This window comes from Pagrus major, chromosome 20, assembly GCF_040436345.1.
Source record: "Pagrus major chromosome 20, Pma_NU_1.0".
In the NCBI taxonomy this organism is placed as follows: domain Eukaryota; kingdom Metazoa; phylum Chordata; class Actinopteri; order Spariformes; family Sparidae; genus Pagrus; species Pagrus major.
Window position 1 is genome coordinate 11726952 of NC_133234.1, and position 60948 is coordinate 11787899.

The following is a 60948-nucleotide window of genomic DNA, read 5'->3' on the forward strand; positions in this document are numbered from 1 at the left end:
CACTGGCTTTAGGTACTGTTTAGTTTGAGATATGTTTAAAAAAACAAAACAACATTTTTTTTTCTGGTATCCCTGCCCACTTTATCCAGTCAGGACAGGGAACTCCATAAAGAGGCGGTCCTGTCTGCTCACGAATACATGAACAAGATTCATATTATTTGTATACTGTGGTTTTACTATTTCTACATGGGGTGAAAGATCTCAGTATGTCTTCCATCGCTGCATTACTACAACATGTATAACCTATCATGGTATTTAAATAAGATAACTTCCTGCAGGCAGAGGATACGACCAAGGCTGCTGAAGAAGCCAAAGCTTTGGCTACCCAGTCGCTGGCCAGTGTCACATACCAGATCAACAGCCTGGCCAGCACCCTGGTGAGGCTGCTGGACACGCAGGCCATGCAGATCAAAGATATGGAGTCCTCCGTCAACCTGCTGTCACTGGTGAGGAACACACTTCATTTCATTCTTATTTTAAAAAGGTTTGTAACAGGTTTCCTAACCATTCTTATCACATTTTCAGACTCTCTCAAGGCAAAATGTGTGATGTGAAAATGGAGTTGTCGTGTGTTGTTTATGGAGGCTGTTCACACGCTGTGCTTTCTCTTCTCCAGGCTGCAGCTATCCACATCGAGAAGGTGGCCAGGAGAGAGATTGGCGTTTTTACGACTCCCAAACCCAAGACTCGTTCCAAGCCTCTGACCCCACCAGCGTCAGGCAAGGAGCCAGAGAAAAGCTATAACAGAGTGTCGATATCGTACTCCATCTTGGACTCCATTGGACACAGTTTTTTTCAGGTAAATCAGAAACTAAATTGAAAACATGAGTTCATACACTTTCTCGTTAATTCCCATTAGGGACTATGGATTTATAGCATATTGCTATCCCCCTGACTGCAGTGCAGAGATGTGCTATACCATCATTTTTTTTCCTTCTTTCATTTTCTCCCAACAGGTCACTGAGCAGCAGCCCAGAAAGAGAGCAGGGACAACAGAGAGCATACAGAGCACTGCATCCAACGACATCCCTGTGTATGTAGTAAAATATATCACAGGCATAGTAGAGAGTTAGATGAAAAGATTTATACCACTGTCATGCTTATCTGTTTAATATTAGGATACAGCCAGCAGCAGGTTATCTTAGCTTAGCATAAAGACTGGAAACAAGGAGAAACAGCTAGCCTGACTCGGTTCAGCTGTAACAATATCAGCCTACCAGCACCTCTAAAACTCACTGATTACGACGTGGTGTAATCAGTGAAAAAACCACTGTCATGTAGGCTAACTATAGTGTATGTGGAACCAGCAGCCAGTTAGTGTAGCTTAGCATAAAAGACTGGAAACTGGGGGAAACAGCTAGCCTGCTAGCACCGGCTTGCTCCACTGAAGCTCACAAATTAACGTGTTACATCCGTTTTGTTTAGGCCGCACAAAAACCAAAGTGTAGAAACTACATGTTGTGGTTTTACAGGCAGTTCTGTGCCACAGATTTTTTTGGTTCTAACCAGTTTCCAGAAAAATAGCAGAGACTCCAGGAAGTGACCTGCCGCGCCAAAAAATAGTCATATAACCGAGAAACAAGTGAGATTTAGCCTGTTAATTAGTGCATTTCGAGGTGGTGGTAGGTGTATTCTGTTACATTTGGAAATACCAGGTTGTTTCCCCTTGTTTCTAGTCTTCACACCAAGCTAAGCTAAGTTAAGCTAACTTATCCTTTAGGACCCTACAGTTTCACTCTCAGGATGTCATGACTGTAGCTGAAGCTTTATTTTCTTTGTCTCTTGTAAACAGATCCAATTTCGGCATCGCTGTGCCTCCACCTTCAGTCCCCACCTTGCAAACCGTCTCCAACCCCACCAACGACAGCCTGCCTCCCCCTCCTCCCCCCACTGCCAATTCGGACCCCAGTATGCCTTCTCCACCACCGCCGCCGCCTCCCTCCTCCTCCATGGACACTGGCCTCCCCCCTCCGCCCTCCTTGACCTCACCCACATGTATCCCGCCACCTCCCCCTCCGCCGCCATTCTCTCCATCAAATGGCATGTACCCGCCTCCCCCTGTAGCTGGAGGCTCCACTATTCCTCCGCCACCTCCTCCACCTCCTGTAGCGGGAGGTGCCCCTATTCCTCCGCCACCTCCTCCACCTCCTGTAGCCGGAGGTGCCCCTCCTCCTCCTCCACCACCTCCTCCACCGCCGCTAGGATCTGGAGCTGTGCCCCCTCCTCCTCCACCACCACCACCACCATCTCAGACTGGTACATCTGGTATTGTGCCACCACCACCTCCTCCACCTCCACCTCCTCCTCTACACTAACAGACATTACTGAGCATGTTACTGGATGATTTTACTCCTCATAGAGTGACTCTGGTGATTAACACTGTGAGACGAATCTGTGAAGCGTGTACAGCATGGAGAATATTTTCAGGCCTGAGATCAACGTTAAGCATAAATAAACGCTTTTGAAAGGATGCGTGTTGTGGCTTAAAGCTGAGCGGTTTCATCTATGTTGAATGGCACAATGTGAGTCTCAAATTGCACATTTTTGTTTCTGGGACGTAGAATCCTCCTTCAGCTGCAGTGGAGATACCTCCAACATGTTTTGACAACACCACGGCTGCATTCCTAAGTAACAAGCTGCAACAGGGACTCTCGTGTTTGCTCTTATCTATTTTCCTGGTTTGCGATTTGCCCTTTATTATGACATATTTCTGTTATTTAAAACCACTGGTGGACTCAAGGTTAGGAGGGGGGGTGAGCCACCTAGTGGATAATTTTTGACCCGACAGACATTTTTAAATGATTAATTCACATCATAATAATGTTTTTAAGGAAGGGAGATACTTTTATTCTGCACCTTTCTACAAGCTCTGTAGATGTATTATTTTTATAAAATTAGTTGTCTACATGAAAATGTTATCAATATGACCTATAATGAGATGGAATGTCCCACTGCACAAGTTGACAGGGTTGGTTCCTCAGGTTTGTGACATATGAAACCCTGGCTGTCAGATTGTCAGTGGTACACTGCAGTTGTAAAGCAGACATGCTCAGATATGTGGTTGACTGGTTATTTTGCACGTGATATGTCTTGTAAATTATAAAACACATCATTAGGACAGGTGAACAAGGTTAGAAACCTGATTTCAATTGGGTTAGTTGGTCTTTGAAACAAAGCATCTTAATCAGAAAGAGTCACTTTAACAGCCAGCGGCCTTTAGCCTGCCGCTGAGAGGTGATAAGTGGTTTACGTCACTGACTGTAAACTGTGAGTTGTGCTACTTTGAACGGGTCAATGACGCTATAAAAATTTCTGTTGCAAGTCCACACTCTATGTAACCGCTACTACATGACCTGTACTTGAAGGAAAGGTTTATTTTTTGTTTGGAAAATATATATTGAGTAAGGGACAGCTTATCCAAACGTTCAGTGAGGCCTGAAGCTGGACATCGAGGTAAGGAACTGTGTCATTACTGCCTTTCACTGTGGCCTACTTTTACTTTCACCGATTGGATTTCAACAGTTGTAACTTTGAATTGTAGTGTTATGGAGACAAAGTTGCCATTCTGCATGAGGAAGATGAGCAAAATGTACTGTATTAGATATAAAGCTTTCCCACTGTAATTATATCTTCCTTAAAACATTTGGTTTACGCGGGTGTTATTTAAGGATGTGGAAAGATAAAGAGCCACCTTTGAACTCTCCGTGTAGAACTGTATTGTAAAACTAAACATAATGTTGCCCGACAAACAGTAAAACAGTCCCAGTCTGCAGGTTTTAAATCAGATCTGCTCTCTCTTCATTCATTTCTTTTCATTTCCCTCAGCTGTGACACCTGTTTGAGAAAATATAACTGGCACGGATATGTTTCATCCTGAGATTGTGTGAGTATTTCATCTGTTTTCAGCATGTTAAGATGAGTGTGACAGACTTCTATACTTCAGCTCATTCAGTTAACTGTCCTTTATTTCAGGATGCCCGCGTTGTGTGTTGCTTTAGCTCTGTGGATTTTTTGTTGCTATCTTGGAAGGAAGCAGAGAGAAGCAGAAGACTGGGTCGCTGACTCTCAGTCTGTATACATCATCCCCATATATGAGGAGGAGCGGGAGGACGAGGAAGTAATGGAAACATATCAAGCATACTTTCAACCTAATGACAGAGACCCGCCCATGTACCGCTCAGGAAATGTCAGCCCACCTCCTCCATACAGGGTACAGCGCTGTTCACATGCATACATTTACTATATTTCATGATGAAGACGTAATTTAGATTTGTACTTGGAGTATAAAGTTTTTTTTCTGCTAAAGATGATCTTGATTTTTAAGTCCCCTCTTCTTTTTTTTCAGCCTGAACCACCATCCTATCAAGACCCACCACCATCATACACAGACCTCCTTCATCTTCCTCCTCCACTTCAATCATCCTGCTAGCCCGAACACACTGTACCTCGTATCACAGGGCAGGTCTATGGAAACCAGCCAAGAGTCAATAAGACTTGACGTTGTGAAATGCTGTTGAGAAATTATTTCAAAACATGTGGCTGTATATACGCCTTTGTAAAGCTGTCGGCACGGGCGATTTACGATTGTGAATGTGACGTCAAAATGAAATGACTGCACAAATAATATCAATGGTGAGGTTACAAATAACTTTTTTTTTTTTTTTACTGATTTTGTGAATTAGGGCCAAAAGTTGCAATTTAAACGTACTTTTGTAAATGTAATTCTTGGCTGAATCTGTACTCAGATTCTCTAAAAGTCTTTGTGTAACTACACAGCTGGTATTTTTTCAACAGGTCTCTTCCTGTTTTGGCACCATTTTCTATTTTTTTCCCAAACTCTCTTTTTTACCCCTATCTGAGCCCGTAGAGTAACCTTTAAAAAGGTGCAATATGTCAGAATTTTAATTTAAAAAATAACAAAAATTAAGAAATAAGAGTTTTAATGTCATCTTCATATATAAGTTACTACTGGGAACGTCTTAGTGTTTATGAAGGCGTCTCGTGATGCCTCTGCTGTTACAGGTCATTTATAATCATCAGACGAGACCATCCGCGAAAAGACTGCTGTTTTAATATAGTTATCATTAATGCCTGTGCTCGGGGCCGATCACATACATCACATATAAAAGTACATATAAATACATTACCTCATCGCGATCCATCCTGCGGTCTCTCTGTCACTCGCCTCCAAAACAAATGCACGCTGCCGGCACGCTGTAGCAAAGGTCTTTACAAGTTCCTCGTACTCACTTTAAAGAAATTTCTACTGAAGTTAGCATGCTAACCAGTTAGCCCCTGCCTGTCCCGTCTTGTAAGGTTACATGCTGCCATTCCGACATACCGCCATTCTACTATTCCCACATGCGAACGTCCCGGCATTCCGACAAAGTTTCGTCCCGGCATTCCGACAAGGCTAATCCTAACCCGCAACCCGTAACCCTAACCTTAACCCTTTTAAAAGACGTGTCGGAATGGCAACACGTTTAAAAAATAAATAAATACCACCATTCAGACCTTAGGAGGCAAAAAATGTCGGAATGATGGGACGTTTAATTAAAGGTTTAAGTGTTGCCATTCCGACAATTATGGCCTAAGGTCGGAATGGCGGTTGCCTCCCGTCTTGTAATACCACTCCGAGCTTCCAGTCGGGACCACTAGCTGCACTACTAATGGAGCTAACTAGCTAACTGCAGCTACACATAGCAGTTAGTGGTTACTCTGATGATATGCTGCCCCCCATTTGTTCGGAGTATGAATTCAAGTCGTGGCCAATTCTTACATATCGCACCTTTAAAGGCATGTACTGTACGAGGTTATGTGATACAACTACTGAAGTTTCAAACACCGCCCTGTAAAAACTCCACTAAACACCCCCATGTGGACAGCATGTATCTTTTGACAGTTTAAAGGTGCAGTATGTAAGAACTGACCACCTGTCGTTTAGATACTCAAAACAAATAGAGGGCTGCTTATCACTAGAGTAACCGCTAACTGCCGCTAACTGTAGCTGCTGTTAGATAGTTAGCTTGGCAGCTAGATGTCCAAACTGGGAGTTAACCAGAGAAGCGGATTGGACCAGGGCTAGCTGGTTAGCATGCTAACTTCAGCATACATCTCTGCAACACAAACAGACATAACGCCAGAACTGTTATTCACATTCTGTTCATCAATTCAGGTGTTTATTGAATGATTTCAACTAAAAATCTTACATACTGCACCTTTAAGAGGTAAAACATTTACGTTGTGCCACTTATTATTTATATGTTTTGTTAACTGTGTTACTTTTTATTTCACTATCTTCATTGAGATGTAGTTCTGGGAAAGGCAAAAGAAAACATTCAATTCATTCATTCATTTTGTGTGTAATTAAAAAAATGATGTCATTTATACACATGAAATGTGTAATTAATTAAAATATAAAATTGAATAAATAAATGTGTCCTGTTTTGTTTTACAGAAAGCTAAGAGTTGGGATTTGGGGCACATAGTGAGAGTTAAAACAACATTATGCAGAAATTGGCATTTTGTGCGATTTGGTGCCCCCCAAAGTTTCTGAGTAGAAAAAAAATTGACGTAAATACAATACCAGGTCTGTAATAATTTATCAAACAAACAAAACTCATGACATCATAACAATGTTATGTGTTGAAAACATGTATCTTGAAGTAAACATGTATATAACGCTGTGATCTTACCCTTAGTGCAGAAGCAAGTTATAGAGACACCATTCAGCCTGTTAAAGGGCATTGTTCCATCAAAATGATTTTGAAGCTGTAATTTTCAGATATAAAAAGTTACATAATGTTGCTTTGAACAGATTTCCGAATGGCCATGATCAAGGTACACGAGACACATACGAGACGCTAAACACACCTCTCAGTCCTGTGTCTTTAAAGAAGACAATAATGCTGTAAAAGCTCTTCACGTTGTGTACTAAGTGACACATTATCCTTTGATAGCCACCCACAGATCAGGACAGTTTCTATATGTTTTGGATTCTTCAGTAAGGTAAGGACTCAAATCACTGGAATACAATGATAAGAAAAGTCAAAATATCTTCTAATTCTGTTACATCGTTGTAACCTTTGTTAGAATGGTGTGTTTTCAATTTCTTTTTTACTTAGAAATGTGATGAGCAAGAGATTTATAGGATGAAGGTCCACTGTCAGTTGTTAAACTCCGACAGTATAAAGTCAAACAGTATGCTGATCTTTTATGTTAATTCTTCAGCTCCAATCTTGATTTCAGTTTTCTAGCCGTACACTGCTGAGTCCTTCTTAAAATGGTGTTATTGTTGCTGCAGGGTCACTGTAGCACAACTCTCCTATGTTCCAGTGGGCTCCCTTACATGTAAATCCTGACTCATTATCATATCCTGTGATGTCAGCACACCCACTTGTTGATTATTGTTGATAATTGCACGTGCAAAGACTTTATATCTATTCAGAAAAGACTGCTTGTTTCTGTATTATTCTGTAACTGTATATACTGTATTAAATCTGACATGGTATATACTTTTCTAGCTTGTCCATGACTATAAAAGTTATATTATTATATTATTGTCGCATCTGCTGCATTGCATGTCTTAATTTCTGACTTTCCTCATAGTAATGTCAGCAGGTTGACTCAATTCCAGCCATGACTTCACTAGGGAACATCTTTCCATACTTGTAAGTGGACAAATAAGGTCAAGAATGAATTTCTCAGTGAATCTTTGACTTGAATCACAAAGTAATTAAATCTTAGGATGATGATAATAATGTGTTCCTAGATTCCCAGTCTTTGTGGTGACCATAGCTGTGGTACTCTTCTGCCTCTATATGCACGCGAGAAAGAAAAGAGAAACATATGACGTCAACGTACAAACAACGCAAGATGGCAACACATCTTCAGTAGTCCACACGATATCTTTGCCTGAAGATCAGGCCGAAGAGGGCGTACATTACGACAGATTCCCTCCTCGGTACAGCACTGTGGATCTCCCACCACCATACTCTCTGGTGCGTAAGTCCTCACTGTGACTGCACACAGATCTAAACAAAGATTTTAACAATTTGTCTCTTATTTGTTCATATTTCTAACAAGCAACAGCATCTTTTACCAAAATCACCAATAGTTTTTTTTTTGTCTTAGAGTCACAAAATCAGTTGAACTCCTAGAAGACGGTTGTGACAGTTAACATTCTTATACTTCAATTAAATGTCTCTGAAATAAACACTCGGAAGGAATAGTTGGACATTTTGAGAAATATGCCTATTTACAGACGTCTGCCTGTGTGATGAAAAGATCATGTAAGACATTACAGTATAATGAGAAACCTAATGAGACCCAAATGACTTATGACTTGACTTATTACCTCATAATAATGAGAACTCAAAATAATGCCAAAAAGCTAGCTAATGTATGCTACTTTGTGATGGAAAGTTGGGCTTTCATACTATCTGTGTTCTTGTTTGACTTGTGTGTAGGCTCAAGCTTGCTGTCAGTTAACTTAGCTTAGCATTCAGACCTGAAACAGCTCGCTTGGTTCTGTCCTAATGTGACAAAATCTGGCTCCAAGCACCACTAAAGTTAATTAATGAACATGTTTAGTGCCCGATTAAAAACTAAAGAGTGAAAATGTGTTGATACCATTTTGTGGTTTTACTCAGGGTTGTCTGACTATGTTTTTCCAGGTACAGTAACTTCCTGGAGTCTAGTAGACACCACGAGATGACCAAGGCTAGCTGTTTTTTAGTCTTTTTTTATAGGCTAGGCTAACTAGCTACTCAGGATGAAGGTCAACTATTTTTCCCAAAATGTCAAACTATTTCCTCAACACTGAAAAATGTTCTGTGTTAGTTAATGTAGAGCTACAGGCTCATATGTACTTTATATGATTTGAAATACAGAGTATAAAACAATGTATAACAATTTCAAAATAAACTGGAGCATAATTTAACTTCTCTTTCATGCAGTTTGACCCGAAGCTGACGAGCGTATGGCCGGGCGGCCCGCCACCTGCCTACGAGATGTATCCTATAACGCTTCCTCTGGCACCTCATCACTGGACGACACCCAACCTCACCCAGCACCCATAACCACCCACAGAGGATACGCCAGACATCCACCAGCTAAAATCTATTTCAACCGACGACAAACGTTTGTGTTGTTACCGTGTGTTTTGAGGAATAGTAGTAATTTATTTCATGTAATATTTTGATCTTAACTTAGAATAATTAGCGTTATTATTATTAACTGTAGAGACAGTGAAGCATTATTCTCAACATTTTCGATTTTAATACATTTTTATATGAACATCAAAACTACAGTGTAGTTGTCCGACTGCATCTACACACCAGCAGAATCATCAAAGCACCAGGTTGTTTTCTATGTTATACTATATACTCTTTATTACAATACAGTACTTACAAGTTTGAGGGAAAATAAAATAAATAGTAAATAAGTTGCCAGTATTATTTTTTTCTATTTTCTAAGACAGAACAGTGATAGAGTGATTCCTTGGCTTTTGAACCATGTTAAGGCAAAAGTAAGTATGAATTTGAAGCCACTGATAAATATTTTACTGTTTGTACATTGAAAATAACAAAAAAAAAAATGTTTCCATCAATTGTATTGTGAAAGAATATGTTTGCCTTCATTATACAATCGGTGCATACTGTAGGCTACTTCTTCATTTTTAGTCATTTGTTTTTTTTTTCTTTGAGGGTTTAAGTGTTCTCAGTGCTACAAAAACAACTCCAACCGAATTGAGCAGGTAGTAGTCGGACACTTTGATCCATTCGCCTGATCCTCTCTCTGTAGCCGGACGCTTTACCAGCATAAGACAACAAATGTACAATGTAATCAACATTGAAAAGGAGACAAAAACAAGTTGAGACTTTAAGATTAATGCAAAATGTCTCAATAAAAGAGTTTTCCACTGCCTCCGTTGTGTTTACGTATATATCAGTGAGTGTGTGAGCACATGTATTGCATGTCTATTTTTTCGTTTTAAATCATCTATTGCTGTTCATTTTTCAAATTAGTGGAGACAGACGAGATAAAGCACATTTCTGAACACATACAATCATACCGTATGATCAAATGGTAAAATATAGAGGATTTGATACAAATATGACATTTGGTATCTACCTTTCTTCAACCAATCTGTCCTACCGATCCAATGTAAACATTGCACTACATAAAGTAGGAAAAGGCTAAAAAGTTCAACGAAAAACCTTCAACAGAGCACTGTTATCTTCAAAACATCTTCTTTACTCTAAGTCTATTTCCACGTTTATGACTCACTCACACTATTGCACTAAACCTCATAATCAACTCTAAATCCTTCTCAACAAATATCAATTAAATTCTTCAGATTCTGACAAATAAAAATACAACTTGACATTAGGCTCAACAGAGGAACACTAAGTTTGTACAAAAACGCTCTACATGAGGCTGGTCATTTGCACTGAATCATGACGCTTTGGCCCTCCACCACCCACGACTCCATGGAGACGGCCCCCCCCTCTGGAGCTAAATCGTCCTCCGCCCTCCGACCCTGAGGCCCTGGCACCTTGCTGGTAAGCCCTCGGTGACTTTCAGAAGACCCAGCTGACAGGCACCCACTGCTGCTCCGTTGACAGTTTATCCAGCGCCAACCGTAGACTTCGGAACGCCGCTTCCAGGCCGTCGTTTACGATGCAGAGGTCAAAGTAATGTCCGTATGCTCGCTTAATGCGCTCGCTCTCGTCCACCGTCCTCTTTAGTTCAGAGTCCTGGAAGGAGCAGAGCAGGACAGTGAGAAAGTTAGGAGAAAATAAATAAAATGAGCAGGCAATTACTTTGATGGAAGATCAGTGTAAACAGTGAAACTGAAACTAGTTTACACAATTTAAATGGTAGAAATAAAACGTTCTTGTTTGATTTACACAGCGAAGAGGAATGCAAACATGCAAACATTAGGCATTTCAATTACTAACAATGATCACGTTTACAAGCACAATCATTTTCCAATAATATTCCAAATGTGACAATGTGTCAAATTTGATTTGTGTCATATAAACAACATATTCTGATTGGATATTTTAAATTAGGCCTTATTCCAAATGTAACATTTTCTGATAAGGACGTGATATGCTGATATTATTCAGGTTTTAGGAGCATTCATTCAGAATGTGTTCCACAATTTCTTAATAAACAAATGTTTCAAAAAAAAAAAAGAATGTGTTCCACAATTAGGGTTTTTATGACAGTTTCACAGCCTCCTGCCTGGTTACCGTCAGCTCTGTGCGTTGCTTGGCCAACCATTTGCAAGGCGGGGGTCGAGACGCACGCACTACAGAAAAGCCCACATTTCTGGTACCTAATTATAAACATTATGAAATATTTGGATATCAACGTGATTTTTGGAAATGCTCAAATATGACATAGTCCCCCAAACATCAAACCAGTGTGACGAGCAGAGACAAAACAGCAGAAGCATACAAATTTTCTACCAACGTGGAACCGTTTCACGCACATTGTGAAACGGCCTCCGTTGATGACAAATCCTTGATTACAATTGTTTAACTCAAAATTAGTAGAAACAAGGGCTGGTTCACTAGATAGCACCACGCGTTCAAGAATCTTTAAAGAATCAGGTTCAAGAACCAGAGCTAATTTGGTGAAAACAGGGGCTACAGTGATTTATTCACTTATTTGTTTATTTAACAGGGACAGTGAACAGTTTCTTAGCTGTACCAGAGTGAGCTATAAGTTAATTTACATCAACATCTCTATTTAGAAAATTAAGACTATAGTATAGAAGAAAACAGAAGACAATATATATTCACTGTAAAACAGCATCAGCAACCCCAACAACAACAACATCAATAAGATTTCAAAACAATAAAACTCTACAACAATAACAGCCAGATTTCAAGAGATTAGAGAAGTATTTGTGTTTATGCATGACGGGAACACGATTAGGTTTATTTTAGCCATCATCTCATCCTAAAATTAAAATCAGTGAAGCTGCAGCACTCTCTAAAGTGAAATCCATCTTTGATAGAAGACTGTGTTTATGTAGGAGCCTATTTGTCACAGGAGACAATAAATGAGACACACACTCACCGTTAACTGTTTTGTAACCACTCCCGACTCGATCGCTGACCTATTCATAGCTTTGAGAACCTCAAAATCCGGAGCTTCGATGAACACTACGTAGGGCAGGAACTCTGACGTCCGCAGGACTTTGAGAGCCTTTCGGAGAAAAACAAATTTAAGTGAGACATTTTACAATCACTGCATCAATGCACAGCGAGCAATGGGAAAAGCTGAGACTAACGTGCAATTATAAAGCTGAGAATGTGATTACAACACAACTGCAGCATCTTCATCCAACACATTCATCAAGCTAATGTGCGTAAATAAGATTAGCTGAGTGTTTCCAGCGAGTAATGCTGATCATTAAGAGAACCTTTTTTGATTAATATTGATGATGTGCTTGGCATGAAAATACTTCAGTAGCAACAAGCTGTACATAATTTGTTTGAATACACTGCAGAACAAAAAATGGATGGAGGTTTGGATGGGAGAGGAACAGAAGCAAGAAATAGAGAAGGAGAGCGTACATATGTGAGCTTCCTCTACCTGTGGGTTGACGTCCAGGATGCAGATCTTTCCTGTTTCTATCACCTCGTGTATGGAGTTGATCTTAGTGCCATAAAGGTTCCCGTCGTACTCGCCGTGCTCCAAGAAACGGCCGTTTTTGATGTCGCACTCCATTTCGCTGCGGGTCATGAAGGAGTACATCTGGCCGTCCCTCTCGTCCACCTTTGGTTTTCTGGAGGTGACTGAAGAATAAACAGAGGCAGAAATCGATCCTCTGCACAGATATTAACTGGTAAAATACAAGGATTAAATCACAAAAACGAGGGGAAAATATATAAATAAATTTAAAAAATACTACAATTGTACTTCAACTTCAACATTAAGGGCTCCATAGATCGTTTCAATAGGGCCCCGGGAGATATGAGATCATGAGGACAAAGAAAGAAGTACGCAAAAAAAATTCATCAAACACCACAACAATAAAAGACGAATATGTTGCAAGCTGCTCAATGACAGATTGTGTATCACTGTATGTGGTTTCCCAGTGATGATGGATGACTGCACTCACAGGGGATGGTGGTGCCGTACCGCTGAGGATCTGACACCAGCAGCTTGTTTTTCAGACTGCGACGGCCGACCCCCTGTGCACCAATCAGAACCAGCGTCTTCCTCCTGAAGGGCGGGACCTTGGCAACCTCTTCATATATCCGCAGCTCGTGGCGGTCGAATTCTATTCAGAATCGGTGAGATGAACATGATAAATAAACACATAAAACAATAAACAAGTCCAATTTATGTGAAACAGAAACTGCGGAAGTACCTGCGTTCTTGGTTGTTAAGTACATCATCTTTTTTTTCTTCTTACCACCCATCCCAGCACATAGAGGACCTGAGACAGACACACAAAACACCATCAAACCTCAAACCTTGGTGCTTGTGTCTGCCCGCCACTTCGACAAATCCCCTGTTAGAATGATGCACTATCAAGGTGAAATGTCTTTGAAAGCACTGCTGGGTCATAAATCAAAAGTCTGAGAAGGTTATAGGGAGACAACACCACTAGATGGCACTGTGCACTAACATTGATTAGTCTATGTCTCCTGCCAGAGGACACCTGTGACTCTGCGATCTGTTCAATATGGCAGATTATTTAGCCACAGGGGGGAAAATGTCTCCTGAGCTGAGACATGCATGAAGGCAAACGCCTCATTTCAGAACACTTCAAGCTGTGACAACAAATACTGTGTGCACCTTGTAGCTTTATTGCGTGCCAAAAATGACGTAATTTCCTTAATTTATGATTTGATTAAACCATCCGAAAAAGACCTGTTCAGATTTTTTATTCAAAACATCCTCTCACTCGGGATAATACATGGAAAACGAGCTAACACACAGATGTGTCCTTCCCAGGCTCCAAGGGCAGTACAGTTGGGCTGTCATCTTCCTCTCCTCCACAAGTGAAGGGCACGCAGCCGGCTGTGACTCACCACCTGGCTGTTGAGGACTCAGATAAATCGAAAGGAGCCTCTTTTCACTCTCATAGAGATGATTATTGATCAGGCTTGCTTGTATTTACAGGGGTCTTATCACCACTCCTGAGGGCTGTTTCTGAATGTCAGATGCTGCAGCTTAATAACCAGCAGATTGGATCGGGCCTGGCTAAGTCACGGCGGATGCTCATTACCAGTTCTCCAGTGCTGACTGACGAAGCAGCAGACTGGTGAGGCAAGAGGAGGCTGAGCGGCCCCGGCGCAGGATGAAATGCTTGTATGATACGGAGAGGAACAGATGTTGTCTTTGTTGTCGGTGTGTTTGTGCGGCGAGGAGCCCGCTCTGAATCTGCATAATGAGAAGTGGCTCTCTGCTCTGCTGCGTGCTGCTGAGAGGCGTACCTGTGGTGGCGAGCTCCAGATCTCTCTTCACAAACGCTTTCCTCTTCTCCTCGAGTAGCTGGCTCGGGATTAGACCTGCACTGCCTCCCTCGATGTGACAGGCCTGCGAGGGAAACACACGTACAGATAAAAACTCTTCGATTTAAGCTCAAGCAATCGATGTTTAACATCTTTGGTTGAAATATTCTTGGGGCGTTGCTGACCTGCCACCAGTTGAGGTCCTCCTGGTTGAAAATCTGTAGGATGTCTCCACTGTTGAAGCCAAGCCCTGCTTCCTTACAGGGAATCAGGTTATCATGAGATGGGTCATAGTCAAAGTGACACTTGACAAAGGCCTAAACGGATAAACAAAAGAGGGAACATGTCAGTAAAATTGCTGCAATGGATGTCAAAACAGACAGGACAAATACATATTCAACTGAGGCTGGAAATACAATATGAACCTATGCTGCCTCTGATGTGGTATATGAACATGATCTGTGGGGAGTGTCCATCAATATGGAATACACTTCTCCATCTCTCAGACCACTTTCCCTTCATCTCAAGGCTACAGGTCTCAGCTCATAAACCAAACCCTGTATCCCAACCCCCACTGACAGGACAAGGAGTCGGAGAGACGGACAGACAGTCATACAGAGAGACAGAGAGAGACAGAAATAAAGAGAGAGAGAGCCAAAATCTGTAGCCATGGCAACGATTCCCCCCCACCCCCCTGCACTTGACGCCTTTCCTCGTACTGAACTGATGCATGAAAAGGCTGCCAGCCCTTACTGTACGGCATTGTGTGTGTGTGTGTGTGTGTGTGTGAGAGAGAGTGAGTGTTATTCCCCTGTAAGGACACATACACTTAAAAACACACACTCTGATAGTCTCAACTGGCCAAAGGGAGCTGTCAGCTGAGTTTAGTCACCAAGTGATGACCGAGCTCGAGGCGTGAAGCGCAGACAGCTGGATTGCATTCAGAGAGAACCTTTGGGAACAACTCTGATAATTGCAACTCCTCACGCCGGCCAGCATCCACCTCCACAGCTCTTTACAGCGCGAGCACGGCCAAATCACTCTTTAATATCTGTGATAGGCGGCCGCAATTACGTGTTCAAGTAGGCACTTTGATATCGGGAGCTGATACCACAAAAGAGGAAAACCTAACACTCTTAACACTCCGGGTTTCACAAAGTGAAGGTCTTCAGATGACATAATGAAGAAATGTGTCCTTACAGAAAAGCTGGCATCTTTTGAAATGTTTGAAAGAGCCGTGACACTGCACATACCTTTCCAGTGAATAGGCCTACTAAATTGGAGGGTGTTTTCTTACACAAAAGCAATCTTAGAGCATTTCTGCCAGACGGGCTGTGGTCCTGCTGGAAATGTGATTTTCTTTTTTTTTTAAATTATGTATTGCTGCTGTCAAATGTAAACTTGCCAAGTTTGGATTTAATATTAATGGAGACATATTATGCTTATTTTCAGGTTCATAGTTCTATTTTGGGTTACTACTAGAATAGGTTTACATGCTTTAATGCTCAAAAAACACATCAGTTTTCTCATACTGTCCAGTGCTGCAGCTCTGTCTTCAACCACTGTCTGAAACGTTCTGTTTTAGCTCCTGTCTCTGATTTTCTGTTTCTGATTGGTCAGCTCACCACTAGCAACAACAGAGCAGCTGTGCTAAATCAATTCTTACGTGCCAAACTAGCTCCTGGGCATAAATGATGCAAATGTGTGACATGGTGACGTAGTGTGATGTCACAAAGTCACAGCTAAAAGAGTTATGTAACAAGGGACTCTGTGAGGCTTTGAGGTAAATGCTAATGCTACCATGGCAACATACTCACAATGACGATGCTAGGTTATACTGTCTCAGCATGTTAGCATTGTTCACCCTCCTCATCATCTTAGTTTAGCATTTTGTCATAAACCAACAGTTTGGATGCATAAAATCAGACCTGAGCTGCAAGAAAAAGTTCAGTTAACCAAAAAGTTTGCATAAATTATTATAATTCATGGATGGAATAAATGTCTCAATTTAATGGCAATCCATAAAATAGTTTTCACTCAAAACCTCAAATGTCAACTGAGCCAGTGCTGGAGGAAAACTTAAATTACAAAAGTCAGCAGAAGACATCCTCTGGGACATCTGTACAAAATAATAATCCATCCGACAGTGAAGAGATGTTTCAGTCTCCTGAAGAACCGACATTAGTGTGGCTGAAAATGAATTCTCATCCGTTTGAAAACTAATTTTTCAGTTCCTCTAATTTTGGGAATACAATTTTTCACCAAACAGCAACAATATGCTTCAAAAAATTTTTATGTCGATGCTAATAATCCCGGCACATAAACCCGCTCCACATCATTTTCTTGTACATTATGTTCTCGTATATTTCGGTCTGGTGTAAGGAATTAATTCGGCATGGCTTCTTCAAGCTCTAGTGTTCCTGTTCTCTGCTGCTGAGACCAATCAGTCACAGAGACTTGTTTCTAACACATCTCTAGCTGTACACTGCATCCACTGATGTGCTCTATCCTCACATCCTATTGGCAATACATCACCACACAAGATAACCCTTTTATGTCCCTTTACTCTAAACTGGGTCACAGTTTCAGTGAAAGGCCTCCTGAGAAAGCTAGTGTTCATTAGTTAGTATTACCCAAGGAAAGCTACGACCACACTATGTTGCCCTCTAAAAGTTTTTCAGCTGTTATACAACACTTTCTTGATTAATTTCCAACAAATATTTGATATCCACCAACTCAAATTGTCTTTTTGATGTGAACTTTACAACCATCGGAGGGAAGGACTTGATTCAACAAGGACAAGGACAAGGACTGTAATAATTTATCTAAAATGTATAAGCAGAAAATGACACTGCTTTTGGATAAGTGACAAAACTGTAATGCAGGTATTATAGCCAAGTAGCCAATGTCATCTACAAAGTCCCGCTGTAGAATTAGATATATGATTCTTGGCATGGCATACAAGGTTACAGAGAGCAGGGAGGATGCCAGGGAGGACGGTGAGTGGTACTTACTTTACTGATGAAAACAACAGTATCCTTTCAAACTAATCACAACTTTTTATATAAAGTTTGACTCTGGATGGGTCATTTGAAAGTAAGGACATGGCGAGACATTTTAACCACTAGGAGTTGCAGTAAAACTCCAAAACAAGCACAAATTTGAGTTGCGTAGCCACTGTCATGAACAGATTTGACACATTTACAGGTATCTTGAGGTAATCAGAAAGTAAATCAAAGTGTCAGATGTTGAATTGTTACTCTAAGCAAAGAGTAGCTTTCTCAGCATCAGATCATGGCTGGAGTCAATGCTTCTACAGGGGGCAGTGCATGGAAGTCTAAAAATGCTTTACAGAAACTGGATCAGTTGTAACCAAAGCACGATCAGCCAGACCCAAAGTGACTACGCCATCAGAAGATCAATAGAGTTGTGAATTGTGGCAGTTGGTTGCACTCTCAGCTGACCTGTCTTGCTGTGTGTGGCTCCTGGTAGCTGGGCAGGATCTTCAGCACCACGCTGCCGCTCGCCTCCTTCAGCATCTCCTGGAGCACTTTGGGGTCGTTGCCCACCTCCTTGCCGTTCACCTCCTTGATGATGTCGCCCACATGGAGCAGACCTTGCTGGTCGATCATGCCGCCGTGGAGGATCCTGGCAATCACCAGCTCGCCGCTCTCCACTCGAAATGTCACTCCCTACATAAACAGCCACAGGCCAAAAATATAATAATCAAGTGGGCTCCTCAAAACAAATACAGCCTAACTTTTATTAATGGTCTCGCAATGTCCTCTATTACATAGCAGTACAAGTAGGAGGGGGTGAGGTTGAGTGTTTTTGAACAAGCAGCAAACGCTATGGCTGAGAGCCAAATGGAACATCCAACTGCTCCATTCAGGAGATATTTAGATTAATAAACACAGGTAGTCAGTTGCTGTTGTCATTTTTCCCATTTAGGATCCACTTATGCTTCTTCACCTTGGCACTGATAACTTCCTTTATACAAAATGAATGTCTCAAGAGATAATAGAATAATAAAAGAATAATGTACTAATGTTATAACAGAGTCCTTAGTCCTCAACAAAACGTCAACTTACCGCAGATAAAGTGCCTCTTTTTTGTGCTACAAAGCAGCATAAATCTGACTCGACGCCCTTTTTAACAATGCTACAAAAAGAGCTCATTATACTGAGTGCACGTGCCGCCTACAAAACACAAATCATACCATGTACTGAGGAGCTTTATCTCTTTATAATTTACAAGAAGCCTCTATCCTGCCTCAGTGATTACAGTGGCAGACTCACCAGATGCTCGCCAGACACCTTCCGGATGCCCACCATCCTGACTGCGTCTGGGGGGACGGGCTGGTTGTTGAGGGCTGCGTCCATGAAGGAACATGGGCTGGGGGGAGGAGTCTCGTAGTTTTTGGATGCCACAGAATCGTGGGTCTCCAGGAGGGACTGTGAGCAGAACAGCAGGTGATGCAAAGACATGTTTTTCCACATCAGGAGCTTATAAGATAATAGATTCATGCTATATTGGACAAGTCAGAGCTCTTGTCAGACACTGCATGGGCTGTAATACATAAACTACTGTAGCTCCAAATCAATTTAATCCATGTTAGCAACACATGCATCATTAAGCATGAACATCACTTTGAAAAGTAATCAAAGGTTTAGCCCGAGTGCCTGTTAATAAGAGTCAGCCCTATCACTCAAACCTGAAAGTGAGGCTCCTTCAGGATGCGGACCAGCTCGTCGGCCACCTGGCTCCTGTTTGCAAGCGGGCTAAGCTCCTTGAGGATATCCTGGACCAGCTCCATGTTGTTCTCCCTCACCGCCTCGAGCTTGGGCTCCTCAAACTGCTCGTGAGCCTGGGAATTTAATGAATACAAAAACCAGTCCAGTCTCTGGGAAGGGATTTATAACATTTAGTTCCTCTGCTCCTTCTCAGTGAGCAGCTAATGCACCTCACCGAGGTATAATGAAATCTTTTCTGACTTCTGCGGGACTGTTGTTATTCAGTAATACCGAAAAGAACATAATAACAAGCAAGCAAAACAGCAACCTCAAACCAACACCCTGCTGAGAAAAACACACAGTCTGTACTCATAAATCTTCACTGAATAACATGAAAATCAAGAAAAATAAGCACAAACTTGAGTCAAATCTTGTGCCCTGTGGCTGTTTTCAATGTGTTGCTGTGGAACATCAATATTTCAGGTTGCATTCATTCTCACTTTCTTCTCCTCTGCTGCCAAGGACACAGGATCCAGTGTCTTATTGACATGGCTTTCACACCTCTGGTCCAGGTTCACAGATATAAAATTAATTACGTTATCCCATCTGGATTTTGGTTTGGGATGTTTCCGTTATATTTTTGTGACAAAAAAATCTGACTTTTGTTTTTCAATTTTTGCAATTAAATGTTGATAGATTTCTATACTGATATATGATAGAATTTAAAGATAGAATATGTAACATTCTGGCATTAAGATTAAGATAATTCATTAAGTATTTTGTTGAGTTGTGTACTCATGTTATCTCAATTGTTTCCAACAAATAAACCCAGAAAAATACATAATTTTACTCACTGTTCATAGACAAGGTGATGTTTGAGTTTGAGTCACGTTACGTTAGGGTTTGGGCTGCTGGATGATGCCACTGTCCATCACTGATGGCAGACAGTCACTGAGAATGAAGCCCTCTATCATCGTAACATTGTGATTTAAGAGTCCCTCCACCATCACTAGAGAGTCCAAAAAAGGACTGTGTCTCCTCAAAGTTAGCTTAAAGGTGCAATACGTAAGAATTTTAGTTGAGACCATTTAAAAAATGTCGACAGATTATGAAGAAATAACAGTTTTTACAGAATGGCATCTATATAATGACTATTGTGCTGCAGAGATATCTACTGAAGTTAGCATGCTAACCAGCTAGCCCTGGCTCTAAAGCTCCTCTGCTAACAATGCAAACACCAACACTCCTATATTGCTCCGAGCTCCCAGTCCGGACCATTAGATGCACGGCTAACTAAGCTAACTAGCTAACGGCAGCTACAGCTAGCAGCAGTTAGCAGTCACTCTGGTGATATGCTGGCCAATTCTTTGATTATGCAGGATATGATCGGTAGGAGTTGTGTTATGTGGGAGAAATTATAAAGCAACATTGATGTTGCTGGTCAATGAACTACGTCACCATTGCTGTTCTTACCTTCTTATTAATCCAGTTATATAATCAGCTAGGTGAACCTAAGATGTACGTTTACAATGATGGCAGCTGTGTTTCTTTTCTGCAGCTCTCTCTGCCATTTTCTTAATGTCAGATAGATTTTTATTTGCAATGGTGTTTGTTTAACAATGACGACAACAACTCCCATGATCCCACGCTACTTCCTGACATCATCAAACTATGTCTCTTGTTTTCATTGTTTTGACAGAGAGAACCCTGGTGGCAGAAGTTACATACTGTGCACAAATTAAGTAAAACCAAATTACATGTAAGTTAAAAAAACAAAAAACACTGATACTATATAAACCCTTGAAAATTCTTCTATGTGTATCAAACATGCACAACAAAACATTTACAGTAGCTCTTCTTGTAACTGTACACCGAGCACTTTTGTATCTGAAGAATCACATTGTCAGGCAATCCCACAGAGGACTTCTCTGGCGGGACTAGTCTGGCAGCCAAGTTGTTTATTTGCTGAGGAAGAGAGGAAGAATCCCTGCCGAGGGACAGGATATGGTGCACATATACACACTAATAGATACAGATATGCACAAATGCCTGCATGTAGACAGTCCCGCACACAGATCATTATATGTACTGTAGTACACACACACACACACACACACACACACACACACACACACACACACACACACACACACACACACACACACACACACACACACACACACACACACACACACACACACACACACACACACACACACACAAGCTCTTCAGCCCTGTTCAGTGATTCGGCAGCAGGACTTTGGTGTTTTGGCAGAATTCTTTGTCTGGGACTTGAACAAAATGCCAGCATGGACACTGTGCTATATAATTGCACTGCTGTGAAAGCCATGAACATGAGGCACAACATTCCTGAAAATAAATTGACTATCTATGTCAAAAATGCCTAAAATAAATAAATATTTTTGTACTGTCTTACTGTATTGTGCATTTTACAATATCAGTTTTTCATGTTCAGCCCATCGTTGATGCCAATTATTTCACAATTACTCTGCAGAGTACTGAAAAAGACACTGCTTATCACTCCTCTCCGCTTATACATTTCAGCTAAAAAGGCTAATGAGTACTGCTGCTCTCAAGGCAAAAAGCAAATGACAAAGCAGTGTTATCATTATATTTTTCATCTCCATGAGACATTTATAATAGACGTCTGTGTTGGACCGATAGCCGTCCTTTCTCTGAAAATGTAACAAACCCTCACCTACCACTACAGCTCAGTGGCTTCTTGTACTGTGATTTAATCATTCAATATCGCCTCCACTGGTCATTAATAGAGGCCGATAATGTTAATAGATTAGTTGTAGCATTCTTACAGATACAAAATATTATATTCCTCATCTTTGATATGAAAGCTTGAATTCATGAGCAATAAAAAGCTCAGTGCTCAACTCAATACACTGAGGGGTACCAGCTGCTACAGCCTTACTTGATCTAACATCACTGAGTCAGCTCACAAACTGTATGACTATTATACTACTGTATGTGTTAGCATGAGCCATTATACTGTAACTGTCGATTTAGTCCATTGATGTTATACAGCGGGTTAAAATGTGACCAAAAGTAAAAGGCACCAAGTTGGCCTACACATTCCCCAGATCGCAATGTGATCAAGCATCCAAGGGACATGTCCAAACAAGTCTGATCCATGGAGACCTCACCATGAATCTGGATTGGCTCCGACCCATCGAGGCATGGACACAGGACCTTTATGGTGTCCTGTGGTGTCTGGCATCAGGGCTTCAGCTGTGAATCCTTCCAGCATATGGGTTGTGAGGTAGGGACTACATTGATCAGATTTGTTCTGGCACATCCCATAAGTCCTTGATCAGATCGGGATCTGGGTAATTTGGAGGCCAGGTCAATGCCTTGAGGACTATGTCTTGTTTCTTGGGCCACTCCTGAGCAGTTTTTGCTGCGTGGTAGGGCGCACTGTCCTCCTGGGGGGGCACTGCCGTCGAGAAACACTTTTACCATGAGGGGTTGTTCTTGATCTGCGTATCAAAGCCCAAGGTTTCCCAAAAGCCCATTGCGTTGTAACAAACTGATCAATGTTACTCACTTCACCTGTCAGTGGCTGTAATGTTGTGGCTGGTGGGAGTATTTAAATCAGCGCTGAGTGCCACATCAGATAAGGTTTACTACATCATGTGAAGAAAAGCTTTTTTGCATGATATTCATCAGGTTCCGCACTTTCAGTTAAATGTCAAGAGCTTGGAGGAAATGGGTTAGTAATTGTCAGGATTTGACCTCTTGTGACATGATGACTAAATTGTTTTGCACAAGCTATTTTGTAGAGCACCAGAATTCATTGTTTTCGACCATATGGCACAATTTTACAAAGACCTTGGAGTCTCATTTACAGTCTGAATGGGGGAAGTGTGATAACTTGGACGTGAGGTTAAAAAGCACAAGTCACATAACGAAACGCCTAAAAGAAGTGTGAGCTCATTGAGCTGTCCTCAATGCCTCGATAATCCTGATTGCTCGGTTAGATATAACAGAAGAGCCGAGCATTGAGTCAGTGCCACAGTCGTGGCTGATAATAATCGAGCACTGATGAAGCTCTTTTGCATGCTGATAGCTCCCGTTGTCAATATCTGCTCATTGTGGACCTAATCATCATTTAGATTTGTTATAGAATTGCAGGTTGTGCTGATTGCATCGTTTTGTATTGCGTGGGTTGTAATCAGCACACTTGCGCCATACGCATGCAAGCAGGCAGCCTTGCTTGCACTGTTCCTTCATCCCTCCGTTAGTGTCTCCTTTCCACTCTCAGCACATTAAGTGATAGCTTGTTAAAGGTTTATAGATCTATCATGGGGTCAAGAGGAACTATTATCTTGGAAATTCTTTTCACATCCTTCAGCGAGGCATCTTTACTCATAGCTTGCATCAGCAGATTAATCTTTTATGAGATTGCTCATCAATACACTGGTACCAGCAAAAACAAACAACAAACACACACACACACACACACACACACACATGCAGTTTTCTGCAGAAGTAATCAATCAGTCTTTAGAGAGAGAAAAAGCGATGAATGGGAGAAGAGGAGGCTGTTTTTTAAGAAGTATGGGAGGTTTTTGATGCAGTACTCCCTGCTGCTCCCTGTGGATAGTCCATCTCCAAATTTCCTGAACAGAGCTGCCTCTGAATTACTGAATGAGAGTGCACAGTCGTTCCCTACGGCTCTGTCTCAGTCTGAGAAATAGCTCACATTGGACCTCCCTGGACAGGAACCTTAAGGCTACAAACAGCTTCCACCTTAGAGCAAACCAACCGACTGCTGTGCAGTGAGCTAGGAGGATAAATGTAGTGATCCACACCAATGACTATTGACAGCGAGAGAGGAAAAGGCAAAGAAATCTCAGTGCATGATGTAAACTGAATATGTATTTTTTTTCCTTGCATACTTGCAACACACAAAGGAGCACTTTTTAAAAAAGATATGTGAAACCGTGCTCTTGGCGAGATAGCAAATAGTAAGAACACGAGACGCGATGGAATGAAACTCTGAAAAGACCGTCTGCTACTGCTAAGCTCTTTCACTCTTCTACAAAAGGCTGTACTCCTGAGCAGCGACATCACATCTCTCCATGTAGAAATAGAGAACGAGTTGGAATTGGTTTCATAAGAGGGACTTTGCAAAAAGAAATGTATTATAATACTTGGCTCTGTGCAGAAAGTGCACCTTTGTGGTACCTTTAGAGTCTTCAGTATAATTAAAAACATAAAGCATGTTTGGTTCTCATTATCTCGGTTATCCAACTTAATTAAACATAGATCATGTGCACTCACTGCTAATGTCACTGCAGAAACTGAAATAGTGGGGAAATAGCAGGTCGATTTAACTGTTTAAAAAGATGAAGAGCGGTGGTCACATCTAGTAGAAACAGCACCAAGGTTTGGGGAGAGTTTGTCGAATCAAGACCTGAAAGATTTGTCATCAACTATGAAACTATGAACTCTGTTTTGAGTGTTGAAGTGTAAATAGCAATCTGATACACAAGGGAGTCTAAATTAGAATGGCTGAAGAATTTGTAGGATTAAGATTTCAGGTCAAAGTCCAGAAGTTGTGGCGATACCTGAAACAAACAGCTGATTGTTCTGACTTAAAATCGGCCCTGTAAGAGAAGGATGAATTTCTACAGCATTTTTAAGAATTGGATGCTAAAATTAAAACAATATTGGTGCTCATTTCTCCATAGGCAGGTTTTAATCTCAGATCCTCAAGAACATCTGATTCAATTCCTCACGTAAACATTAATATTTTTAATAATGCACAAAGTTAGAGGGTTCCTTGTCTTATTAACAGCAGTAGTTATCTCAGAAAATCTTTCATACCGAAGCAAAACTGGTATTTTTACTGAAATATCTCTAAAGGAACTAATATACAGATATAAATGATACCCAGCCCCAATTGCCAGCCATGTCTGAGTTTTCTTGGATAAATAGACGGAGCATCTTTGGAATAACTTCACTGATTTGCTTCCATCCAGGATGAGCTTTAATCCTGCGTCTGGGCAACTGCCCAAGAGAAGTCTCTACAAATGCAACAACGTTCGAACCTGTGTCTTCTTCATTCTTACTAATATACAGGCTTTGCGGACAAAAAAAACAATGTACTGTATGTTCTGTGTGTCAAGTAGACCACATCTAGGTAGAATGGAAATACTTGTAATCCTTCTTGAGTGCTGTTTTCATATGTGCTTTAGCAGTGAGTGTTTGAGGATTACTGTGGTGAGCTACAAGGTGCAGCTGCTTCCATGTATATTCCTCTGCCACTATCTTGGATGATGTGTAACTTATAGTAGCAGATTGTTGAAATAAAGGCAAAGGTAAGAATTTGTGGCCTTGAATATTTCATCCAAAACTTGCCTGAACCATGGATAATGCACAGGTGAGTCATTTTCAGTTCTGTGTAATTATAAACCAAATAAAGATCCTCTACTGAACACATAAACAGCTTTCAGGAGTATATACATACGTCTCAAGCCTAATAGCTGCCAGTCATTCCTGGATTCTTCATTGATCACAGGGGATGCTGCTCCACCTGCACTTGTCAATTTGTCAAACATGTCAAGGGAGCAGCGCCCTGACTGCTATTTCAAATTTTTGCTCTGATTGGCAAATGTTGTGTTGCCTTGTTAAAATGACTGACAGTTGGGAAACAGTGGAAATGTTAGAGAGAAAGATGTCTGTTCTCTGTTGTTTAGCTAAATATTGTTATATGCCGAGTTTTTCTGGATCTAAATAAAAATCCTTTCCGATGTTTTTTTAGTCTCGACAGCATCATATTCAATATACCACAACATCAGCGGCTCTCTCTGCTGTGCTTGTTATCAAATATATCCATCTACATCTAACTTGTCCACCTTCTCTGTAACCGGGAGAGATGAGAAGGTGGAAGATATTTAATTGCAAGCATTTTACCTCCTTTGTCTCCACTAAGTTTGAGCTTTATAGATAAAACCGTCATGATGATGATGAAAAATGAAGCCAATGAGGAAATGCCAAATGATGTCCGTCCTTCAAATGGCCACTTGGGGTTGGCTGCAAAAGCAAATCAATCCCCATAAAACCCCATGTTAAAATGCTCAACTATGTTTACAGCATTTGTGGTGTTTAATGCAAATATCAGACAAATAGTATGGCTTGATGTGCTTTAATTGGCTAACAGACCACAGAGGAGGCAAAGACTCTACGACAATTGTATTATAAGGTATTCTGGCTTTTTTGGGGAGAATAAAACTGTGCTTAAACGCGTAAATAACTTAGCTAGGTGGGCAAATGTAACCAACTAGGCTCTTTTTGGGTTTTGGGTTTTGATCTAATTTTGGCCTGCGCAGAGTGGCCACAAATTAATTGCTACTACTCTCTTAAATCAGCATTTTAAACTTATGAGAAAACAATGAAGCAAGAGCATTAACGTGGTAATGTGATTGCACTTGATTAAATGAAGCTGTCTTTTTAGGACAACTATTGCAAGCTGAAATTAAAAATTTAAATGCAATAATTGGTAGGAATATTTAATTTCCATTTTGCAGCATCTTCTTAATGAATCCTCTCATAAAACATGCAACTCTCTTGAAAAACATGATAATTTGTTATGCATTGGGTGTCAGTGTAAATGCAAATGATGATAGTGAAATAAAATTGTAATGTTAAGCCAAGTGTGCAAAATGCAGTGCACAGACTGCATTGAGATTTAACTAAATGTATTCAAATTGTTAATTTGCATGCATAAAATATCTCTAATCTTGCAGCATAATCACTAACTGGCATCCAACTTTATATAACTAGCCTGTGCTGATGAACACTCCTTCTCATACATAAAAGTGCAGGGTATAAAGTTGTTCTCACCACTGGGCTCTCCATGATGCCCTTGAGGAAGATGAGGTCCAGGTCATTGGCAGTCGTGGAGCTTGTGCTGTCACTCAGAGTGTCCAGGGCCTGATGCATGGCTACAAACACACGGGAAAAAGAGAAAGTTTATTTTCTCTCCACTTCCCTCCATATGTTACAGTTTCTCATGGGAAATAGACTGAAGAAAGGCAGAGAAAGAGCAAGGGAGAGCATGTTTACAGTAGTTCACACTACAGGGCTCAACAAGGGAAGGCGGGAGGGGAAGTGAGCAGGAGGGAGGAGGGAGGAGGGAGCTGCCTCACATCCTTTCCCAAGCAATTTCACCTCTGTCACTCACCCTCCTCTTAAGTCTGTCAGAAGCGACAGTATCTTTCTCCCACAACTCCCGACTTCCTCCCTCCAACACGAACACACACACACACACACACACACACACACACACACACACACACACACACACACACACACACACACACACACACACACACACACACACACACACACCAGCTTAACAACAACAAAGTTCCTGAGAGAAAAAACATTTTCACCATGACTTTTTGTGTTCATCAGTTTTTGTATGCCTGCACCAAACTATAGCACATTGTCTGAGAGATAAGAATAAGATTATTTTTTCTCGTTCAAGGTGCAGCCTTGATGTTAAGCACATAAAAGGAACTGCATGCACACACACACAGCCTTATCTCAAAGATGTAAAGTCAAACTGCTAAACCACAGACGTCACTCAATAAGACGACCAATCAATCAGCAGATGCAAGGTGGCGTCAACAATTCGATAGATGGTTCGGTTCTAGCTTCAAAAGCATCTCCACTGACTGGGAGTGTGACGCATTAAGGTGCCAAACACAGTGGCATCACCTACAAGCAGGCATTAATCACAGCAGACGTGACTGTCAGAAGAGTGGGCATTTATATTCTGCTGTAATTCACTCAGCAGTCACTGAGGCCTTTGTTTTCCAGAGCTAAAAATACAACTCTGGCTTTTAATTTTCACAAAGCAGGCAGACTGGTGGCCTGTAACAGATCCTGTATGACCCACGTCACAGGTCTCATGTCCTAATAAGGGCATAAAAGAGCATTAAGGAGGTGATTGGTCCAATTAGAGGGCTGCTAATCAGTTTTGCGTTTGAAGATGTCCCAATTTCTGTGGACTAATTCTGAACACGTTGGAAACAACAAAATAACGGGGTGACTCCCAGCTGTAAAAAAGAAAAAGAAAAAAAAGAAAAAGAAAGTGAAAACTTTCTGTGAAATGTTCACATTTTGTAATTGGCAGGGATGTTTACAGTGACAGCTGAATTAATGTCTATCAATCCCCCATCTTGTTATGTTTCCTGTTACTGATATAAAAGTGCATTTAACTGTTCAACTGTATACTGAAGGAAAAAATCATACAATCTAAGTTACTCTGTTGCAGTGGCGGACTCGGTATGTTTGGTACATTAACTGCATCACGGACAGGACACTTTTTTGTGTGAAAAACAATCATCAAAGAATCTTAAGCTTGCAATATGTAAGAATTATATTTCAAAACCTTCAAAAATGAACTAAAATTAACAACAACATGTGAAGAAACAACAGTGCTGACGTTACGTGGTCGATGTATTGTGCTGAAGAGATACCCACCGAAATTAACATGCTAACCAGGTAGCACCAACACTCCCCTGGCTAACTGAGCTAACAAGCTAACAGTAACTACAGCCATGGCTGTATAAAAAGAACACAGTTAGCAGCAGTTAGCAGTTAGCTGTTATTCTGGTGATATGCTGCCACTCTGTATTGTTAGCACGAATTCAAGGTGACCACTTCTTACGTATTGAACCTTTAAATAAATAGTCATACATCATAAGGTCCTCCTGCACAAATAAAGAACAAATAAATGGGGGTAACAAGTCATTCATGTGAAGATGTTCATGATAATCTCAATTCACAATTACCCCGATAAAGAAAATTTACCACTTAACATATACAAGTAACTATTTTATCCCATCCCTAATCGCCAGAAATGCACCAATGTGTTCTTCCCACTGAGCTCCCATGAGTCTCCTGTGCACAGTAACAGATCATATGAGATCGATGGTCTGGTCTGAGTACATTAATAGAGATAGCCATGTGTTTAAAGTGACCCATGGTACAAAGGCTAATAAATAACAAGACTCTACAGCCATTCCAGCAGCTGTGAGGCTATTCTTTGGTACAGCAGTAGTACTAACACCAGCATGGTAACAATAAGAATGTCAACATGCATCCATGTTAAACCTCTTGGTTTAGCATGTTAGCATTATAACATTTGCTAATTAGCTCTAAACACAAAGTACAGCTGAAGCAAACTGGAAATAATTTGCACATACCCTAGTAGTATTTGGGAAATTTGACCTGATGATGGTGCTACATTAGAAGTTAAATGGTAATTCTACCAATTGTACACATTAAAGGGTGTTTACAGGTCTTGAGGAGTACTACTGCCAGTGATGTCACTCAGTGGCGAAATTGCATTGTAGGTAATGTAGGCACCAGGTTTTGAAAAGCAGTCCACTGGTCTACCATTGCACTGCTATAACACTGTGGGACAGTTTAAAAACAAGTGATTAAACTTGATAGGGAGAGCCAGATATATCACCTTTTTCATTCCACACAATTGGAGCCTAGATTACCCACAATGCAACATCACTGAGATCACTGTAGGCAATTCAGATTACATGCAGCTTCCTCTGGAGCCCCAAAAGGCTCTATACCATTTTGTCACATCTGCAGTAGACTCCCTCAGACCGGTGCCAAATGCCAAATGTCATGGAAATCCATCTAACAGTTGTAAAGGCATCACACTATGTGATTTATTCTCTGGGGACCATGACTGTCTATACAATACTGTCTATTGTCCAATTTTAAGGCAGTCCACCCCACAGCTGTTGAAATGTTGCCATCCATTTGATGCCTCTAGCATTTCTAAAAACCAATAAACCATTATCAAATAGTAAATAAAGTTTTCAGTGATCCACAGAAACTCACTCAATGGAAGAATTCACATTTTTCGTATGAAAAAGGACCCATGATTATTAAGGAAAAAGTCTCTCTAACCTGAAGCACCATTACTCTATTCAGCGGTTTCACTGATGTACAGCCCCAAGGTGCTCTTCTGACAATAAACAGCAAAATGACTTTGTGGAATCAAACAATGTCGACTCCAACACAAAATGTTCTCTAATTCCCTTACTATTATCCCTTTTATCACCAAACCCACGGCTTTCAGTCGGTTACTGTAGAGTGAAAACACAAGTCAGCAAAGACAAAAAAAAAGTTTGTTCATCGCTGCTGTACATTTGAACACGATAATATATCAGTCACGGTTAACACACAACACAAGGTGTGTGTGTGTGTATGTGTGTGCAGCAGGTCTGTCAAGAAGCTGGCAGATGATTTATGTTTCTTTTGCTCAGCAGAGCGCAGTGGGAGTTTTTTTTTTGTTAAGGTGCTTAAAGAGAAGTGATGAGGTAACAGATATTTTGAAAATGAACAGAAAACTATTTTTGGTCTTCTTCTGTGGTGTTCTGAAAGTAAAGACATGAGAAAAGAATAAAAGAAAGAGGCGAGAGGCCAGAGCAAGATGACCTTGATTACACTGTCCATCCGCCCTCTCTCTGAACAATTAGATAAGTAAATTAAATAAATAATTGGACAAGTCTTCCGCAGTGAAGTCTTGTTTTTCTTGTATTTTCCCATGAAGAGCGGCTCTGCTCCAGCAGGAGAGTTGCCAGATATGCGCCTGGCACAGAATATCAGACCAGCAGGCTCGGCTTACAGGTCCTGCATAATTCTGTTTAATCACAGCAACTGTACGCTGCTGTTGTTGCCACATCGGCACTTTTCCCGATGTTGAGCCTCTCTCTGCTTTGACTTTACATGAGTGGAGTTATTTCTCTTTTACTCATTGTTTCTCTACTTTCCGCTTTTGGGATTCTTATACTTTCTTGCACGTGCCCATGTTATCTCAAAGGAGACATATCATGCTCATTTTCAGGTTCATAATATTACTACTAGAATAGGTTTACATGCTTTAATGCTCAAAAAACACACAGTTTTCTCAGATTGTCCAGTGCTGCAGCACTGTATTCCCCCTCTGTCTGAAACGCTCTGTTTTAGCTCCTGTCTCTTTAAGGCCCCCCCCCTCCTGAATACCCAGTCTGCTCTGATTGGTCAGCTCACACACGCCTGACACAGCACTGGTAACAACAACAACAACAACAACAACAGAGCAGCTGTGCTAAATTAGTTCTTAAATGCCAAACTAGCCGCTAGGTATAAATTATGCAATTGTGTGACATGGCGACGTAGTGTGATGTCACAAAGTCACAGAATTAAAGGCGGGACTACTGACGAGGCGTTTCAGGAGCAGTGTTTTCTGTAGGAGAGAGGAGCTCCAGTCTGCATGGACTTTGACCTTTTTAACTTTTACATGCATAAGGACCTATATAAAAGACTGAAGGAAAAGAAAAGCATAAAAAGAAAATGAAAAGCATAATAGGCCTACTTTAACTTGAGAGTCAGGAGAAGGTGTGAAAGTTTCTGGAGAATAATAGCCATTTTCTCAGTGCTGAGTAAGCCGGAGGTCTTTCTATTATTCATAGAGATTATTAAAAATCCAACTTGTCCTCTTTCTGGGGTCTCGCTGCCCTTCCTCTCTCTATATACATGGATAAACAGGGTTGCTTCCCTCATTTCACTGGAAGGCATCCAAGCATAGACGATGGAGGATTGGCCTTGCAGGTCAAAAGTTTACACAGGGAGAGGTGTGAATGTCATACAGTATTTATTTTCTACTTCTCTAGCTGCAAAATTTTTTAAAAAACAAACTTCCTCTTTAGCATTCAGGCAGAGTATTTTATCCTGTATACCGCTCTGTCAAAGCCATCCTCCCTCGCATAAGCCTGCATATAAAACTGCACAGCCAGGACCAAACTACACTTTTTTTTTAAATCATAAACACTATTGATCTTCTCTCTGCTCGTGTCTCACACCGGCTTCAAAGCTGCACGTAGACATTTGCGTAATAATAAACTCGTTTTTTCCTCATCCTCTGAGCCTTTACAGGTGAGAACCCAGGCGAAAGTCATTTTCTGCTTCGGTGAATCCAAATTCCCTATACTGCACACTGTAACTTGATACCATTAGAGGACTCCATTTAGCAAGTGAGGGTTTAAGAGCCCGAAAAGGTGACTCAGTTGTGCAGACAGACTGAACCAGCTACATGTACATGTGCTCGACAGAACACACACTTCAAGGAAAATGATGTAAAATTTAAAGCTCTTTTCATGCTTGAGTACATGTTGTTTTTTACAATACTGACATGGCACATCCAAAAGTTAGCAACTATAAAAGAAAGCCAACAAACACGTAATGATTCATTTAGTTTTAATACGGCTTTAGAGAAAAGGTGCAACGCTACTTTGTCAGCAATGTGTCATTCAGCTAACACAAATGTACAGTAATAACAGACTGCGGTGGCCTCCTGCATCACCTTCTGACAAAGATTACCAGAATAACAGTTTCCTGTAATCACAAGGAACCTGAATTAAAGTGAAAGGCTTTTGTCTCTTCAAGTCTCATCTGAGCACGACTTCACCTCCAAGGAGAATTCTAATTAAACTCAATGTCACGGAGGCAGACAAACAATCTGGGCTGTTATTGTTTGTGGTTAAAGCACAGTGCAGGAACATGAACCTCTTAGCCGGCACTTAGTGAAGGTTGTTCTGTTGCTATGTAGCGGCAGTAAGGGAGGGAGGGAGGGTGGATCAGGGGAGAAAGAGATGTGGGACATGTGGTCGTGTTGGTGTTTCTTCGTGATGAATCCTCATGAGGACTCAAACACAGAGGAGTGCAGTGTGCAGCTGACTCTTATCCTTTCAGTGGCAATAAACACTTTTTGGTCTGATGAAATTTCTTGAGATAAACAAGTGGGCTGAAAAACACAAATACAGTAAATACTCTACCCAGAAGCATTATGGGAAGTGAACGAGGCACAATTACATAAACAGGTAATGAGCAGACCATGACTATCACAGTAAGTGTAGTTCCTTTTTTTTGGTTTCCACCAACTCGCAAGAGGCTCTTTAGCTACTAGTTGCTAACTGTGTTGGTCATTTGTCTTGACAGGAAGTGAACTGGCTTTTAGAGCATTTTTGCTTAAAAAAAAGGCAAAAATATTGCTTTGTATGCATGAATGACTGTATGCAGATCATTTAATCAATGAGTTATCAATAAATGCGGCCCCTTTCACATGTCACATGATACATTTACTACAAAAATATTGATTATAGCTGGAGTTAATTGATTATTTGTCAATTATTAAAATAGATACCAACTATTTTAATAAATCGGTTTGAGTAATTTCTTTAGGAAATAAAACATATCAAAATTCTCTGATTCCAGCTTCTTAAATGTGAATATTTTCTCATTTCTTTACTCCTCTATGACAGTAAACTGAACATCTTTGGGTTGTGACAAAACAAGACTTTTGAGGACGTCATTCTAAGCTTTGGAAAACACTGATGGACATCTTATTGACCAAACAACTACTTTATTAATCCAGAAAATAACAGATTAAATTGACAACCAAATTAGTTCTTAGTTGTATTCCTAATTATAACTGCTTTATAGTAACGCTTGCAAATGCTTTGTAATATTGTGATGAAGATCTGTGTGACTGAATTCTTAGGCAGTACATTGGGTGCATGCAATTCAGACAATGTCACGCAAATGTGCAAGCAGGGAAAAGGACAGGAATACAAGGGATAGGACCGAAAAAGATGACTTCAGAGGCAGAGTTGCAGAGCTGGTGCATTGAAATGATCTTAATGCAAAATATCACAGTACAAAAGGCTTACGGGATGCTGTAGGCAGGTATGGGTAAGGACCAGAAAAGGCTCTCACAGCAGGCAAAGAAATCCAACAAAGAGCAGGCAGGAATCAAAGGTCGGATAAACAGGCTAGGTCCAGACAAACCGAGTAAAGATCCAAAAATCTAAAGGAGACTGTGTGACGCAAGGAACAAAAATGAACTGGCACAGACAGAGGGGAAGACACAGACTAGATACACTGGAGAGGGAAGGCTAATGAGGGACAGGTGAGACTGATCAGGGCTGGAAACAGGCAGGAAGTGAAGTAACTGAAACAAGAGGAGAGTATTTCACAAAAATATGATATGATATGATGATACAAATGTAAAATTCTGAAGGAACAAGAGAGCAGCAAAACACCAAAGCACATGTTTCATTGAAACACTGTCAGAAAAACTCCTCAAACACAATTAGTTCAAACTATTTTCATCACAAAACTCTTACAGCTGTCTTGATTTACACTATTTGGCTCTTTTAGAGGTCTTGGATTAACAGTCCTCTCACAAAACCAGGACGAACTGTATATTCATAGGTGCCTAATCTGTGTTATAGTGATTCTACTACAAAACATTTCAGTCTGAAAAACGTACTTAAAATTCATTGTATGTCCAGAATTACACTGAACAGGACATCGAAAGTCATTCTTAGCAAAGACCTGGTGGTAATTAATCAGGGTACGCTCAATGATAAGGTCAATGTTAAGCTTCTGAGTGTGCAGTGTGACTCCGCAGAAATAACACCTGCTTTGTCCTGTGGAAACACCGACAGATTTCTGAATAGACTTCTCAAAAACTCATTGATATTCTCATTGTCTCCCGAACACACTGATGGAAGTTACGGAAGCCTTATTCTCTGTAAAAAAGGCATGTTACTGATGAAAATCGAAACTATGTCGAATCGCCAAAGTCACCTCTCTAAATTAAAATACTCCTGGGCCTCAACAGACTTTATTAAATACTTTAAGGTTACTCTTGGATTTGATTTTGCTCCCTGCTCTCCAGCAAAATATAATTACTATCAATCCCTCAGGAAGCAAAAGATGAATGTCTAACACAGTGGTGGAGAATTATATTGGATTGGAGCATATTCCATTGTGTGTACCACAACCGTTTAATCATTTATGACTAAAGAACAACTTTAATTCATCCGTTCACGGCATGTGCTTCAGTTTTTTCCAGCTTGATGTCCTTGCAGAGTGCAATCAGTCTGAAGTATTTTCTTTCACTAATTCAAAATGCATGCAGAATACAGCTATTACAGCTAAAGAACACTGCTCTGGTGGATGTGTGTTCAACTCAGGAAAATTAAGTCAACATCCTCTTCATGGAGCAGCGCTGACAGGCTGGCTCATCATGACAAGTTCAGAGAACGTTGTGTGAAAGCATGTGTGGGCACATCCATTGTGTAATGTACTTAGTGTAACTTGAACAGGCTTGGCTTTCAAATAAAAATGCTCCCCTCATCTGCTTAGCTTACTGCAGAAAATTGCATTATTTGAATTATCTGCTGTACAAATGCAGTTGTAGCGAGTGTAAACCAACTGTGATAAAGTTTCAAAACCTCGAGTTTGGTATTACGTTACATCTTTGTTTTTTTAGAGACAGAAGTGACTATTTTTGGATAAGGGGGTGGGCCAGGGGAGGATAACCTGACTGGATCTGATTGAGAACCTGAGAACATGCAGTGTAGGACTTGTCAATCACAAGGTAGCCCCTATCTGAAGTACACCCTTCTTTATTGTTTATCTTACTCTAAATTGTATTTTAATTTGCAAAATGAATATCATGCTGTTTTGAAGAAGCCTTGAAACTAATGGCTGAGACCATAAACTCATTAGAAACTGTTTTCAGAGGTAATAAATCAAGTGAGAAGTAGGGTCATTTTCTCATAAGCTTACATACAGTCAGACTTCTGCAACCACCAAGTCACCTCTGAATAGTGAACAAAATTTACATTTAAGGCACTTCCACATTGGCCTCACTTTTCAGACCAGAAAACTCCATCCATATTTATACAGGCAATGAGTTGTAGACTAGGGGTGTAATTATACATCAATCTGTACTGATTTATAGATTCAATGATCCAACGTGATTGATACAACGTGAAAATATCGATCCATATCATCATTTTTACTATGTGCCTTTTTTTAAATTCCCTTGGCACCTCTGTGTCACCTTGTCCCAAAGCGCACTTCCTTCCTAAACATTTGAATGGTGCTAGCGCCAGGCAGTTAATGTCAAGCAACTGTTTCAACAATGTTAGGCTGAACAAATGTGCGTGCAGGCTGATATTCAACAGCATGATAGCCCCCACTGTTAGCCTTGTAGTCACATCATTTAAATCGCTGAAACTGTCGAAACTATAACGAGTTAAAGTTACAGCTAAATGATTTATGCATAGCTCCTTTAGACTACTTGAAATGACTGTAATAGTGTTAATGTTTGATTCTATTTTGATGTAAATGTTTGATCAGTTGTTTTTTGACACTTCTGTATCTTTTTTCACCAAGTGGGAGACATTGCAGCCGAGTTGGAGGCTGACAAGAACCGGTTTTCCAACTCAGTTGCTCATAATTACAGTCAATGACGTGAAAACAGCATAAGAATGATTGAGATCATTTTCCCCTCTAACAGGTTCAATAAAGATAACAGGAGTGTGAGAGTGAGAGTCAATCAACTGCAGTGTGTACACGCCCACACAGTCCTCAGAGGACATCTAATCAGCCAAAATAATTGAAATCACTCGTAATGTGGATGTAGGTGTACTACGGATGTTCAGGGCCATAAACTTATCCAGGCAAGCTGAACACTATCGATCACATGCATTCACTATATGAGGAGTTGGATTTTTGCGCCTGTGTTGTCGTTTGTAGCAGAGAGGATCGTGTTATATTCAGGACGGGTGCAGGGTTTGTTTTGACTGGTGGTCTCAGACTGACCCATTGTATGTATTTTATCAATTATGATGTTTTATTTATGTATTGTTTTAATGACAGTGTTTAATTTCTGTATTTCATTAACAATAGCGTTTTATTTTATTCTTTTACTCAAGATTTCCATGTTCCTAAATTCATGTTTTTTAGTGCTTGCTGTGACAAATGCTATACAAATAAAATCTGATTGATTGATTTTAGTCCTAGTAACCTGGTAATAAAGCTTAACAGTGCAACATTTATGAATTTAAGTTTAAAACATTCAAAAATGTCAAACACATCTATGTATTGTGTTGCAGAGATTTCTGCTGGAGTTAGCACGCTAACCAGCTAACCTAGGCCATCCTGTCTTGTTATAGCACTTTGTACCTCCAGTTCCCAACAGGGCCACTATCTGCACGGCTAACTGAACTCACTAGCTAGCGACAGCTAAAGTGAGCAGCATTTAGCAGTTACTCTGATGATACTCTGCCCTCTTTTTTTTTTGAAGTATGAATTTAACAGGTGGCCAAATCTGATATATTGCACTTTTGATATTGTACTTGAACTTTATTGAAGGTTTTGACGAATCCAAGACACAGAAAAACATCCTTGTAGCAGTTATTTTGAGCAATAGCACATTCTGCAGAAGAACAAAAACTACACATAGCCAAATCTTTTTTTCTTTAAATAAAATGCAACATGACACATGAGGACAGAACTTCAAACAGGAAATAACTCAACCAAAAACTCAAACCATGACATGTTGTATTTCCGTTGCCTTGTAATGACCCTTTTCTTCCTAATCCTACTCACTGGACCTTAAAATACTGTACAATATATATCCGTTTACTGAAAATGTGTGTTGTCAGGTTAATAGTGTTTGTAATTTGTCCTTTTTAATCTATTATTCTACTGACTTCACAAGATATTCTGTAAGAAACTCCCTGACATTCTAGTTGAATTTGTGAAAATGAAACTGTCTTAAGCATTGCAGTGTGCATGACTGTCCCATGAAAGGCAACATTTCTTGAGGAAACACTGTAACCCTGACCCCTTCTGTCTTGGGGAGCCAATCAGGAGGAACGAGGGACTTTAAAGCTGCCATTTAAGCCACCACATTGCCATGGTGATGCTAGTTCCAAGCTGGCATGATACAGGGCGCGGGCTGGATTGCCTTATTAGCTGGCTGAAGGTCACCACTGGAGACAACAGCAACTCCCATTACACCTCACCCAGATGGCGAGGGCAGGATAATTTCATGTGAAGTTTTGCAGGGGAACCGACACGAACAAGTTTACCGACTGAACTCCAAACATTTTGACGTTGACTGCACATTTATTTTTCCCTGCGGCGGTTAATGAAAGAGCAAACACAGATCTTCAGGGTGTGACGCGGATGAAATAATTGCCAGTGTCACCACATTATCGAATACCCTCAGCCAGAACAGAATTAAATTGTCCCATTCTCTTGAAACCCTGCGATTATCTCTGACAGCCTAATCCTACCAACATGCAGTACTCAATGATCCATCATCTGTGTTTGACTACTGCTTCATTAGTCCGGTAGGCAAACAGAACACTCCTGTGATAGTGTGAGGGGTTCGGAGAGAAGAGAGTCTGTGTGTTAAATGTGTGTGTGTGTGGGGGGGAGAAAGTGAGAGAGCCACCAAGTTATTTGAAGGTTGTGAGTCTGACACATCCAGGCATGCCGTCTCTGATCAGAACACTGTTGCATATGAATGACCCCCTACCTACTCACCATGAATGTACAATGCACAGGAGGTCTCTCCCTCTCTCTCACACACACACACACACACACACACACACACACACACACACACACACACACACACACACACACACACACACACACACACACACACACACACACACTCTGAACTGATAGACAGGATGCAAATGCTTTGACAGAAAATGTGATTCATTACGGCTGTCACTGCTGTCTTGTCAGGCTACATTACCAAGCAGAGGATATCTTGCAACACTGTATACTATGTGACATGCAATACACTTGGCAATGATGTAATGATGCTGCTTACCTCGACTAATTTAACATGACTTCATCAAACAGACACAAGTTCATAAATAGATACGGGGAGAACATATGACTGTGTGGTATGCATCCACATGTATTATTAACAAACTGCATTAATAATGAAGAGAGTGAATGGTACTTCCCACTATCTGTTCATTATCATTCAAACAACAAATACTTGCTTTTACACAGGCTCTTCCTCTTCTAATGACTTCTTTTCTTTTCCACACTTGTCTCAAAGTGCATTCCTCACGTTACAATAAGGCACTCGTTGTAAATTCAATAAACAGAAAGGAAATATGGCTTTGTTTTCACTGCACCTTGCTCTCTTCCCTTCCTTGCCTCAGGTTCCTGAACATAACATGCTGCCCTGGGTCCTAATCTGTCTCTGCTCATCTTCATCACACTCTGGAGGTTTGGACCAGCGCATCAGGTGCAGGTGCATTGCGAATTTAAAACACCAACTCATGCCCTCGTCCGCCAACGTGAGCACATTGTCACCTGCTTAGAAAACAGTGATTCAACCGTAGATCACGGCTTCTCCACGCTCTCTGTCCATAGCCGGAGAAGTCATCTGTCTTATAAACCGTCCTGTATCCCTCACACACGGCAGGTAGGGACTTCTTGTGTGCTTACCTTCTCCCCCCAGCTTGATTTCCAGGCCCTCCAGGGAGTTGGCTGAGTCCCCCTCCTCCAGGGAGAGCCTTCCAAACACGGTGCCGGCCATGGTGAACAACACCTCTCTACAGTAACACACCCAATACGGTATCTGAGGCAGACTGAGAGATCTCCCTCTCTCTCCCTCCCTATCTATCCCTGCCTCTCTCCTCTTCCTGCCAAAGAGGCTCCTTCGCTCTCTCCTCCCTCTTCACCTGCTCTTGACATGAATGTGTATAAGCTATGCCTGGCTGAGCGTCTTCTCCTCCGCATGAATGAATGGAAACGAGAGAGGGTTGTGTGTGCATGAGAAAGGGAAGGGGTGGGGGAAGTATGATGCTTTCTCTTGGAAGATGGAGAAAAGGAGGCAGGGCGATTTTTTTCCTTCCAGGCTTCCCTGTGGGGGTTAACTGGGGGAAAGAGCAGCAGAAGGTTGGCTCGTAGGGAAGGGGGATCGGTGAAAGAGGCGGTGCGTAGGGAGCTGACACATATGTGAGAGATGACCCTCCATTACTATTACATCACAGACACAGGTACAAACAAAGCGAGCCTTGCAGATGCTCTGTAAGTGATGGGTGCTTACTGGGTGAATTTATATTTGTGCTTTCTGCTTATAAATCCAGGAAATGCTTATCTGAGTTCCTTTGAAAAATGTCTGAATATCTATAAAGGTGACCCTTCTCTGACCCTTCTTGAAGCTCGTGCAAAAAATAGCCTTGCTTTTTAAATTAAACAAAGACATGAATTGGTTTGGAGAAACAATCTACTGTGTGTTACTAAAAATGCCAGTCATCCAGACTAAGCCCTCGGCCAGTGTACAAATCAACACTGACTGACAGCCCATTACAAAAACAGAAACTCCACACATATTTTAACTCTCTGTGGAAAACACTTTTCTCCCTCTATTTCTCTATTCGCCAGCTGACTGCGGCAGTTTATTACCACACGATAATACACTATAAAGCTTTAAGTTTCAGATGTGGTCCTCTGTTAACCAATATACTTAGACGCTTAATTTCTCAGACATCTGGCCGCGGCTTTTCAATCTTTTATGTGTCTCGATCAAATGCCTACAGCGATGAGTGAAGAGGAAATGCATGGAAGTGTGGCTACATGCCAGTTTAGAGTTTAATGTGGGCACCGTTTTTGGCGCTCAAACAAGGAAAATTAATTGTACTGTTGTCACAGTGCTACATATTCAACTCTGATATCAATGTCAAGGCATATATCTAAAACATCCCATCAATAGGATCATCATCAAGGGTGTAATACATTTGTTGGTATTTTGGACAAATTCAGTCTCATGTTTTATATTCTGGGATCAGTTTTATCTACCAGTTTATATAGCCTGGGTTCCTGCGCAACACATGGTGCACTCTTGGGTGCAGTTGCCATGTTTCAGTTATTGCACTGACTCCTGCTGTCTGTTGTGAAGTGCCAGATTGAATGTGTGTACAAAATCATTGCTTTAAATAAAAGGTGCACAACATAGTTTTGGGGAAGAAGAAGAGAAAGATATTTATTGACTGATGTTTTAATTGCCCAAACAAACTAAATAAACAAACTCTTTGTTTTTTTGACTGAATAAACTGAATAAACAAACTGACCTTAAAGGACAACACAATTTCATACTGTTTTATTTTGTTTATATGTGGCGGACCCTGCCACCTTTCTAGCTTCAAACAGTGTTCTGGGGACCTTATTTTCCTCTGAGAACAACTTAATTATTCAGTTATGGAAAACACAAATATTTCGGAGATTGTATTTTAACCTCATTAACGTTATTGTAGAGATTGGCATTTTGTGCGATCTGGCGGCCCCCGCAGTTTCTGAGTGAAACACCACTGTCATAAATACAAATCCCAGGTCCATAACAATTTGTCAGATGTACTGTAGGTGCCAACTACAAACAAAACTCATTACGTCATGACAGTGTTATGTGTTGAAAATAAGTGACAGGGGGGCCGAGTGGCTGTGACAGAGACACCATTCACCCTGTTACAAGACACTGTACCATCAAAATGATTTTGAAATGGTTATTTTAAAGGTTAAAAAGTTATATAATGTTTAAAATTTTTCACAGCAGCCTTGAAGTAGTATCAAACTGTCTGCTAACATGAAAAACACCATTACATTTTGATCCATTTCAAAGATATCAAACACCCTCCTTCAAATAAATGTTGAATTTGGTAAGACAAAATAGGAATTGAACAAGTAACTATGGCCCGAAAGGTGATATTGAGCTGCAGTGATTAGTTAATTTATAGATCAGTCGATTGAAAGAAAATTAGTAAGTAATTGTTTCCGACGTCACTTTGGGTTCTTGGAGATTGTGATGAGCATTTTTCACGATGTTAATATGATGTGATGCGATACGACTTTATTATCCCCTTACGCAAATGTTTCTTGGGCTCAGTGTTGCTGCATTAGACAGTTTTCAAACCACCGCTGACATTTAATAATTGCATTCACTGATTGAATGTAACTGAGTACATTTACTCAAGTACTGTGCTTAATTCCATTTTTGAGGTACTTGTACTTGAGTATTTAAATTGTCTACTACTTTATACTTCCCCACCACTACATTTGGAGTCAAATATTGTACTTTTTACTCTACTACATTTATTTGATAACTTTAGTTACTAGTTACTTTGCAGATGGCATGCTGCATCAGAGCCAAAGAAGCACATTTTTAAATTAATTTATTTTATTGACAATTAGATTTAAATAAAGAAAACATTCTGATAATCGGAAAAAGAATTAATATTGGCTCTGACAATTGGTAGACACTTATACAATATATACGTACATACATCGTATATGTAGAATTTACTTTTACTTGTACTTTTGATACTTCAGTCTATTTACTGCCTGGAAATTTCTTCTGATTCTTAAGTACCTTCGTATTAGTGACTTTCACTTTTACCAAAGTAATGTTTTACCACAATAGCACAAGTATGACTTTGGGTACTTTTTTACAATACTGACTACATACACACATTGTACGTTTATGCCAGTAAAGAAAAAAACAAAACTATTAATCGATTAATCGTGAAAATAATTGGCAGATTAACTGATAATCAAACCAATAATTGCAAATACCTTTGCCAATCAGTCATTCACAGCATACTATGTCGTACAATCCATAATAAAACACTCACCCAATGCCTCCAAAGAAAATTAGAACGTATATTTGTGTGCGAGCATGTGCGTGTCGGTGCATGCACTCGTGCGCATTAGCACTACTGGCCTCCAGTGCTAGATTTAACTTGCATGTGTGCAAGAGTGCAGGGCCGCGAAGGATACAACTGCAAATCCTTCGAGGCATGACTGATCTAAGGCTGGAGTTTTAGCGCTCCATTAGCCAGCTCATTAAGTCACATTAGAACTCAGGAGATGAGATACATGTCCTGAGTGCGGGAATAATCTTCAGCCGTTCAGTATCTCCTCCCTGTTCCCTCTCTCTTGATATCTCTCTCGCTGTCACTGACACACACACACAGAGATGCCCTTCGTCATAGCGAGGCCGAGCCACTTACCGGAGTCAGAGCTGGATGTCGCCACGGGCATTTTGAAAATTGGTTCCTCCCAGTATCCTCCACAAAACTTGTTAGGTCAACTGCAATGAAAGAGAGTGCAAAGAGAGAGAGAAAAGGGAGAGGCATTGAAAACACTAATGAGGTATTGATTGTGAATATGAATGCAAAATCTTTGTTGTCAGACCACTGAGGCGGAATATTAAGGGTGAAACAAGGAAAGGAAGGTAGAGGCTGTTCTATAAAGGGCATATAAAAGGACTATTTCACACAGAGTGTTGCATATTTTATGGCTTGGAGGTTTCTTTTTAGCTTTTTATAGTTTTTGTAGTTATAAACTGTGTTGTCAGGTTGAGGCCCTTCAAATTCAACACACAGGGATCAGTGCAAGTCTAAATCCAGCCATGACAAAGAAAACAAATCCTTCTCTGGCATAATCACAGTCAATGGACTTGCGTACGTGCACAGCTCGTTTCTAATTTGTCCTAACAAGCTCCCACACACAACAACTGGTATCTAACTTTGTTTAATACCTATAAATAGAGTAGCCGGTTGCTCTGGTAACACCCAAACAGGTTTAGCCATCATGTCCGTAGGGAATACTATTAGCAACAGTTGGAAAGATTGAGTGAGCCAGTGGGTGAGTGAGTGGGCAGGCCAGCTAACATTAGCTTAGTGAGGATCTCTATTGACTCTAATTGATCCTTTTAACATCAGGCAGCAAGTAAAAGGCAAAAAGCACCACGGACAGAAGACTGGGAGACTAAGGCCTTGTACACACATTCTGTCCTCTTAAAATACAAAATATGTCCACACAACCTTTATTTTATAAAATATCTCTATACACATGAGAATGCAAACTAGAGATGCACTGATCCACTTTATTTGAGCTCCAATCCAATTACCTACATCTGGCTGTATGATGCAGTACGACTTCCACCCCTCAGAATGTTGGCTTTACAGACATTACAAGTTGTTGTCTTACTTTTCTGTGTTTCGAGACTAAACTATCTCAAAGCTAGAAACTCACTCAGTTCCAGATTGTCTTGTGTTACAGTATGGCAGATTCATTGTGCAGTGAAAGGCCGATCTGTATGTCTAACTCTATTATGCTTTTTTGTTGTTTTTTTTCCCTTTCCTTCAATGATACATATAGGTGCTTGTGCATGCAAAAGATCTTAAAAGTTAAAAAGCTCAAAGTCGGCACCAACAGAAGCTCCTCTCTCCTACAGAAAACACTGAAAACACTGACAACACACTATGTCACCACGTCACACATTTGCAAAATGTATGCCTAGCAGCTAGTCTGGCACGTAAGAATTGATTTAGCACAACTGGTCTGTGGTTGTTAGTGGTGCTGGGTCAGGCGTGTGTGAGCTGACCAATCAGAGGAGACTGTGTATTCAGGAGGGGGTATGTCTCCTTTAAATAATTTGTGCTACAACACTATGGCTATGGGCTTAAAATTGCATTATTACATAGTTACATTTATTCATTAAAACGTTCAACAATGGAATCTGGGTTGGTGCGTGGATCCGTGACATCAATCCAACATACGAGGAGTGAACTCTATTCCACATGCTCAAATAAGCATGGAGGGCCAGCTGGTGGCAATAGAGTCTATGTCAATGAAACGTCATACACCAGAGAAAAACATTCCTACATGCGTAGTGAGCTTATTCATTTTAAAGGAGACATATTATGTTCTTTTTCAGGTTCATGATCTTATTTTTGGTTACTACTAAAATAGGTTTACATGCTTTAATGCTCAAAAAACACATCAGTGCTGCAGCTCTGTATTCCCCCTGTCTGAAATGCTCTGTTTTACCTCCTGTCTTTTTAAGGCCCCCCTCCTGAATACCCAGTCTCCTCTGATTGGTCAGCTCACACATGCCTGAGCCAGCACCACTCACAGCGTCTCCAGTCGTGTCCTGTCGAGAACCTCTAAGTTAAGTTATAATTAGACCGACTGTCGCTACATTTGCATGTGAACGAGAGGCAAAAACACACAGGAAAATGTTTGTATTGCATAAAATCCGTATACCTGTGGACAAGGGCATAAATATCTGTTGTCCAGAGATTCAAAATTAACTCGTCAGGTGATATGGACTTTGATAAATACATACAGTGAAGAGCAATTAAGGGTTAAGGAGCGGATGTAGGGAACCTAAATAGGCTGTGTTAAAACAGAGAGAGAAAGAAAGGGAAGGAGAGAGATCAAACAACAACAATGGTGAGGAAGAAAAGAGTGCAGCTGACGACGACGATGAGACCGTGGTATCCAAGGATGCCAATTCATGGTTGCCATGACAAGAGCAATCCATGGATCCAAAACCCTGCAATGTCACCACAGGGTCAGAGCGTAAGAGTGTGTGCATGTGTCAACGAAAAAAACAATCATTACTCAGATTTGGAGAGATGAAGCATCTTCATACGTTCAAGCATTGAAGCTGTGAACTGACCGAATGCGGGCGCTAACAAAAAGATTGCTACATTCTAAGTGCTTCCAGTCTGACTCCCAATATTATTTTTTTAAGTAACTGAATGAATACATTTCTTCATTCAGATGGAGTCACATTTCTCTTTTACTACTTATCAACTAATATTTCTAAACTGGCTCTCCAGGTGACATTTTCCATTAGGAAAGAAACTTTTATCACTCACTTATTTCTTTTCAAGTCTTGTCAGTGAACAAAAATGGTAAAAACGTCTCCAGGCCCAGCGGTATGTCCTTTTCATTAATTTGCTTCTCTGCGCAGAGATAAAACTATTCCCAAATCCAATTTGTTCAGATATTTGCAGGTTTTATGTCATTTTGTCAGCGCATCCCAGGGCACCAGTTAAAGATTCATCTTATAAACTGCTAAACGTCAACTTGCTGGAGGAGGGAATATTTTGATTATAATCCCAACATGCTTCATCATAATAGGGCGAGCCTGCTGAATTCTGGAAGAGATCCAGGACACCTGTATTATTACTTTCCATACCTCCATCTGATCAAGATCCCCTTCAAGATATTTCATAGACTTCATCACACTATTGACACGTTACATAAAATGTATCCTCCCATAAATTTATTTTCCATCGTCCATTAATCCTTTCAATAACCCGGTTTGTTCGGCCATATGTTTTGTTACCGTCAATGGATTCCAATCTATATTTAACTCCCTCTCTTTGCCTTATGTAATAAATCTATTTTTCCTAACCCACGGACATGTCATATCATATTTGGAATAGTACCACCTGAACTCTGAGTGTAGCTGACTCAGAGAAAAGCTGTCGCATTTTGTAAGTGCCTTTCTGTATGTGTATCAATTCTGGTTGAGTGTAGGCGACTTCATTAGGTTTCAGAGGTAAGTAAGAGTTTGTTTTTTTATTTGATCCAGCGGGAGGGAGGACAGGACTAGGCAAATTTATTGGTGATGTGCGTACATAATTTTTTCTTTGAGGAAGTGGGTTGCATATTTACATATAAATATGTAAGCCAAGCAGTGCCTCCCACGTCATTAGTGAGGACAACAACAGATTATCTGATGAAAAGCTGTGATTACTTTCACTGGTGTGACATTGAAGCACACAGTCTTAGACGCTCAAGGACCAGGCGCTTTTGCAAAAGTCTGATCTATGCGGATCAGGTCCTTAATGCCGCATACCAGTCCCCAAGGCTTATCCGTGGCATCCCGTGTTTGCACTGCGAAATGACAGAGCTTGTTAAAAGTATGCAGAGACCACACGGCCGCTAAGAAGTCAAAGCCGATTGCAGAAGAGCTTGGCCGTGCTGGAGCTGTGCTGACACTGGGGAGGGGGGGTTGGGAGAAAGGAGGTTTGAGGGTGGGTACGATGTTCTCTGTCAGTCTCACTGGCTCTTATTTTATAGAACTGAGGAGGAATAATTGGCCAAGATCTAATGATGGTGCAGTCGTCAGCAGCGGTGGCATTTTCTTGGTAATTGGTGGCAATTTCATGCCGAACAGCCTTGATGTCTACTCAGAGCTGCAACCAGTCATCATTCCCTATAATCAAGGATTAAATAGGTGTCCTTAATAAGACCATTAAGACTAATGTTGAAGTTGAATAGTAAATAAGGGATCCTTCGCAGAGGTCAAAATTGGTTGCTGCAGCTGTGCACATTGTGAGCCAGTCCATCTCGCCAATCAAACCTTGTATACAGAAACTGTCTCTGCTCTCTATCAGTCAACTCTCACACACACATACAGTAACACACCCTCACACAGATCTCCATCTCCCTCGCTCTATTCCACAAAGAGGACAGCTCAATAGCGCAGCTGCAATGACATCACATTTGGAGACCTGCTATCATCTCTGCGATGTCAATCTATTAAAAACAAGAGGCCAGCTGTTGGGTGTGTGTGTGTGATCTATGTATGCTATATTTCTAGACATGTTGGATGTTCCTTACCAATGAATTCTCTCCAGGCACAGACTAAGTTTAAATGTCTGCATCACCCAAATCTTACTCAACCAGAACTGAGGGCAAATGTTAAGGCTTTGGTGTCTGAAAATATCCCTAAAATTCAAGGAAATCAGTGCTACAGCCAAAAAAAAGATCAGATGTTCTCTCTCTACTGTGCTTCTGCTTTCCACTTAGGATAGTCACTTATCTGCTTCAAATTGCTCCTGATGGATTCTGTCTACAAGTTGGGCTAGGCAATGTATTGATATTATATTATTAATGTGAAATGAGACTATACACCTATCAGCCAAAACATTAAAAGCACTGACAGGTGAACTAAATATCATTGATCATGTCTTTACAATGCAGACATTTCTGTCTGGAAACCTCACCATACCACACCATAAGAACAGTTCAGGAATGGGCCGAGGAACGTGACAAAGAGCTCAAGGTGCCAGTCAGGCCGTCAGACTTCCTAGATCCCAATCCGATCAAGCATCCATGGGACCTTGCAACCAACAAGACCCAAATCAACCACAACATTGAAACGTTGTTGCAGCTGATCGATGCCAGTGGTTTTAATGTTGTGGTTGATTTGACACCTGTGGGTTGCAAGGTGGTGCCTCCATGGATTGGACTTGATACAGCACGTCTCATGGATGCTCTATCATATTGGGATCTGGGGAGTTTTGGCATCAGGTCGAGAACGCCTTGAGCAGTTTGTCACCCTCCTCAAGCTTTTCGTGAATTATTTGTGTGGTGCCGCTGGATGCTTTGTCCTGCTAGGTGGGGCATTGCCATCAGGTAATGCCATAGCCATGAGAGAGTTTACTTTGCCTGCAGCAGTGTGTAGATGGGTCTTATGTGCCAAAGAACATCCACATGAATGTCATCCTGTGGTGTTCAGAGGATTCACCCAGATATAAAGAAAACTGATGTAATCATCTGAACTTACCAGATTGTTCTACTTGTTCTAATACTTGCCTTTACTTAGTCATTAATTATATTCACATTAAAAAGGTGCAATATGTAAGAATTTCAGTTGAAATCATTTAAGAATCAAAAACAGACTGAAGAAATAACGCTTTTGACATTATCTGTATGTTGCATTTATGAAGTACCTTTGATGACATTGATATGTTGATATGTTGTGATTTAGGCTAAAATATTGCAATATTATTATTTAAAGGCCATATCGCCCAGCCCTATCTACAAGATTAGCGAGCCTACAGCCTGATAAGCAAACAATTTATATTAGTGTTAAAAATGATTGTATAACACATAAGGATCCTCAGTACAGGCTGAGGGAAGCATCTATTTCCTTCAAGGTAGTTTAAAGGTAGTACTTGCAGACTTCTAAAACATAACAACCACAACAAAATAAAGCCTACATCTGAAGATGAAATTTTTTTTAAATTGCATCTTTCAGCACATTCTGGCCTAAAGCACTGACACATGTGGTGGCCCAGGTGTTTATATGCCAAGTGTAAAATGCCTTGAGCTGTTTCCATACTGAGGCTGCATTGAAGCCTGAAAACATACGTACACACACATGCATGCACATACACACACACACGCACCAGCGACCAAACAAGTCTTAATCCACACATGCAGGCTGGCGTCAGGCCTAAAAATAACCCTGTGCTCCCACAGGTTCAGCTCCTCTCATTACTTTACAAGGGAAAACTGTCGTATCCAAGACAACCGCGAGCAGCTCTTCGCCTTTTCCCCCAGCGCTTTGCCATGGCAACAAGGGAAAATGCGTAAAATAATAATAAGTTGGAGCTAAAATTGGGTCTATTAAAAGGTTTGAAGCTACACTTCAATACAGAGTTGCTCTATATGAGGAAATCAGCATCATAAGTGGATAAAAAAAGAGCGTAGCATTCACATAACAGGGAGGAAATCCATTTTGACAGTGTTCACCAGCACTTGTTGAGCTCTATAATTAAATTAAGCAATGTTTTTACTGTGATTTCAACTTAACACTGTTTCTACAGCTCCAGAGCAACACATTTTTTTTAATCATATATTTTTTCCCTTCTTATATTGAGAGTCAGAAAACATTTTTCCTGTCTCTTATTAAAAAGTTTACACATTTATGGTAATCTTGAAAGTAAAGTCACAAATTCGATTTAAACTTAAAAGGTGCAATATGTAAGATTTTTGTTGATAACATTTCAAAATTAACTAAAATTATCGACAGAATATGAAAATAGTTATTTTGAAGTCATGACATGTATGCATTGTGTTGTAGACCTGTCCAGTCCAAAGTTCCTGTGCTAGCGGTGTGAACTAACACTCCGCCGGTGCTCTGAGCCCCCAGTCCAGACAGCTAGATGCATGGCAAACTGAGCTAACTAGCTAATGGCAGCTACAGTCAGCAGCATATAGCGGTTACAATGTCATATGCTGCCCCCTTTTTGGTTGAAATATGAATTAGACAGCAGGCCAAATATTATATATTACCCCTTTAAGGGGTCACTTCACCCAAAGCACAAAATAACATATTTCCTCACTTACTCCTAGTGGTATGTAATCACACAAATAGTTTTTGTGTTATGCACCGAGATTTAGAAGAGTCTACAATACAATGCAGGTGATTCAAATGAAAGATGATAAGAGATCATGTAGAAAAACAATCCTGTCAGAGTTTGTACCATTCTTGCAAAAATATTGCTTCATGAACACTACCACAAGAGCTTTCTTTGACGATCTGCCCTGAAGTGTGTTAAAGAAAGCACCAGCTGTCTGTTGTCAAACCACATTTCAAACTAAACTCTTTTTCAACAGACAATATTAAAGTAGTTTATTCATTCTTGCCTACAGGGGCTCATATCAACACCTAAGTCACTCCAACAGATCAAAATAAAGTGAGGAGGACTTCTGAAGGAGAGGATGAATTTAAGTGCAGCTTCAAGCTATGTGCTGTATGGTTGAATGAGTTCAAAAATGAAGGTGTGTCATATTCCCAGCACGCATACTGATACACACAACGTGCTACTACTTGGTGGAAAAAAGAGCACTCACTGTCTTTTTCCTGGGCACACAGATTGAACAATGAAACTTAACGTGCCTTGAAAAGTCTAATCGTAAATGATCAACCAGCAGCTTAACAGATTTGGGACTCATTAGCCACTGCAGCCACATGAGCTACTGAGAGATCTTCAAATCGAGAGTTAAGTTTGTTACCTCCTGTGTAATTGTGTTGTGATGTATGATTCTATGACAAAAGAGCAACAAATTCTCTTCTTTAAAAAGGCACAATGGCACAAGAGATACCATCATTTCTTGACATCCCTTGATGCCCGACATCGAATAAAACCTGATGAATTTAGTGCAGTGGGGCTTCCTTTTCCCGCAGCTGATACAGATTGTAATTAGTGTAATTAGAATTAAATGTCATGTACGTACCACTGAAAAGCTAAAGGACTCAGGCAAACTGCTGAGAGCCGACCAGGGGGAGCTTTCACAATCACCACCCTGCTGGGATTTCATTAAAGATCCCCATTTTTTCGGAGGAAGCAGCCATGATGGAATAAGCTAAATGAATGTCACTGCTTGAATGTCACTCAAGTCTCTTGAGAGAGAAAGTCTGGAGGTTAAAGTCCCAATATTACAGAGCAAATCCACACTTTAAGGCTGGCACATTGGCTTGTCCATGCATTTATTGGCATTTATTAAAAGGGACACTGCAAAAACTCTCAGTGGGGCAAAGAGTAGTAAAAGTGCAGCTACTGTCTCATTTTGAATAAAGAACTGACAAACAGTTTTATAGCCACTCAATTTCTAAACTAAGAACAGACTCTGTCTCTGCTGATGGGGTGGAGTGCTGTAATATCTTCACCCCACCCTAAACCACAACAAAGAGTCTAAAAATAAACATGAATTGGATCAGATGATATTGTGTATCAGATCAGATGTCTGTCTGACTGTCTGTCACAATCAAAGTAATAACACGACGGCAAGTCGCCTGACCGGCATGTTGAAGACATTTCCTCCAGACAGCTGATCCAAAGAGCACAGTGTTACATATCAAACCACCATCAGTAAATTAAAGTTCAGTGCTCGCTGACGTGTGGAAGAGATAGAAAAAGCTGTGTGATGCATGCACTTGCTCTTTCAACCAGGCGCCCCACTCCCAGTTTGATATTCAATTTAAACACTTTTTTCAGCACTGGCGGCTTTAGCTTTATTAGATTATCACATCTGGGTTTGTAAATATGAATAGATCATTGTTGTTATGCCCTAATAACTGTCAATTTCATTTTCAAATTATTCTTTAAAAAGGTGGTGGAATTTTACAGCTTGACTTTATCCTAGTGGCTTTTTGCGGGTTTGGGTTTGACAAGTTTATATTATATTTACCAGAACAAAGAACAAACATCCTTCTGTGATTCAACAATTAACATCAAAAACTAGAAATCAAGTTTGTTACAAAGTCCTGTTTCTCAAATCCATGCTGAGTTAACCCTCTTCCCGAATAAAAACAATAAAGGATCTCTGAAAAAGAAAATATCCCCAATATCTCCAATACCCTTGGAGTTATACCTCCGGTATCAGTCTGTTGATTGTCTTCGCCACAGAGCTCATCCCCTGCAATAATCCAGATCCCATAGGGAAATGCAAACTTCCGGGTTAGCCTACAAAAATATGTCATCCCTGTAGCGCTCTAATTAGGGACCTGTGGCGACCATGAATATCAGTAAAAATGGTGTGCTAATCTAGCTAGTAGATATTAACATATATTTAATTGAATAAGTAAAAGATTTGACCTTCTGATGACACTAGATGAGAAGTCAGGAGGCTTCATCCTCTCAGGAACATGAATGCCTGTTCCAAATATAATGGCAGTCCATCCAACGCTTGCTGAGATATTTCCAAAAGCAGTGGATCGACGAGACCAACTGAGTTTTTCTTCCGTCATGCCAGCATGTCTAAAAACATCACATTCGCCCATTAAAAATCCTCACAATGCAGTCGTCAGTTCAATGACACAGCTTCTATATGTGGAGATCTGTGCCGGAGGGGATGAGGTGGCAGGTGTGAGAGTAAATGAGCTGATCATTTTTTATGAATGACACTACTGAGGTTGGAAAAAGATGCTGAGGCTGTGTGAACTGCTGCGGATTAATCTCCCAGTGGAATCCAGTGTGGATGAGTCCTACTTCTAAAGCTTCTGTCTGTAAGCTACAGTTGATTAGAATTCCTGTTTGATGCAGTAATTAATCACTCAGTGCGTCGAAGCTGGAAAACTGCACAGTGTCATACTCAGACAGCATTGAAGGTGTTCTTATTAAGAGTTATCAATATGTGATGTTAAATAACCAGGAAGCTTTCTGAATTCATCTGGGTGCGGATCACACACAGGGATAGCTCTCTGAATGTGTTAAAGGACTTGTATTAATTCAAGTGTGCATTACTCAGAGGCTCAGACATGTCATGGTCACACTATCTTCACCGGCACACTGGTCTTTTTGCTCTGATTTGATCCAATCTAATATCTCATACAAAATGTATTCAAATGTGAGAGAATTTAAAGTGAAGGATATTTTTTTCTTTTTGAAGTTTAAAGAGTCCGACTTCAAGCGGAGCTCTTAAATCGTTAAAGAAGTGCTTAGACGATGTTCTTGTTGAGGTAGAACCGGACCCGCTGATCCTTTAGCTGATACCCAAAGCTGTCAAAAGCAGGGAAATTTATGGTAAACCTCCCACTTCCAAAACAGAAATTGATAAGAAGGCGGAAGTTTCTTTAATCCAGACAAAAGCTCTTTGAAATGAGACTAACGGGTGGACAATGTAATGATTTGTTGTTTCCAAACTTCACATAACCTCACTGACTAACTGATCCGTGCTACGTGACTAAACAAATGGACTCATATAGCTATAGATGGCTAAGGTGATTGTTCATATTACCTCAGAAGGACTGGAACTATCTTTGTAGGTGCAATATGTAGGTGAAACGGCCACCTGTCGAATTTATACTCCAAACAATCAGGGGGTAGCATATCACCAGAGTAACTGCTCAGTGCTGCTAACTTTAGCTGCTGTGAGCTAGTTATCTTAGTTAGCCATGCAGCTAACGGTCCTGTTAGGAGTAAGAGCTACAAAGTGGCATTACAAGACAAGACGACCGAGGCTAGCTGGTTAGCATGCTATCTCTCTAACACAATACATAGATGTCTTTGACGTAACGTCCAAAGTGATTTCTTCACATTCTGCTGATAATATCAGCTGATTTTTGAATGTTTAAGAAATCCACAGGCTGGCTATAATCTGTAAGGCATTTAAACTTGAGAGAAAAGATCACAATTTAGATCATAGATTGCGATTGCAATTAAATACGTGATGTGATATTACTTTTTAGCCATAAAGTCAACCCCTTACAAGTTATTTTCATTTATGTTTTCAAAAACATTATTTGCTGTGCTGCTGACTAAATAAATGTCCTCCAAATTAGACTTAAGTCAGCCTTAAATTTTCAAGAAGCATGTTGATGAGCAGTCTAGGTTTAAGTTCATGAATAAATATGCATGTAAACCAAAGTCATGTTACTGTAATGGCCCAGAATGAATTTCAGATTGCTCTGTCGTTATCAGCCAGAGGAGTCACAAATGGATGGTACATCTCTATTACCACTGAAAAGGCAAGAACTTCTCTCGTGCTGGCAGAGGAAATTTGAATACTTCCTCTGTAGTAATAAAATGCCCTCACAGTGCAATGATATAAAGCATTCGACAGAAAAGATGAGATCATAGACATCTGAACAACATCCATAAGCACCAGATGAACTTGTACAAAAGATTACAAACCTAACATTAGGCAAAACAGATGGAAATCCAGTTATGTCAATAATCATCACAAATCAAAGAGTCTCTGATGTTTCCTTGTCAGAGAAAACTTATCAAGTTTGGCTTTGATCTAGGCTACATTTAAAAACGCTCACCTTAAAAGCAACAATATGCAGAAATTGGCATTTTGTGTGATTTGGCGCCCCCCACAGTTTCTGAGAGCAACACCACTGCCATAAATTCAAATCTCAGGTCTGTAACAATGCTGCTTTTACCACTAGCACATTTGGCTGCAGTGAGTCAAACCAAGCCACGCTGTTTTGCTTTTCCATCACCAGTTTTACCGCGCTGAATTGAGCCGCACCGCGTTCCGGAGTAGGGCCAAGCCACGCCAACCTCCAAGCAGGCCGCACTGACGTTGCTCTAACCTCACAATTGTACAGTGATAACATAGGCCTAACACTGGTGGATGGGTAAAAACTATGACACAATGTATGGAACTGGAAATATAGCATTCTTTGAGAGGCAAAATTAGTGCTTATAAAGAAATCTGGGGACGTTTTACCCATTAACTAAGAAACAGCTTGTTGGTGCTTACACTAACTGTATACCGTGCAAGGGATTAAAATGAATGAATATTCAACAGGAGATGAACCTAATGAGAAAATGAGGGAAGAAGGAGGGAAAGGGCTCGCCACATTAAGCTGCTTATATAAATATTAGGGATGCACAATACGGATTTATTTCAGTCAATACCGATACAGATGATTCACATTAAACATAAAACGTTTCAGCACACCTGAGGGTAAGAAAAGCTAAGATGTAGTGAGCAGAGATGGATGATTTAATTTTCCGCAGCTCTAATAAGATTTGTTGTGTTAAAACTTGAGACTTTTCCTTCCCCGGGAGAGTCGTCTTCCTCTGAAACTGTGAATAAAAAAGTCCACACCAGACATGAATGTGACAAGATCCTTCTTCTTCTTTGTTTATTGTTTGACCACAAACCAACTCTCGAGGTGCAAACAGCCACCTACTGTTGTAAATGCTGGATTTGTTAAGTCAATGAAAGCAATTAGGCAATTTCACTGCTACCGATAAATAGCCGATAATATAGATCAGACCGATCTACGGTATATTGTGCATTCCTAATTAATATATATATATAAAAAATATTCTTCAAAAAAGGCTTGAATATAGAAAATAAAATATAAAACATAGCTACTAAATGGCTGGAAGCATAAAGACAGCTCCTTTGCAATTTCTGTGGGGTGAAAGTTTAGAGCGAACGTAGAAAACATAAATCTAAATAGCTTAAATCTAAATGAAACCATTTTTTATGTATTTATTTGATGTTATTTTATTATATTATTTTGTATAAACTGTCGAGATGAATCCCTCTGACCAAAACATAGTGTGTATATTTAAATCCTAGAGGAACAGGGTAGCTCCCTCTCATGTCGTGTTTATTTACCTACATGTCAGACACTCATCAACACACCTGCCCTTCTATTGGACGGTGCGCGTCCCCAATGTGTGGGCATGCGCAATGGCACTGAACAGGTGCACGACGTCCACCATCAACATTATCATCCTCTTAATTCATCTCCAGCCACTCAAACGAGGTTTACATTATCTGTAAGACAGGCTGTCAGGGGCCGGGCTGTGCTCCCCAGGTTTAATACAGGTGCCACAGTAAACAGCCGGAGGGAGGCTAGCTTCATTAAAAAAAAACTGCATGTGGCTGCTGATTGAGACAAATGCACGGCGGTAATGCGTAGCTGTCTCGCGCTGAATGCGTTAAGAGAGGAAAATGCTTGACGAGATTAAACAATAAGTGTTTGTTTTTTTAACGTCGTCAATAACATTTAATCTCTTCTGGAGCTCTTACTTTCCCAGGAGAGATGAGTGCGTGTAGCAGCGTCCACCTGGCGGGTGTCGGAGGTGGGCTACGTCCCTGCTACATTCAACACAACGTCCCCTCGGTGATAATAAGCAGCTAGAGGTAGAAGCGCTCACCTGCCCGGTCACCTTTTATCCGGATGCCTCTTCGGGGACTGGCTGTGAGGTATCTCCACTCGGCAGGTCCACTTGAATGTGTGCAGTCACTTTGACGGCAGCCCGGAGCCAGCGGCAGCCCACACAAACTGCTATCTTTAAACGAGACCTCACCTAAAACGCCTCCCGCGCTCTTACAAATAGCTCCATTGATTGAAAGACAGTGTGTTAGCTGTTGCTGGTCGCACAGAGGATGTCCCGGAGGGGGTTTTGTGGTGACAAACGCGTCTTTTTGGGCTGGTACCCCCTGTGTGAAGTTGAAGCGTGTCCGCGGTGCCGTCGATATGAACCCCGAGCAGCAGCAGCAGTAACACACCGACTCTGGCCAGCGCGTTTCCTGGTGATACAGTGACATCTAGTGGCGAGAGGAGCAGGTGCAGCCGACTTTTAATGGATGACAAATGAAGACCAGAGCATGTGTGTGTCTACTTAATACCTTTATTCCACTCAATTATTGTAAACTGATTGATTTTTGATACAAATTATTTACATTTTTTATTTTTTTGGCCAAAGAACTGATAGTTGTACTGAGAGAGAGGAAGACAAACAGAGAGATTTTCATGCACAATAACTAATCAAATATGGAGCGTCACAAAGTCCAGTGCAGGTTGTATGTGGAGAGTCCCCGGGTTTTCTGATTGTTGGTGAATCAAAGGAGGAGGGGGGGATCAGGATGAGGGGTTAACAACGGGCTCATTTACCACTGATCGCCATAGTCCGAGCTGTAAGACAAGAGAAATTTAGTAGTTAATTAACCAAGATTTACACTCGTTAGTTAGATTTCAAGACTTCTTTTTAATCTGTAACTTTCTACTCGCCTGCTTTTTGCTTTTGTTGTCTTTTGAATGAAATTTTAACATATTTCCACGTCTCTGTAAGGCACTCGGAATTACCTTGTGTCCAAATGGTGCTTTATAAATGAACTTGCCTTGACTCATCCTAATATGTGGTGGGTACAAGCTCTGACAGATTACCAGTTACCATGCTATTGTGACATAACAATGACATGACAATCAAACTGTAAATCCACAGAGACATAGGGTAAAAGGGTACAAAAACAAAAGAAACAACTTAAACAGCAAGTAATCCTTCTGTGGTAAAGCTTACAGGTATAAAACAATTTATTGGCTGAAAATGGTTTTTACACTCCAAAGCAGGGCTGCCCAACATAAGGCCCGCAGGCCAAAGTTGGCCCACCACAAGGTTCAATTCAGTATTCATCCAAATGGTCTTCCATATGTTCATTTGGCCGGTGATCCACCATTAAGTTTCAGTTTTGGCCCTCAAGGGGAAAAAGTTTGGGCACCTGAGCTCTAAAGATTCAGTGTAGACAGCAGGAAAAACTATAGTAATGTGTTTTGATCTCAAACTGTTATTTGAAGAAGAGACACTGATTTGCTTTAAACTGAATGTTCTTCCTTTATTTGTAATGAGAAGCTAAATAGCTTAAAGATTAAAAATAGATTAAATATTCAACATTGGCATCATTCTTTGCTCAGTTAGTACTGAGGAATGTCCACCATCTTCTATTTTAGGAACACATTTTAGTATAAAATCAGTGTCTTTTGATTAAACCGGACGTGTTTCTCTCACCGTGGTTCAGCGTCTTGGTTGGAATCAGCGCCGAACAGCAGCCATGCCATCGCCTGCTCGGGGGTCGACCTCTTCCCATACCTGCAGAAAACGAAACACCAGCATGTAACAACTGCAACTAAATATTATCAGTTGTCATTCATGTGAAACCAGCGGTCACTCAGTCAGCGATTGACTGGCTGCTCTGGTGCTGTGACCCCATCAGCCTGGCTATGAATTTCAACTATAAGACATATTTTCTTTTGAAGAATCATCACACCCTGTTGAGTGCTGCTTCTCCCTTCAGTCTCAATCACAGAGTGGTTGAGCAATTATCTGAGAGAAAAGGAGAATTTTCAGGTTCACTGCCCGGTATCCAATGAGGCAAACACTACAAGCTCCTCCGACTTTGTCTTTTTAAGTCTCTTTACTGAAATCAATGTCTCGGCCACTGGAGAGTAAACCTGCCTTTGTTTGAGGCACGAGGGCATGAGCCCAATGACATATCCAGCCTCATTAATTGCAGAGCAGGAGAGTCTCTGATGAGACTCTACTCAGCTTCCACCGCAGGAAAACTCGACACCCACTGGTTTCTCACAAATGAAACAACATAATTCATTAAAAAATGGACAGAATTGTAATCTTGTCCCCATTTTAGTTGAAAGAAAACACTCAGAACTTAAATATCAAGAAATTTCCTTGAGGGTTCCTTTGTGTCCCTAAAATAAATTTAAATATTGAATATTCTGTCACAATCTGGTCTTAATTTCCCACCTAGTAAGTCACAAAAGGAAGTTATTCGGGATGCTGGTGTTGCAGCACGTCTCTTACAGGATTTGGGGTCACAGTGGAGCCATTACAGGCTTCTGTCTGGTCTGAACCTTACATACCCATCTGAGGAAAACCAGACTCCTCTCCCGTTGCCTCATTATTTCTTATAACAAGCACAGCAATGCATTGTAATGAAAGTATAATGAGCCAAGAGTTTTCTTCAGCTTGCCCAAGAAGGGCTCTTGAACAGTCGTCATTTAAGGCAGAGAGGGGGCCTTATATGAGTGACGTCAGGGTTCGTCCCCCATGTGGATATCCTTGCTAACTTGTCCTTCAGTCAGAGACTTAATCCCCTCACATCAGGGGAGGTGGACGACCTGTCTGACCCAACCACAGGATGTAAAAGTACCAAATCACTGCAAGTTCTTCAGCACTAGTAAGTCTGTTTTTTTTTTCAGTTTTTCCAGGTGATATTTGCAAAGGTTTGCATCTGGACAGAAGGGACACGTCTCAGAAACTCATTTGCATGATCTTTAGAGTGAAGTCATATTAAATAATTCAGATGTGTCCTCCCAAGGGGCAAGGCTTTATTTTGAAAAGGTAGGTAGAGCTCAACCAAGGAGTGTCGCAATATCGCGATATTCACGATAACCGTGATATTGAAAAATTAAATATTGATATAGTGGTAATGATACACATTCAGTATGATAATATCGTCTGAATAATACAGCAGAGACGTTTCGATGTGATAGTAATTGGGGTTTCTTTGTGCACTTTCTTTTAGAGTTATGGTTACAGACTCTCTCTGTGACCGCTCTAACTTAACCATTACCTGATTTTTGGGGCTGACATCAATACCAATATGAGGGAGTCAAAATTCTTATATTGATACACAGGCTGATATATATACACATTTTTTTGCAATTAACCCCTCAAACGTGGTTATGGGGGCATTATATTTACCGTTTAACAATAAATGTTGTCTCAATGACACCAGGGCACCGAAAACAACAAACTTCACCTGAAACTGAATAATTCGAAATTATCCAAATAATCTTTATTTGCATTATGAAATGAATTATATATCAGTCCGGCTTTAGTCTTAGGGCTCGGTGTCCAAATAGCAAAATAGCATTTTTATATTTCACCACACAAGCGCTCCATCCTAATGCCCTGTCAGTGCTTTCCAGCCAAAGAAAACTGCTGTATGGAAACCTTATGTTGTTGTACTTTACAATTAATTTGATTTATGAAAAAAAAAAAAAAAAAAAAGAAAAGAAAAAAATCCCCACTTGCAGTTTTAAGTCATCCTGGTTGGGGTGCCCCTGTCAATGACCAAAGACCAAATCTACGCCCTTGGATGCACATTAAGTGTTGATTAAAGATTTGATCACAAAGTGTTTAAAACTTTCCCGAGAGTTTTTAAATAATTAAAAATGTAATAAAAAACTAAAATTTTGAGTGTAGTCCGGTCAGCCTGACTCACCTCTGCCTGGTGATGAGGTTGACGTAATGCCGGACGGCCGCGTGGTACTTGGCCCAGTCCTCCGGAGAGGCGTTGCTGGCCGGGCTCTCCGGTTTGGGCGGGTAGGCGTCCGCGAAGCTGCTCAGACACACCAGGAGGCAGACGACCAGGGCTGCGAGCATCATCCACGATCTGAGCAGGTTGGCCATCTGAGGAGGAGGAGGAGCAGAGACACCATCATTTCACTTGAGCATTTTCAATTCGTGTGCTTGGAATTAAAAAAACTTTGCTGAAGTTATAATACATCGCATCAACAGGCTGCTTTGACAGTTAAAAAATAGATTCCTTGGCATTAAATTGATCACATTACGCGCAAAAATCTCTCCAGGATGCGGTCAGAAATCTCAAAGTGCGTAAAAGTAAGAAAAAGTCAGACTTACTTTGTGATAGTTGTGTGGTGCTGGAGTCAGTGCTGCTGTGCTGCTCCTGTCTTCTGCTGTGCTCTCGGTTCACAGGGTTATATAGTGTGGGATGGATACCTGATGCGCACTGACTAACACTTAACCACTCCCCTTCCTCCCGCAGCAGCCTGTGGAGGGGGGGACTTATCTCTGCAATTTCAATATTTGACATTTAGCTGAAGTCTGAAGTTTATTTTGAAGTAATAGCACACAGAAGCATGCACTCAGTTTTTCAAAATAAAGCTT

The 60948-nt window shown here is 40.7% G+C and overlaps 3 protein-coding genes across 4 annotated transcripts in view; 1 reads left to right on the forward strand and 2 right to left on the reverse strand.

Moving 5' to 3' along the window:
* Positions 1-2344, forward strand: part of abi3b (ABI family, member 3b) — a 3022-nt gene extending 678 nt beyond the window's left edge. The window contains exons 2-5 of the mRNA XM_073490185.1: positions 279-446; positions 617-799; positions 1793-2115; positions 2161-2344. Coding sequence (XP_073346286.1) covers positions 279-446; positions 617-799; positions 1793-2115; positions 2161-2344 — 858 coding nt within the window. The remainder of the gene's footprint in view (positions 1-278; positions 447-616; positions 800-1792; positions 2116-2160) is intronic.
* Positions 2345-9325: 6981 nt separating this feature from the next.
* mpp2b (MAGUK p55 scaffold protein 2b) lies at positions 9326-56739 on the reverse strand. 2 transcript variants are annotated; one of them, XM_073490401.1, is made up of 13 exons: positions 56395-56739; positions 43177-43256; positions 27101-27201; positions 19201-19353; positions 18785-18940; positions 17951-18178; positions 14672-14803; positions 14469-14571; positions 13397-13465; positions 13145-13306; positions 12616-12818; positions 12097-12225; positions 9326-10760 (listed from the first exon to the last, which is right to left on the reverse strand). In XM_073490401.1, the coding sequence occupies exons 2-13, from the start codon at positions 43205-43207 to the stop codon at positions 10584-10586; spliced, it is 1644 nt and encodes a 547-aa protein (XP_073346502.1). In that variant the 5' UTR covers positions 43208-43256; positions 56395-56739; the 3' UTR covers positions 9326-10583. The 2 variants fall into 2 exon arrangements, with proteins under 2 accessions (XP_073346502.1, XP_073346503.1); XM_073490402.1 differs by lacking the exons at positions 43177-43256; positions 56395-56739 and adding an exon at positions 34003-34034.
* A 112-nt stretch (positions 56740-56851) lies between these two features.
* Positions 56852-60697, reverse strand: pyyb (peptide YYb). Its single transcript, XM_073490403.1, has 4 exons — positions 60682-60697; positions 60263-60450; positions 58027-58107; positions 56852-57155 (listed from the first exon to the last, which is right to left on the reverse strand). The coding sequence occupies exons 2-4, from the start codon at positions 60448-60450 to the stop codon at positions 57131-57133; spliced, it is 294 nt and encodes a 97-aa protein (XP_073346504.1). The 5' UTR covers positions 60682-60697; the 3' UTR covers positions 56852-57130.
* Positions 60698-60948: the final 251 nt, after the last annotated feature.

Excerpts from the sequence above, each read along its gene's own strand:
- pyyb (XM_073490403.1), bottom strand. The coding sequence starts at position 60,450 with ATGGCCAACCTGCTCAGATCGTGGATGATGCTCGCAGCCCTGGTCGTC. Across the intron at positions 58,108-60,262 it reads AACCTCATCACCAGGCAGAG|GTATGGGAAGAGGTCGACCC; the intron begins GTGAGTCAGGCT and ends CGTTTTCTGCAG. Across the intron at positions 57,156-58,026 it reads AACCAAGACGCTGAACCACG|CTCGGACTATGGCGATCAGT; the intron begins GTGAGAGAAACA and ends CTTGTCTTACAG.
- mpp2b (XM_073490401.1), bottom strand. The coding sequence starts at position 43,207 with ATGCCCGTGGCGACATCCAGCTCTGACTCCG. Across the intron at positions 19,354-27,100 it reads GCATCATGGAGAGCCCAGTG|GCTCACGAGCAGTTTGAGGA; the intron begins GTGAGAACAACT and ends TTAAATTCCCAG. Across the intron at positions 12,226-12,615 it reads TCCTGGACGTCAACCCACAG|GCTCTCAAAGTCCTGCGGAC; the intron begins GTAGAGGAAGCT and ends TTTCTCCGAAAG.